Below are 72,089 nucleotides of genomic sequence, written 5' to 3' on the forward strand. Positions count from 1 at the left end.
AGAAGTGGCCTAAATGCCCATGGTCTCCACTTCTGCCACATTACCTTCTCTTTCCCAGACCAGACCGATGGCTTCTTGGGGAGTTCCTTACAGTGAATTGACTGAGGAAGAGAAAACTTGGGCCTGGTTTACAGATGGTTCAGCACAGTATGCAGGTACCACCCAAAAGTGGACAGCTGCAATAGTACAACCCCTTTCTAGTGTGTCCTTGAAGGACAGTGGTGAGGGAAAATTCTCCCAGAGGGCAGAACTTCGAACAGTGTGCCTGGTTGTTCATTTTGCTTGGAAGGAAAAATGGCCAGAGGTGCATTTGTATACTGACTCATGGGCAGTTGCTAATGGTTTAGTTGGATGGTCAGGGACTTGGAAAGACCATAATTGGAAAATTGGTGACAAAGAGGTCTGGGGAAGAAGTATGTGGATAGACTTTTCTGAGTGGGTTAAAAACATGAACTAATTGTGTCCCATGTGAATGCACACCAGAGGGTGACCTCAGCAGAGGAATGTTTTAATAATCAAGTGGAAAAGATGACCTGTTCTGTGGATACCAGTCAGCCTCTTTCCCCAGCAACTCCTGTCATTGCCCAATGGGCACATGAACAAAGTGGTCATATTGGTAGGGATGGAGATTATGCATGGGCTCAACAACATGGACTTCCACTCACGAAGGTTGACTTGGCTACAGCCACTGCTGACTGTCCAATCTGTCAGCAGCAGAGACCCACACTCACACTCAGTCACCGATATGGTACCATTCCCCAAAGTGACCAGCCAGCTACATGGTGGCAGGTCAATTACATTGGACCACTCCCTTGATGGAAGTGGCAGTAATTTGTTCTAACTGGAATAGACACATACTCTGGATATGGGTTTGCTTTCCCTGCATATAATGCTTCTGCCAAAACTACCATCTGTGGGTTTACAGAATGCCTTATCCATCATCATGGTATTTCACATGGCATTGCTTCTGATCAAGGAACACACTTCACAGCAAATGAAGTGTGGGAATGGGCACATGTTCATGGAATTCTCTGGTCTTACCATGTTCCCCATCATCCAGAAGCAGCTGGATTGATGGAACAGTGGAATGGCCTTTTCAAAACTCAATTACGAGCCCAACTAGGTGGCAATACCTTGAAACACTGGGGTAATGTTCTCTGGGAAGCTGTATATGCTCTGAATAAGCATCCGCTATATGGTGCTGTTTCTCCCATAACCAGGATCCATGGGTCTAGGAACCAAAGTGTGGAAATGGGAGTGGTACCACTCACTATTAACCCTGGTGATCCACCAGGAAAATGCTTGCTTCCTGTCCCTGAGAACCTGAGCTCTGCTGGTCTACAGGTTTTAGTTCCAAAATGGGGTGTGCTTCCTCCAGGAGAAACAGCAATGATTCCACCGAACTGGAAGTAAGACTGCCACCTGGTAACTTTTGGGCTACTTATGCTACTGGATCAACAACCCAAGAAGGGAGTTACATTATTGTCTATGGTGATTGACCCTGACTATCAGGGAGAAGTAGGACTGCAAATATATAATGGAGGTAAAGAAGAGTTTTCTTGAAATATAGGAGATCCCCTAAGGCATCTTTTAGTACTACCATGCCCTGTGATTAAAATCAATGGAAAACTGCAACAACCCAATCCAGGCAGGACTACCAATGGCTCTGAAACTTCAGGAATGAAGGTTTGGGTCACCTCACCAGGCAAAGAACCATGGCCAGCTGAAGTGCTTGCTGAGGGTAAAGGGAACATGGAATGGGTAGTGGAAGAAAGTAGTGATAAATATGAACTTCGATCACATAATCAGTTACAGAAACAAGGACTGTAATGCTGTTTTGTTCATGTTATACTATTTAAGTTGTAAGATATCAAGTTTAAGAATGAATGTTGCCCAAGGATTTGCACCCTATTCTGGAGAGATTTAATTTGTTTCCATTTATATGCTGTACGGTTGAGTATTGTCAGGTAAAAGAAAAAATGTGTGTTTTATTGTTTTTATTTGGAAATTGGGGATGGTTTAAAGTGATATATATATAGCTGTCAAGTTGACAAGGGATGGACTGTCATGGTCGGGTTCATGTGTCAACTTGGCCAAGTGGTGGTACCTGTTTGTCTGGTTGGGCAAGTGCTGGCCTGTCTGTTGCAATGAGGACATTTCATAGAATTGGATCATGATCATGTCAGCTGCATCCACAGCTGATTCCATTTGTAATCAGCCAAAGGGGAGTTCTTCTGCAATGAGTGATGCTTAATCTAATCACGGGAAGCCTTTTAAGGAGGATTCAGAAGAACCAGGCTCTATTCTTGCTTTGGCTGGTGAGCCTCTCCCGTGGAGTTCATCCAGACCCTCCATCGGAGTCGTCAGCTTCATAGCCTGCCCTGTGAATTTTGGACTCTGCGTTCCCATGGTCATGTGAGACACTTTTATATATTTTGTATTTGCAAGTGTTCCCTGTTGATTCTGTTTCTCTAGAGAACCCTAACTAATACAGACATCTTGTCATTTATTTGAAAATAAAATAAGGACAGAAAGAGAGAAAAATAGAGAGAGAGATGGCCTAGATATTTCATTTCATTTCATTATGTAATGAGCTTTTACAGTCTCCTACCTAAATCAGATGGAAAGATTAAGAAAGCTGTAATCAAATTACCTACTATCCAGTGAACTGAGAAAAAGCAGTATCCACCTCCAAGTAAGAGGACATGAGCTTTAAAAATTTTAGATAATACGGAGAGGTACATATCATCAAAATAATTTTTAAAAATCTGACATATTAGGAGCTTTAGCTTTAGGTATTTAATTGTATCTGTTTTTTGTATGCTGTATATTGGGGGTCACATTTCATTGTTTTTCCATGTGACTGTCCCATTATTGCAACACCATTTGTTGAAAAACAATTTTGGTGGGGGAAGTGCATGGTTTGGAAATCAAGCCCAGGTCTCCCGCATGGTAGGCAAGAAATCCACCCCTGAACTACCCTTGAACCCTCTAATTGCATTTTTTAAAAGAAATGCATTTTTTAAAAAAGCTAAGCAAGTAGAATCTACCAAATCCATAAAAGTACAGCTATTTCTCATATGGGATAATTTTGCATCAATTAAATAGATGGTTGTGCATTTAATTCATGATTGATCTGTATCTGACATATATATCACATTTGTAGTAAAGTCATCTCTGTGGTGTGAAGCTCACAAAGAGGAAGAGAATCCCATCAATCCTGGGGTCAGTAGAGTCAGAAAGTCAATTGGGTAGCATTAGTGATATCCTCTGTCCATTCAAAATTGACTATAAACTCCAAAGGAAATCTGGCACTACCGAGGAAAGTGGAAATAAAAATAAACCTGAAAAATGCAGTTAAAACTGCATTATAATTTTCAGGTACTAAAACATTATTTTCCTTTCCAACTTTATGATCCTCTATATAGATAGAAAGAGAAAAATAGATATAAATATTTGGCTATGTCATATCTTGTATACTCACACACATCTATAAAGGTGCAATGTTGTGTGTGTGTGTGTGTGCGTGTGCATGTGCACATGCACATTTGAAAATCTGTAAAGAAATAGTACAGGTCTTCTGGTAAAAATGGTAGGCAATGCATATATTTATGCATTTCCTCCCTTACAATCCTACAAAAGTGGCTTCAAAAGAATTTTAAAATATAAAACTAAAAAGCTTAATCTGTCAATGAAAAAGGTGAGAGCCAACACAAAATTTAAATTTGATTTCAGGAGACAGGAAGCAAGTACTTGTGGTAACTGAGTTCAGAAAACAAAGTTAAAACCAAGCTATTTGCAAGTCCAGGGTGCAGGGAAGTGGAGCCTATTGAGAAAGGAGCCTCTGACTACTGTATATATGCATAAAAGCTGCGAAGTACAGGCACTGGCTCTGGGGTGCGGAGCACAGCTGAAAATAAAGTGGCTGGGTGGAAATCTAAAGAAAATGCTGCAGAATCACAGATCCAGCCCAACCCCATCAAGGTAGAAGGATGATTTACCACTGAAGTGAGAGTTGTTCCTGAAAGATTTGGATAGAAACACTGGGATGAGCTCATAGAGAGCAGTGACGGGTGTTTGAGCGTCCTTGGAGAAAAAGGTGATTAAGCCAAAGTTTCTAGACTGACTCGTTGACACCAGCCTCCCCCATTGCTTGCATATAAGAATTCTCATAATTGGAAGCAAATGGTAGGGAGGTGGATTTCTTCTCTGGGTAAAATGACCAACCCCTGCCGAAAATATCAACAGATACTGTCATATGAGTCACCGAAAACCAGAATGTTAAATTCTGGGAGAACTCTAGTTCAGAATGACACTAAAAGTTTTAAAGGTATTTAGGTATGAACAAAGAGTCAACGATCAGGTGGCCCACAAGAACAAATTCAAATGAAAACTAGTGATCAAAATAAAGAAACATGAATTGATTATACCAGTCCAGGTTTAAACAACATTTATGTAGTAATAACAATGGCAATTTTCAATAGTGATTTAAGCAATATTTCAATACCCCATTTTGAAAGACCAGAGAAGTGGAAGTGTATGTTGGGATGGGTAGAAGAAATAATTTCTTCATTTTTCCCTCAAAAGATAGAATTTAATAAATTCTGTCTAAAATGAAAAGTCTAAATATAAAGTATAAGCATGGTATTTGGAAAAATGTCATTAACAGAAAAAATAGTCATAGGAACAGAAATTAAATATAGGGGTCAGGAGTCCTACTGGGGATGACTGTTTTAATTACACATCGCAATACTCTTTCAAATGTAAATGATAATTGAATTGCTTTTATAAATTAAGATGTAATTTAATAATAACAGAAAATTGAAGTACAAAGGGAAGATAATGGATGAGAAGTAAAATACATAAAGTTGATCTACCTTTGAAACTAATGGTTGCATAAAGTTTGAAGATTTAATAAGGTGAAGATTCTGATTAACAAGTTTCCAGTGAATGACTGTGGCTATATTTATAAATGCTCATATACCTAACGCTTGACTATTTTGGAATGTATAATTTTATACATAGTTTTAGAGAAATTATGACCATAAATATGGTAAGATTTAAGTTTAAGATGTATTTAAGTTAGGCCAACAATACTAATATTTAAAACTATAATTTATAAATAATTAAAAACATTTGAATTTCTACACTCTTTTCTTGGCTTAGTTCACATGATTTTATGGAAAGATCACAAAATGAAATAGCTTATGATTTTATTTTATAAACTACCTAAAGTCTTACCAGAAAGGATCCTTTAAAAGGTATTATCAATATTTTCATAACCTCTTGCAATAGACAAAACTGCTATACAGTAATACAGCTTATATATGCACATATATCTATGTATATCAAAATTTTTATAAATCAAATCGTTTAATTTTGTAAAACTCTACAGCCTTTATGTTACTAAGAATGTATAAATGTTAAACAGGTTTTGGAAATTCACTTGCAAATTTCAATTGTTGGTGACTGAATTCATACTAAATTATATTATACAATTAGATGTACAATCAAAAGGGGAAAAATATTTTTTGATATATAAGCTTCAATGAATAAGGAAAGGTAGATAAGAATATAGAAGTTAAGGACAGGCAGATTAGAAACTTTACAAATGTTTGTTCAAAGAATTACAGGAAAATCAAGGCTCTAGGAAGAAATACCAAAGAGCGAACAAATAATATTAATGTAGTGCCCTATGAAAAAGTGAAATTTCTAAAACAGTAACATTTCTAAATTATAGAAAAGTTGGAAGAAAGTAGATGTGGCTAAAAATAGCTTGTATAAAGTAGTGTGACTGATACAACCAGTTCACAACTTAAAAATTAAAAAAATAAGAAACAAACTATTGGCTTTGAGATCATATTTTCATTAGCACATAAAGAGCAGAATTATCCTCCCAAGATATTGTTTATGAACTAAAATTCTATAGAAAGCCAAAGGACAAAATAGGGGAGAGAGATGAATTTTAATATTCAGGTTATAAATGAAAGAATTTAATTGAGCCACAGTGGTAGTACCTTCAAAACTCTAGAAGCAAATGTTTTCTTTAACATTGGTAAATACTTTATCAAATGATTTTCCCTTATTCAAAACATAATGTCATTCTCCCACTTTGTTATGTATCTATAAAATTCACAGAATAACAGTGTATGTTGAACATGTTCTGTGGAAGGAGGGGACTAAATTCCAAATGAACTTCATTTAGAATTACAGATAAAGGACTTGCTGTTGAGAATGTAATAATATACAATCATGTTGAGCAGTTATTTATAATATATTAGAGTAAGAGAAAAATACATCAGGAAAATGACTGACAAAAGTCTTTATAATATGGTATCTTCTGTGAATATAGTTTATATAGATTACAATTCCTTATTCATAAATATGTCATATGAATATAAATTACAAATCACAAATATAAAAAAAATCATGGCAAGAAAGAAAGCAAATATAAATGTTTGATTTGTGCATACCACAGGTTTACGCAATTTCATTATCATATAAATAGCTCACATTTATAATCTTCTATGTGTTAATTCTGATGAATGTAACAGTAAAAATTAAGATTAACAGAGTCTACTTTGAAAAGTTTGCTACAGGTTATATCTATAGCACTTTTGAACATGGTTACATTGTGTTCTAAGAAAGTTTGTGCATTCTATTAGTGATTTACAGTATCTGCTTACTTGTGTTTTTATAGACTGCTGAACAGCGTGAAATTGCTTTTTTAGGCTTAACTTTTGAAGCTGAGATTTTTGCAAGATATGAATCTTTTAAAATGTGCTGATTGTAGATGAATAAATTAAGAAGTGTTTAGAAAATTATGAGATAATTAAAGAAGATTTAAATATACATAAATACTATACTGAAGTCCAGAGGCAGCCAGCCCTGTTTTCTTTTTTACTATTATCACTCATATTATGTGTATCATTATTGTATTAGTCATTTATTAATTTGGTGAAAATTTATCAAGCATCTCCCATTTACTGGTCATTGAACTAGATGAAGAAATACAGTAAGAATTTAATACAATCCCCATACTCAGGAGATTCATTACATATTTGAGAAAACATATATAGGATTAAGAAATACAATTGATTTTGGTGTTAGCAATGAGAACACATAAGAAAGGCTACTAACATAGAATGGAAGCCAGGGAAGAACTCTAAGAAAAATAATCCTTATAGTGAATGGTGAGAGATGCATTCTACTTAGATTGACTTGGCTGTGGATGAGTATTCTGAAATAAGGGACATCACATTTGCAAGGTCAGATGTTGCAAAGGATCATGGTTTGCTTCTGGAACTTAAAGTATTCACTGTTAGAGTGGGTATGATTGGAAACGTGTCTCAGATGGTTAATGAAGATTTACAAATCAAACTAAAAAATTATGCTTCATATTGAAGGCAAAGGAGAGGCATTGAAAAGTTGTAAGCAGAAAGAAAAAGCTTTAGCATATAGACAATTAGAAGATCAATCTGGGGAAATACAATTTGGAAATACTTAGACCACTAGAAGTGATTACTTCAGCCAAATTTTGTAAACCTAAACAAAGACAGCTTATGTTGGAGCTGAGAAGGATAGGGTAAATTCAACCAGTAATCAATATCAGAATCAAAAGTGAACTGATTGGATGTGAAGGATTTACATTCAATCCCAAATTGTTTGTATTAGAAGATATTCTCATTCTAGAAATTTCCAAGACGATATTGTCACAGATTATCTCTAGCAAACATATTAACATTTGAACTCATCATTTTTCCACAAAGTCTTGATTTTCCTCATTCTATTCAAGTCCGCATCATTTACCATCTTGTACTATACAATAATTTTAAGGTAGTAGGTTTTTTAAAATTCAAGTTAAAAATTCAAAACAAGATAATTTTCTTACATAAACACAAGTTGTTTTTCCTTACACAGGATATTTAACAATTTTATTGACAGAATAATGTTTTCCAATATAGAATCCATATTTAAATTTCCCAAGTTGAATAATAATTTCCATCCAGTTGAAAACCACTGGGGTGCACTGCTTTCCTCTAATTCATCTTTTCTTAATATCTAGCCTCAGCCAAACTCTTCCTTTTTCTTTTATCATGAATACTGATTCTGTCTGTAAACTACTTTCTCATAACATTTATATAGAATTGGAATTATTTCTTCCTTAAATGTTTGCTAGAATTTACTAGATAAGCCATCCAGGATGGAATCTTTCCATTTTGGAAGGTTTTTAACCTATGACCTTAATTTCCTCTATAGGTAAACTAATGTTATGCTTCTATTTCTTCTTGAGTGAACTTTACATCCTTCAAGAAATGTATACTCTTTATATATTATCAAGTTTCTTGGCATAAAGTTGTTCTTAATTTCCCTTTTTTATACTTTTATGATGTGTAGGAAAGCAGTGACGATAACTCCAGCATTCTTGTTGTTAGCAATTTGTCTCTTCTCTGGTTTTTGCTGATTGGTATGGCTAGAGGAATATCAACTTGATGGATTTTTTTCAATGAACCAGAGTTTTGTCTCGTTGATTTCTTCTATTGATTTTCCCTTTTCAATTACATTGACTTGTGGTCTTATCCTCTGACTTCCTTTCTTCTATTTTGGATTTAATTTCCTTTGTTAGTTTTCTTTTTTATTTTTCCACTAGTTTCTGAAGAAAGAACCTAAGGTAATTGATCTGAAATATTTTATTTATTTATTTTAACATGCGTTTAATGCTGTAATTTCTTTCTAGGCAGTAATTTCGAGGTATTTCGCAAAGATGCTGTTGTTTTCACTGTTTTTTTTTTTTTAATTCAAAATTTCCCAAGATTGCTTCTTTGACACAGGATTTATATTAATGTGTACTAATTTTATTTCCAAATTTTGGGAACTGTCCAGATATAAATTAGTGATTTATAATTTAACCCAAATGTGTTCAAAACCACATTTTGACTTAATGTCAAATTAAACAATATTTTGACTTAAATTATTTCTAACTTCCATCTGTCTACCAAAATCCCCCATAAGTGCTTCCTTGCTGTCCTTTATATGCTTTAATATTTTTAGCATAGTTCTTATAAAATCCTTGTATGAAAATTCCAAATTCGGGGTAATTTCTGAATATGATTCTGTTCTTTGCTTTGCCTCTTGACAATGAATTGGTTTATCTTGATTTCTGGGGGGTATATTAATTTTTTAGAAGAATTCCAGTTATTTTGCAAAGTCAAACTGTAGAGATTGAGGTGAATAATAACTCCAAGCAGTTCAGACTGACAGGCAAGGCCATGTTACTTTCAGCAGTTCTTTTCAATTTAGCTGACTCTTTCTTACCCAGATAAAGCATATCATTGTCAATTTTGTTATTACCTTGACTTTTACATGTATTTATTATTTAACTTAGTATTCCCTGGTTATGTAGTTGTTATTGTGGTTTCTATGTATCAATTTTTCTTTTAAGTTAGAGCACTAGGAACACATCATCATCTTTCTCACTGCATTAAATTCCATCTTTCCTTGACACACTAAATCATCAATAAGTAAATTAATTTACTCTTCAGTGGATATAAATAGATATTAACTCAACTTTTCAAGGTTTAAAATCTCTTAAAATTAGATAAACATGAAAAGCCATCCTTTCAAAATGGAAGTTACTGTGGTGAAAAGTGAAGAGTAAGTCTTTACAATACAGTACTCTAAGGGACATATTTCAGCCTTAGCTTCTCTTCCTTTTTAGTAGCTTAAAATGCATCTCGTGGAAACATTTCTTGAAGAAGAAAAGCAATAAATCTTTAATAAATTCCTAGCCAAATTTCCAGTATGAGTGACAAGTATTTTGCTACAAAAGTATCACTGATAAATTATATTAAAAATAAATAAACCCAAACTTATTACTAAAAGGCCTTCCTGTGTTTCTCTTGAACATAGAGTTCATGTTTGGTTTGCCAGGAATTAAATAGCCATACATTTTTAACGAAGCAAGGATGAGCGTGCTGATCTCTTGAGAATTATTGAAGCATCGATAGCCATAGGATAGTGTCTTATTAAACTATTCCTGCTCTTTTGTTAATAGGGTTTATACATTCAGTATTAATAAAAGATGACCATTTTAATTCATTTCTATTGTTAAGCCCTATTTGTACTCCTGACAAACATTATTAAAACTGGTTTTATAAAACTTACTTCTCAAGATGCATATGCATAGGAATGACTGCCCTTTAAAAAAAAAGAAAGATTCTATGTGACTGAAACTCCCAATTCATTAAAAATAAATTATTCATTTGTTAACTGACAGACATAACTGTATTTCTTACACTATTCTCCTTGAAGGTGGCCCCAGGAATGATATCCTTATCATTATCCAAGGGATACATATTGTTTACTAATCTGTAGGAAAGAGACATTACTCACCTTGCATACTGATTTTTAGTGAATTGCTCATCAATTTAGCTTCTAGGTCTGAGGTAATCTTTATTTTGCATAAATAAACTGGCAAATTTACAGTTTTCCAAGAGCATGCAAGCAACTTAAACCTTGAATGTCTGCTTATGCTTTTGGTTCCTAGCCTCAGAGACTCAAAGGAATAACCCTGGATTGGTTTGTACATGGGTTTAGGGTAAAAATACCATGAATTGCTAAGTGATACATGAGTTATGTCTAATATGAGTGCCACAATTATGAGAATGAAAAACATATTTTCTTCTCAACCAATATGAAGAAGTAACTAGAAGACGTTAATTCTTTATGAAATGTGTGATGGAACTGACCCCAAGTTCATTGTGTTTATCCTGTCAATATCAAAATGCATTTTCTGCACCAATGTTTTCCAGACTTTTAGGCTTTTGAACCAAAAATAAGAGAAACGATTGGGAGCTGTCATAATATTGGAAAAAGTTTTTTTTTTGCTAAGACAAGACATAATATAAAAACAAGTCCCAAACAGAGCAAACAAAATGGAACAAAAACTTACCATCTGCCATTAACTGAACAAATGATTATGAAGGACCTATCACATGCTGTGTAGCACTCTTCTAGGGATCACAGAAAGAATAAGTGAAATCACCTTCTCTGCCCTAGTGGGATGGGCAGACATAAATAATATGCAAGGAAATAAGTTAATGTTCTAAATCATGATATATACTATGAAGGAAAATTACAGAGGTCTGTGAAGGAACATTAGAAGGCAACACTTTTCTTTTTGGGGAGCCTGGAGAGGTCTCTTTGCAGACATTGCATTTAAGCTGAAACCTTAAAAGAAGAACAAGTCAGTCAAATAAATTACTGGAAAAGAATATTCCATGATGAGAAAATAATATGTACAAAGGGAGAGGATACATGTTACTACTTAAAGTTACTACATTAAAAATGTATTTCTTCCCGGGTTGATTTCATTCCATCATTCAACCATAATTTAGGATTGTCCTGGAAGTTCAAAAGCAATCATGGCAGATAAGGCCATTGTCCTCATGAAATGTATAAGCCCATGAAGACTAGACAATTGAAAACATACTTATCAGAGGATTAATGATGGTGGAACTACAAGCTGCTAAAGCCAACCTAATATATGGGTTGCAACATGGAAGAATTCTCAGAGGAAGTGACATACCCAAAAAATTACATGTGAGAATAAGACTTTATACAAATGAAATACAAGTTACTTAAGAGGTTCTGTAAGTGAGTGACATGAATTTATTTGTGCTTTTAAATAAGTAACATTTGGTTTTAAATAAGTAATCTGACTATATGCAGAAACTACATGAAATAGAAAACAAAACTAAATATGGAAAGAGGAATTAAAATAATATTGTATGGCATATTGTATATTTTACTATTGCAATTGTTTAAGTATGGATGGTTATTAGTGATATAAGATAGTAGAGAAAATGAAAAGAAGTTAAAATATCCAAAAGATGTTTAGCAGGTGGTATTAACAGGAATTAGTGGTTTATTCAGTAAAGTTAAGGTCAATGAAAAAACCACAGTTGACTTTTAAGTTTTGGACATATAGGCAACTGGTGGATTGTGGCATTGTTCTATAATAGAGTGAAAATGGTGAAGGTTTTACAGATGGCATGTATTATGAGTTCAGTATTCAATCTAAGAGTTTTAAAATACCTGTGGAACATCTAAGAGGAAATGCTTTGCATATAGCTGGGTTAATAAGTGTAGATTTCAAGGATAAAATGTGAAGTAGACATTGATCTAGACATATTAAAAAATATTAAATATAAAATTTATTTTTTAATTTGATGTCAATTTTTTAAAACATGCAAAAGATTAAGTAGAAGATGAAACAGAATAAAATGTTAAAAATTATGAGTGAAAACATCCTGTAAATATATAATAATTAAAAACATTTTTGGAGATGGGGAGAGAAAAAATACAATAAAACAGTATAGGTCCAAGTACCTACAACATTTCATATAGTATTTTCATGGTATCTCTAATCAAAGAAAATGGATGAAAATATTCAATAAATTTTGGAAAAAATTTAGGTGTTTTTTCAAGAAAAAAAATAAATGGTTAACATATGCCATACACCAAAATAAATACTGGCTGTATTTAAGGGACAAACTTTAAAAACTGAAACCCCAAAGTAACTAGAAAGTGACATGAATATTTAGTTAATTTTGAGATAAGGGAAGCTGTTTTATGTATAACAACAAAAGACACATAGGAAGAAAAAAGAGAGAAATTTTCAATATAAAATTTTAAAAAGTCTTCATATTAAAGGACCCATAAATTAAAGTAAAGCCAGGTGCTAGCTGGAATATGCATGAAGTAATGCATGGCAGAATAACATCCTTGATATATAAACTACACTTTGAAAGCAACAGATAAGAAAATAAATACTGCAATACAAAATGCGCAAAGTTTATGAGCAGGCAACTCATACACAAAAGGCCAAATAATAGATGCAAAGCATTCAAATTCATTGCCAAAAAAACGCTTTTACTACAAATAATACTTGGGGTATAGCGATATCAATACTCATATTTTATGTTTGAAAATATATTTAAAATAAAAATCTTCATTGCCTTAATTAAAATAAAATTATTTACTGCCTTAAAGTTGTGTTGCAATGGAAAATTTGTACAGTATTGTCCTAAGAACAAGAAATTAGAGATATACAAAAGTTTCATATGCAATGTTAAGCAATACAGCATTATATTAATAGATATGACTTAGAACCAATTCATTGAACCATAGGACATTGTTTAAATAAGCAGTTTATTTATAAAATGAAATTAGTTCTAACTATTAAACCAAATCATTAAAATATTTAATTAATATTTAATTTTGTAAAACTGTGAACTTTCTAAGTAAGAAATTTGATTAAGATATGGAAATGATATTCAAATTAGACCTTTTTGTATGCAACTTATGAAATGTGTATTTACACCAAAGTAACAACAGTATGTATCTATGAATACTAAGACTATGATAATTTCCTCTCATTCATTTATTTATTTTGCTTCTAAAAACTTTATCTTTTTATTAGAGAAGTTGTAGGTCTACAGAAAAGTCATGCAAAAAAATGCGATTTTCCCATATACCACATGTTGTTGACACTTTGCATTAGTAGGGTATCTTTGTTTCAATTGATGAAAGAACATTAAGAAAGTACCATTAACTACAGTCCAGAGTTTACGTTAGGTGCTTTTTTCCATATACCATCTTATTATTAACACCTTGCATTGCAAATGTTAATTTGTACTTTTGTATTACAAATGTTAAAATTCACAAGAGAACTCTGGTGTCTTTTACTATTAACCTCAGTCCAACATCTACCTCAGGGCTCATTGTGTTTTGTCTTCTACCTGTCATTGTATACGATTCGTTTCCTCCTCTTTAATATTTTGGAAGTGTTTGAGCAGGATTGGTATTAATTTTTCTTCAAATGACTGAGAGAAAACACTTGTGAAGCCATCTAATCCCGGGGTTTTCTTTCTTGGCATGTTTTTGATGACTGATTCAATCTCTTTGCTGGACTGCTGAAGTCTTCAGTTTCTTCTTCAGTTTAGTGTGTTCATGTGTTTCTAGGTGTTTGGCCATTTCATCTAGGTTTTCTAATTGTCTCATTAGTTGGCATGCAGTTGTTTGTAATATCCTTTTATAATCCTTTATATTTGTGGGATCAGTTCATTAGTAATGCCCCCCCTCCCCATTCCTGGTTTTATTTTCATCTTCTCTCTTTTTTTCTTTTTCAGCTTAGTAAAGTTTCATCAATTTTATTGATCTTTATGAAGAAGCAACTTTTGGTCTTGTTAATCAGCTCTATTGTTTTCTTATTCACAATTCCATTTATCTGCTCTAATCTTTGTTATTTCTTTCTGCTTGCTTTGGGGTTGGTATGCTGTTCTTTTTCGAGTTCCTCCAGGTGTGCAATTTGGTCTTTAATTTTAACTTTCTTCTTTTTTAATGTAAGCATTTAGAGCTGAACAATTCCCCTTTGAGGCATTCCATAAATTTTGATATGTTGTGTTCTCATTTTCATTCATCTCAAAATGTTTACTGGTTTATCTTGCAATTTCTTCTTTGACCCACTGTTTGTTTAAGAGTCTGTTATTTAGCTTCCTAATATTTGTGGATTTTTCCAGTTCTCTTCTGGTTATTGATTTCCAGCTTCATTGGATTATGCTCAAAGAAGGCGCTTTTCATGACATCAATATTCTAAACTTACTGTGACTTCTTTCGTCACCCAACGTGTGTCTCCCCTAGAGATTCATCCCTTGTGCACTTGAGAAGAGTATATATCCTTCTCTTTTGGGATACAATATTTTGTTTAAATCTGTTAGTTCTAGCTCATTTATCATATTATCCATGTTCTCTGTTTCCTTGTTGACCCTATGTCTGGATGTTCTGTTGATGAAAGTAATGTATTAATGTCTCGAACTATTATTTAGAGGTGTCTGTTTCTTCCTTCAGTTTTACTTGTGTTTGCCTCATGTACTTTGAGGCACCATGGTCATGTACATTATATTCATGATTGTTGTTTCTCCTTGGTAGATTGCCTGTTTTATTAATCTGCAGTGTCTTTCTTCGTCTCTTATAACAGCTTTTGACTTAAAGTATATTTTGTCCAATATCTTTTTATTACTATTTCCATGGAATATCTTTTTCCATTTTTTTCATTTCCAAGTTATTTGCATTTTCAGGTCTAATGTGAGTCTCTTGTAAACAATATATAGTTGGATTATGCTTTTTAAATCAATTCTGCCACTCTGTGCCTTTTGATAGGGGAATTTAAACCATCAACATTTAGTGTTATTACTGTAAAAGGCAGTGTTTACTTCAGACACTTGTCCTTTGGTTTTTATCTTTTTTCCTCTCTCTTTTCTTTTAGTACAATCTCTTTTGCTGTATAGTTGGCCTTATGTGATGTATCTGACTAATCCATTTTTCATTTCTGTTTCTGTAATATTTTTAAAATACTTTCTTTGTGGTTACTCTCAGGATTATATTACACAATTTATATTTATAGTCTACTAATTTAAAAGATACCAATTTAGCTTCAATAGCCTACATGCTCTCTGCTCCCACATCCCTCTATTTCCTCTCTTTGTGTTGTTTTGTCCCACTTTACCACTTTATGTCTTGCATGTCCATATCAGGAAGTATGACTTTTTATTATTCAATTGTAGTTTGAATCTTACAGGAATTAAAGAGTATATTGAGAGTGCAGTATTATTGAATTTTGCATTTACCCTTTTATTTATCCTTACTGATAATCTTTGTTTCTTCACACCACTTCAAACTATGCTCTTCTGTCTTTTCTTTGCACTTGCAGACCTTCTTTTAGCAATTATTGTAGAGGAGGTCTTTTGTTGATGAACTTTCTCTGTTCCTATTTATCTGTAAATATTTTTAAATCTCTATGATTTTTGAGGGACAGGTTTGCCAGATAAAGAAGTTTTGACTGGTAGTTTTTCTGTTTCAGTGTGTTAAATATATCATACCTCAGTTTTCTTGCATCCATGGTTTCTGTTGAGAAAACAGCCCTTAGTCTTACTGTGGATTACTTGTGACAGATTGCTTTTCTCTTGCTGTTTTCAGAATTATCTATCCTTGGCATTTGGCATTCTGATTAGTATGTGTATTCCAGTAGGTCTGTTAGGATTCATTCTTTTTAGAGTACATTGTGTTTCTTGGACATCCATATTTGTCTTTCATAAGATTTGGAAATTTCGGGCCATTATTTATTAAAATATCCTTTTTTTCCTTTTCCCTTTTATTTTCCTTCTGGGAAACTCGTGATGTGTATGGTTGTGTGCTTCATGATGTCATTCAATTCCCTCACTCCCTGCTCTATTTTTCCATTACTCTCAGTTTCTGTTCTTCTCTGTGTAAGATTTCCACTGTCCTATTTTCTAGTTCACTAATTCTTTCTTCTGCCTTTTCAAATCTGCTGTTATATGCCTCTAGTGTACTTTAATCTCTTTTGTTGTGCTTTTCATCCCCACAAGTTCTCTTATATTTCTTTCCATACTTTCAAATTCTTTTTATGCTCACCTAGTGTCTACTTAATATCTTTTATTCCTTCATGTATATTTTCCTTCATATCCTTGATTGATTTTTGAACATCTTTAGTTAGTTGTTCTAACTTCTGAGTTTCCTCTGAAGTTTTAACTTGTTTACTTGGTTGAGTCATATTTTCCTATTTCTTAGTATGACTTGTAATTCTTTGCTGATGTGTAGACATTGCTTTGTCTTGACAAATTAACTCTGAAAACCTGTTTCTTCCTCTTGTCTATAGTTTTATTATTGATTAGCCTTGTGTTAAGTCTCTTCATTGATGCTTGGTGTAATTTATTCTAGACATTTATAATAGTCCAAATTTAACTGTTCAGATTTTCTCAGCTGTTCTTCATTTGATTCTTGCCCAGGATGTGCTTTCCAATTTTTGAGATTGCATTTTTCATGTAGTTTTTTTTTTTTTTCACTTCCAGAAGAAAGTTGATTTCTTTTGTTCTTTTGCCAGGAATCTTGATCTGTTCTGTTTGTTTATATGAAACCTGTTCTCCCAAGCTCCTATGATTTGTTTAAATTCTCTACCTCACTCAGTGCCCCATTTTCCTTATACTTTCTTTTTTGGGGGGTGGTGGTGCATGGATAGTCTGGGAATCGAACTTGCATCTCTCACATGGAAGGCAAGTATTCTGCCACTAAACCACCTGAGCACCCAACATTTTCCTTATACTTTCTAGTTCTGGAACCCATCATTTCTTATTGCAGTTCAGTTTAACACCCACGATTTGTTTGTTTGTTTGCTTGTTTGTTTTTTTTTTCTGTGAGACTTTTCTTCCTCCAATTTCTTCCCTATTAGAATGCCCTGCCCCGATTAGCCAGATGGGGTCAATTAGAAAGATGAATCGCTTCAGAAAAGTCCATTTTGCCTTTAGGTGTCCTGCTGACTTTAACTGGATTGAGTGAGGGTACAACAGCTCTTTCCAGCTTTTCTATAGGAATCTCTCTTTTTCTTTGCCCTTGAGGGCCAATTTGCATGCAAATTGTATACTCAGCTGCTTGTGTTCCACCCTGGGTCTTTGTGATTCAGGTCCCTATGCCTGGATATGCATGGGTTCCCAACTTAGTATTGTAAGTTACTCTCAGTCTGTGGTGTGAGGGAGCTGTGCTGTTCTGTCTGTGTATGACTCCCAAGCTGGCAGGATCAAGTGAGGGGAAAAGGAGCAGAAACAACTGGTGTCCAGGAGGGATTTCTCCCATCTGAGATTTTTTTTGTTTCTTCTATTCAGTGTTTTCAGGCTCCTTCTCCAGTCCCTACCACTCTCCAGAGTTCTAAGCTGGTGGAATGTGTCCTTTTAGTCACTAAATCTCTGGGGAGCCTTTTTCAGTGTATAGATTATGTCACCATGTTGATATCATCACTTCTATTTCCTTTTATTGAGTTTCTGTATTTTAAAATTTGTTTTCAATGAGCAAGATTAATTACACAATGATAAAAAGCATCCCAGAGTCAACTGCTACTTGCATTGTGCCACAATTGCTGCTATTCATGTCACCATTGCAAAAGAACCCATTGGAAACTAGGAATCTGGTATCTGCCAGATGCAGAAGAATACTCTTTTTCAGGACTCCTATGTCATTTCAATCTCTTCCCAATTTCAAAGTTACATTCTTTGAATATTGATATTATCCATGATTAATCTTACATTCTATAAGTCACTTATTTTTTTGTGAAGGTGGTATGAACTTGTTTTATGAAAGAAATGTGATTAGATCTAGGCAAGATATGATAGACAGGATTTCAAATTCGTAGAACTGAATGGGAGGATATAAACTGAAAGATGGGAGAGTGCATGATTCAGTTTGATGAATTGAAAGAAAGGACTTTGTTGGAGAGAACTGCACTGAAGGAAAAACTGTGATTGGTTTAAAGTAGTGTAAGTTCACTAAATTTCCTAGTTACAGATTTTTTAAAAATTTTGTTTAAATTCATACATTATAGCATTTTTTCAGTTTCTGAATGAATAACATTTTATATTTAACATTTAGATTACTCACATCTGGAAATCAGAGTGCATTTAAGAGCATCTTTAACTGCATTGAAATACTTTTTACTCTATTGGTCAAAAAATGCATATAAAAATAATTCCTAGGTGACATCATCAGTTTCCTAAAGATACACTTTATCATTTGACAGGGTGTAGGAAAGAGGCCTTGTAAGACATTGACTCTAGGTTTATTGATACCTTTACTCTTGTGTTTCTGTACTGCCTCAATTAATTATTTGTTTATTACTTTTAAAAGTATATATTCTCATCATTTTCTCTCAGCTCTTAAACATTTTCAATTTCATGACCCTGTATCTTCCTTTTTCCCCTTTCCCAGATGAGAAACAATAGGCTCCTTAATTTTCAACCAATCCAAAGTCACAGATTTATTGAGTGGCGGGGTTCCAGGCATAGGCCTTCTGGTTCATGGTGCTGTTTGAGTGCTGCCTAATTGGCTTCTTCAGGCCTCTCCCCCATACCCACCAGCTGATGGTTTCCTATCCGCTCCTATCTGCACAGATCCCTCAGAGAATTCCACTAGCCCCAGGGCAGTATATGATGACCTCTTTGTTACACAAGTGACTTGCTTTACAGATTTTTTTGTCTTTATTCCTATATCCAACTAAAAGTGATTTTGTTTAATTAGATCCCTGAACTAATGAATACCATATTTAAGGTTCATTAATGCTCTTTTAAATATTTGATACCAATATGAAATAAATTGAAAATGTGCTGAATATTAATTTTTACTTTATGTATTTTTTCTATATTAAAAACTTTTCATATAATGCGTTGTTTCATTTACCTTCAAAACAAAGTAGTTTAGGCTAAAAATTCAGGACTATTTTCTGAGAGAACTAGGGATTTATTCAAATAAGTCTGTAGCGAATTGGTACTATAGGAAAGGTTGTTGCTAATTGAGGATGAGTCTAGAAGAAAAATGCCTTGTATGTGAAAAACAATCAAAAATACTTCACCCCCCAAAATACCCAAACTCTTTCCCTGTATATTTTTATTCTTTCCCTTTGTCTTTAGGGCAAAAATCTACCCTATAGTGACCAGAAAAAAAAGTCAATCTCCCACTGAATTTAGTGAAAAAGTAATGCAGAATTATTTGTATCTATATTTCTTATTATTGCATTGTTTCTGTATTTGTGCCAGAAACCTTATTATCTTTAACCTAGACCACAATTATTCATAAAAAAGAATGAATACGTTTAACTTTCTCAGAAATAAATTTCTACTACTGTATTACCAGGTTGTAAGGTAATAGGTTTCTCAGGTACTATAAGAATAACCCCATGTGACTCCTAGGTCACAACCATATTCATTCTCCCCATGGGAATGTGGAATGTGGAAGTACCTCATAATGTAATAAGGGGGAGAAAGGGACTGAAGGTTGGCTTTTTCACTGACTTGGGAGGTATTCGGTTTAGTCATCTGTGTCCATCACACTCCTTCACACAGTAAAGCTCTAGCCCTGCAGAAAAGGCACTGCTGATTTTGTTTTCACACATCTGTCATGTGCACAGTGAAAACTGTTCTACAGCAGCATAGCTCCAACACTGGCTCTTCCTTCCTTTGTGCATTATTCATCAAGAACATGTATAGAGGGTGGGTAATGGTGGTTCAGTTACAGAGTTCTCATCTGCCATGCTGGACATCCAGGTTCGTTTGTTTCCCAGTGCCTGCCTATGTGAAAAAAAAAAGAGAACATGTATCAAGGGTTTAATTTTGCAGCTGTTCTATACTCATGTGACTCTTCAATTCTTTGTGAAGTTAAGGTGGAGAGGGGATTGAGAATGGAACCAGAAATTTCAGTTGGGTTTATAGAAGCCTTTCCCAAGCCTGTCTGAATTGTGTGGTGTGATCTGGAATGTGCTTGCTGGCTCCTACGTTCTGAAATATGCTCCAGTCAATCAAAGTGATACCTGAAATGTCTGCCAGGATGGCAGAAATCTACCTCTTACTTCTATACACTTCAATTTCTTTCACAGTGAACTGAGGACAAAATTATCAGAAAGAGTAATATGTAAGTGAACACTCAGAGGAAGCATACACAATAACTGGGATTTTCATTATTTTTATGATAATTGCACAAAGTCCAGGAAATAATAAATAAGAAGCAAGAACATTCATAATGGCGAAATGGACATTTAACCACTCCTAACCTTTTGGTATTCTTGATTCCAGTCTTCATTTTATGTACGTTCATGCATTTGTATGATATAAAATAATCAGAATGACTATATGTGTGTGTGTGTATATATATATATATATATATACACACACATATATATGAACATTTGCAGTTTCTTTTATTTTATAATTTATTATGCAAAGGAAACATGGTTCATTGATGGGTAATCAATGAATCATTGATGGTTAATGTAAGAAAATAATTTTTATCTTTCTGATTGATCATTTTGTTGCTAGACCATAACAGAATGACTGGAATATAACTCAGTGAATATTTATTGAATAAGCTATAAGATTTCTAATTGGAGCCATCTACTGATCATCTACAACTGGATATCAAGAAATCATCTATATTTTTCTATTAGTAGCACAATTAATGCCCCTGTTATTTGGTTGCATTTTAGAGACTCAGTGAATACTCCTCCTCTCTTCTTTCCAATAACTAAGATATGCCTTGTAGATCCAACCTCTATTTTTTCCTCCTACTGTCATCGCTTCTTGCCACTCTTTTTTGTTATCTCTAAAACTGGTCTAGTGAGGATCAACTCACACTATTGCAGTAACTCTTCATCTCCTGTTTCTTCATCCTCTAATCTAATCTACCATATACACCATCATCTAAAATTTGATATAATCGACTCCTCTCATGCCCCCTAGAAAATCAGAACTCTGAGCATCAAGTCCTTAACACGGTGAATTCTGACCTGGTGGACTTATCACACCCCAAAGCTCTCCTGGTTCAACAACTCCAAGGCCAAAAAAATACAGACCCATTGAGGTTTCCTGTCACGAGGGTGTTGAACAGAGTAAAGCAATTGTAAGTTCAGCAGATGGTACTGAAGACAGTCTTCCCAAAGCAACCATTATCTTATAAGAGTGGCAGAGAAAGAAGTTTAGCTAATACCATTGCCGTTTTAAACTAGCAGAGCTGGATGCCTCATGCTGGACCAAAACTTATCACTATGCGCAGGCACACACACACACACACACATGCACACAGTCTACTGACACAAGTGCAATAGCCAATAAAATGTAAGTGTGTGTGTGTGTGTGTGTGTGTGTGTATTTTTGATCATTCGTGGGAAACAATAAGGCAGATAGCATGTCAGAAAGTAATTTTTAGGAAAATAATTGTGACTCCTAATGGACATGGATATGCATCTATTCTTCAAAGTGTATTCTTATAAAACTTCTTGGGGACTTCCAGAGAAGATGGCGGCTTAGTAAGACCCACGGGTCTTAGTTCCTCCTCCAGAAAAGCAACTAAAGAAACAGAAACAATACGAAACAGCTCCCGGAGTCACGACAGAGACCAAAAAGACAGCGTACCCCATTCTGGAACAGCTGACGGGCAGGGAGAATCTGCTGCGGTGAGATACCCGAGGGGCGCGCGTTTTCCCGACCGGGGCGGCTGGCGACTGGGGTCCCCTCCACGCACGTGGCTCCCGGGTCTGACTGGGAACGTTGGATAGCGGGGCCCTCCCATCACGCTTGGCGTTTCGGGCCAGCTGGGCAATTAGGACCGGCACTCTCCCAAGCCGCGGCGGCCAGCGACCCCCGCCTCCACGCGCGGTTTCCTGGCCGACTGCCGTGCAGACAGACGAGCACCACGAGCGCCACCTACTGGGCAGGAAAAGAAAAACAGAGCCCAGAGATTTCACAGAAAAAGCTTTCAACCAGCTGGGTCCCACACCCAGGGAAATCTGATCAAATGCCCAGACACCAGCAGAAAATAATGGATGATGCTCAGAAAATTGAAGATATGGCCCAGTCAAAGGAACAAACCAATAGTTCAAATGAGATACAGGAGCTGAGACAACTAATGCTGAATATACGAACAGAAATGGAAAAACTCTTCAAAAACCAAATCAATAAATTGAGGGAGGATATGAAGAAGACATGGGCTGAACAAAAAGAAGAAATAGAAAATCTGAAAAAACAAATCACAGAACTTATGGGAGTGAAGGACAAAGAAGAAAAAATGGAAAAAACAATGGATACCTACAATGGTAGATCTAAAGAGACAGAAGCTACAATTAGTGAACTGGAGGATGGAACATCTGAATTCCAAAAAGAAACAGAAACTATAGGGAAAAGAATGGAAAAACTTGAGCAGGGAATCAGGGAACTGAATGACAATATGAAGCGCACAAATATACGTGTTGTGGGTGTCCCAGCAGGAGAAGAGAAGGGAAAAGGAGGAGAAAAACTAATGGAAGAAATTATCACTGAAAATTTCCCAACTCTTATGAAAGACCTAAATTTGCAGATCCAAGAAGTGCAGTGCACCCCAAAGAGAATAGACCCAAATAGGCGTTCTCCAAGACACTTACTAGTTAGAATGTCAGAGGTCAAAGAGAAAGAGAGGATCTTGAAAGCAGCAAGAGAAAAACAATCTGTCACATACAAGGGAAACCCAATAAGACTATGTGTAGATTTCTCAGCAGAAACCATGGAAGCTAGAAGACAGTGGGATGATATATTTAAATTACTAAAAGAGAAAAACTGCCAACCAAGACTCCTATATCCAGCAAAATTGTCCTTCAAAAATGAAGGAGAAATTAAAACATTTATAGACAAAAAGTCACTGAGAGAATTTGTGACCAAGAGACCAGCTCTGCAAGAAATACTAAAGGGAGCACTAGAGTCAGATACGAAAAGACAGAAGAGAGAGGTATGGAGTAAAGTGTAGAAAGAAGGAAAATCAGATATGATATATATAATACAAAAGCCAAAATGGTAGAGGAAAATATTATCCAAACAGTAATAATACTAAAAGTTAATGGACTGAATTTCCCAATCAAAAGACATAGAATGGCAGAATGGATTACGACCCAGCAATACCACTGCTAGGTATCTACTCAAAGGACTTAAGGGCAAAGACACAGATGGACATTTGCACACCAGTGTTTATAGCAGCATTATCTACAATTGCAAAGAGATGGAAACAGCCAAAATGTTCATCAACAGACGAGTGGCTAAACAAACTGTGGCGTATACCTATGATGGAATATTATGCAGCTTTAAGACAGGATAAACTTATGAAGCATGTAATAACATGGATGGACCTAGAGAACATTATGCTGAGCGAGTCTAGCCCAAAACTAAAGGACAAATACTGTAAGGTCCCACTGATGTGAACCGACATTCGAGAATCAGCTTGGAATATATCATTGGTAACAGAGACCAGCAGGAGTTAGAAACAGGGTAAGATAATGGGTAATTGGAGCTGAAGGGATACAGACTGTGCAACAGGACTAGATACAAAAACTCAAAAATGGACAGCACAATAATACCTAAGTGTAATGTAACTAGGTTGGAACACTGAATGAAGCTGCACCTGAAATATGAAAAAAAAAAAAAAAAAAACTTCTTGGTATATAGACTATATGTTTGTTTAATTAATGTTTATATTTGCTTTAGAAACTTTCCCTCTTACCCAGAAAGATCAAATTCTGTGGTGTCACACATTGGTTAGAAATAGCTTTAACTATATGACTACAGGTCTCAACAGGACCTGTACTGCTCTTTAAGAGGGTTTTAAAACTGAGGGAGAGAGATACTTTTGCTTTTATAAAATGTTTTGTGAAGGCATTCTAGGCATTTTATTTGCTAGGGTCAGAGGTTCCCCATGTTCTGTAAAGAGGCGAATCAGCTGCAAAACCCAAATAATTATTTGGCATTTTGCATGACCTTCATATGTCTCTTGGCAATCCAGGTAAGTGAAAAATTTGTTTGTAATTATCTGAGCACAGAAGTGCATTTCATTTCATACATAAACACAAAGTACTTTTTGTACATTTTATCATGAATTGAATTCCCAAATCCAAGTATCTTGTACATGTGGAGGAAGATTGTACTTCATTTTATTCAGAACTTGCACAAAAGTGATTCACTATTTATAAAAATCCAATCACTGATGGTGATGTTGCTTCTGATTTTGGAGCACCAGTTTTAACTTACTTTTTCTCACATGGTGATTCTATGTGTAAGTACTTGCATTTGACCACTTCATTGTGTTTCTTAGCATAATAGTGCATATATATTTTATTGTGAATTATTTATTTTTAGCCTTTCCTATTGTTAAGGCATTATAATTATTTTGTAAATTTTGTTTATTTGTTGGTTATATTATCTTTAAATCCATTTAATCAGAGTAAAAGAGTATTATCAAATATGTTAAAAGTGAAGAGAATGTGATTTGATTGGTAGAGATAAAAACCACTGAAAAAGTTTTATTAATTTTCATTATATTATGAAATATATTTCATTATATCCATTCAAGATATTCTTGGGACCTGTCCTTTCAACTTTCATGACTGCCCTTTTGCAACTTACCATTACTAAAACACATACAAAAACTGTATTGGTAGTCAAAATTCCCTCATCTTTACCTGATGAAATACTATTCATCATACACAGCCCTTCTCAAAGACCAGGCTCTCCATTTTGCTTCCACCAATCAGATGCATTTGTTTTTATCTTTTTTAGAGCAAGCACATTGTGTTTTGTATGATAGCTAACAACATACCAATCTTTTCTTCCATAATTTATTGAGAATATGAACTGTGTATTATTTCCCTTTGCATGCACAGCTGAATTCACCACAGTGCTTTGAAGATAATTTGGAAACAATTAAATGAATAAATAAATACATAAATAGCATTTTGTGGTACAGAAAAAGAGTTCTTGTAACAAATAGCTCTGGGACTTCAACTACTTTTCTAGGATACTAGAAAAGAATAAAATTTAGGAATTGAAAGAATAAAAATATATTGAGAATGATCAATAAAAAAGAAGGTTGAGGAAGAATTGTTTAAAAGAATATGAGAAACAGTAAAAGAAAAATGCATATAACTACAGCAAAAGCATATTCTGTCTAAGGCAGTCAGGGTAAAAAGTAAAATTTATATTTCCTTTCAGCACCTATGATGCTTATGCATAGATGGCCAAGCCCTGTTGGTGACCTTCATTATTTCATTACATGATGGATCTGGGAAGCTTCATATTTTTTTAGCAAGTTATATAATCCACACCCAAGAAAATACATTTGTTTATCTCCTTCCTCTTTTATTCACTTAGGACATGAAACGGAGTGTCGTTGCTACAGAATGAGGCTATTTCTATAAGCAAGGCAATTTTGTTAACAGATATCAGCAGTAACATATATTTAGTAAATCTCAATAACATCCCCTCCCACCTACACAATAAATTTCTAGTAAAACTGCTTTAGCAATGAGATTTTCACTATTTGCCTTATCATTAACTCTTATATAGGCATATTTTTCAGTTTTGAAAAGGAATGCTTTCACAAACATTATGATGTTTGAATCTGATTGAATTGAATAACTTACACATCATGCCATATTAAAATATTTTCTGAAGTCAAATTTCCCTTCAAAAATAGTATGACAGAGAGCTATAATTATCACTACTGGGGTTGCTCTGCAGGCATTTATTGGGTGGGGTTCATGAATGCTACAAAACATGCTACAATGCACAGGGAAGTCCCCTGAAGTAAAGATATATCTGGCCCAAAACATCAAGAATGCTTAGACAGAGAAACTATAATGTTTTAAAAAAATGTATGAGATGGGTAGTTATTGTAATTAACTTTGGGATGAAAAAGATATATATATATATATACACTACAATGCTAGTAACTTGCCAAGCACACAGGAAATAAGAGGTTGAGCTGGTACTTGACCCTAGGCAAACTCACACAGCTGGGCACAATCCTGGCAACGGAGCTCTATTGCCTCACTGACACAAGGGTGGACGGCTTGTGAAATGGCTCCCAATGATCCTCACTTCCGGGTATTCACACCCTTGCACCATCCCCTCTTTTTGTGCAGGGGCTGCATCAAAAGACTTGTTTCTTAAGACTAGAGTTTGACAAAAGTAGTAGGAATCTATTTCTAATATGAGGCTTCAAAAGACTGATAAGGTGACAGCATCAACATGGCAAAAGTCGCTACTGAAAACTTCTCCTGTCATGGTCAGGTTCATGTGTCAACTTGGCCAAGTTGTGGTACCTGTTTGGTTGGGCAAGTACTGGCTTGTCTGTTGCAATGAGGACATTTCATAGAATTAGATCATGATCACGTCAGCTGCATCCACAGCTGATTTCATTTGTAATCAGCCAAGGGGAGTGTCTTCTGCAATGAGTGAGGCTTAATTTAATCACTGGAAGCCTTTTAAGGAGGATTCAGAAGAGACACTCTTCCTACTTCATCTAGACCCTCCATTGGAGTTGTCGGCTTCACAGCCTGCCCCGCGGATTTTGGATTCTGCGTTCCCAAGGTCACATGAGACACTTTTATAAATTTTATATTTGTGAGTGCTTCCTGTTGATTCTGTTTCTCTAGAGAACCCTAACTAATACATCTGATTGATAGGGTGACATCATCAACATGGCAGCATAAATCGCTACTGAAAACCTCTCCTGAGAGAGTCAAAAAAAGACAATTATGCATTGCTCAGAACTCTGTAGGAAAGTATAGACTGGAGAAAGAACCTACAAATGTTGAATTGAATACAGAAAAAACTATCAGGTAGGAAAATTCCATCCTGGCTTAGCTGGTCTTCTCTCCTCCCCTTCACTCAGTCTCACACAGCATGGGAAGTGCACAGAAACTGTAGCCAGGATTCCTTTCACCTGCCATAGAACACAGAATATTTATCTCTCACAGCACAGACACAAATCCCCACTGCTGAGAGACCTGGGTGACAGGGGAGAGGATGTTTTAAGGCCCAGGTCAGTAAAGCACAAAGAGTCTGAAAAAATGTGGACAGAGACTGTGTTTCCAGGCTGAGCCCAAAAGCCCTTTCCCCACCCTTGAAGGGAATGGCAGAGGGCAGCCTGATCCTTGCTCAGGCATAGCCAAAAAGTGGGGAAGCTAAAGAGAGTCTTCTGCCACATGTAAAGTGGGAGACACAGCTCCATGTTGAGTCAGATTTTGGTTGGCAAAGTGAGGGCACATGAATCCTACAGTTCCTGCCCTGCCTAGGTAAGAAGCAACTTGGACAGAATGTAAACACCTTCAGAGGACAATTACACTACTGAACAGTGCAATCTGCTAGGAAAACCAGACAGTGCAAGGGAATATTGTAGAGCTTTTCAGATCCTGTCCAGATGCTATCCCAGGCCCATAGTAGTTGCTCTATACCACTGCATAGGAAGCTGGCCCTGTTTTGACTGACAAATACAAATGGCCCTACTGTTAAATCAGTGTCCATAAACAAACCTACATCCTACTTACTGGCTGGCAAAAAAATAAGACCACAGTTGAGAGCCAGCAGAAACCACAGTTGAGAACCACAGTTGCTTTACCTCCACACAGAGACCTTGCTATGCCCCATGCCTAGCCCCCATCCTTGAGGCAGGCCCTGTGGGTGCCTGGTTTTGGGACTGGAGGCAGAACCAATCTGAGAACTGGCCAGTGAGAGAGAAAAGGAGCAGATAGAGAACGAAGCCAATAAGAAAACTCTAAGCAAATTAGAAAAAATGACCTTCAAAATAAACTAATCAAGAAAATTATATGCCTAGAAAACAGCAAAAGATCATAAATCAAATTAGGAAGCATGAAGCATGGCCCACTCAAAGGAACAAACTAACACTTCAACTGAGATACAGGAGTTGAAATAGCTAATTAAAGGTGTTCCAACAAATCTTCTAAATCAAATCAATGAATTGAAGGAAAATGTAGCAAAAGAGATAAAAGATATAAAGAAGGCACTGGGTGTCCGTACAGAATACTTGAAAAGTTCGAAAAAACAAATTGCAGAAATTATGAAAATGAAAGGCACACTGGAAGAGATGAAAAACATAGTAGAGACATACTACAGCTGATTTGAAGAGGCAGAGGAAAGTATTAGTGAACTAGAAGACATAACTTCTGAAATTCTGCCACAAAAAGAACAGATAGGGAAAAGAATGGAAAAATATGAGCAGAGTCTCAGGGAACTATATGAAAACATAAAGCACATGAGTATACAAGAAGAAGAAGAGAAAGGAAAAGGGGCAGAAAGAATAATGGAGAACTAGTCACTGATATTTCTCAACTTTTATGAAAGACATACAATTACAGATCCAAGAAGCACAGCATAACCCAAACAGAAAAGATTCAAATAGACATATTCTAAGGCACTTACTAATCACATCATCAAATAAAGCAACAAAGAGAATTTGAAAGCAGCAATAAAAAGTGCTCCATCTCATACGAGGGAAGCTTGAGATTAAATGCAGATTTCTCAGACGAAACCACAGAGGCAAGAAGGCAGTGGGAAGATATATTTAAGATACTGAACAAGAAAAACTATCAGCCAAGAATTCTTTATCCAGTAAAATGATCCTTCAAAAATGAGGGAGAGTTGGGTTTTAAGAACCTGTACATGCAAAAAATAATAATAATAATAATAATAATAATAATAATAAATATATATAAAAAAGAAAGCCAAAAAATAAGGGAGAGTTTAAAATATTTACAGATAGACACTGAGCAAGTTTGTAAACAAGAGACCTGCTCTATAGACATGCGAAAGGGAGAGCTAGAGGCAGATAAGTAAAAATGGGGAAGAGAGGTTTGGAGAAGAGGGTAGAAATGAATGTTATCAGTATGGGTAACTAACAGGGTAAAGAGAGGAAAAAAAATGAGATATCACCCATAAAATCCAAAATACAAAATAGTTGAAGAGAGTACTTCCTTTATAGTAATCATATTAAATGTTAATGGATTAAACTCCCCAATCAAAAGACAGATTGAAAGAATGGATTTAAAAAAAAAGCAGAATCCATGCTTACAGGAGACTCACTTTAGACCCAAAGATAAAAATAGTTTGAAAGTTAAAGGTTGGAAAAAGATATTCCATGCAAATAACAACCAGAAAAGTGTGGCGGTACCTATATAAATGTCAGACAAATTAGACTTCACATGTAAAAAAAATTTAGAAAGACAAAGAAGAGTGTTATATATTAACAAAAGGGGTAATCCACCAAGAAGACATAACAATTATAAATATTTATGCACTGAGTTAAAGTGCCCTAAAATACACAAGGAAAACACTGACAGCACCGAAGGGAGACATATAAACCTCTACAATAATAGTTGGAATCTTCAGTACACCACTCTCATCAATGGATTGAACATCTAGACAAATAGTCAATAAGGAAACAGAGATTTATGATAACATGATAAAAGAACCAGACTTAACAGACATTTACAGAACATTGCACCCCACAACAGCAGGATGTAAATTTTTCTCAAGTGCCCATGGATCATTCTCCAGAATAGATAAAATGTTGGGTTACATAGAAGGTGTAAAATAAATTTAAACAGATTGAAATTATATAAAACACTTTTTCAGGCATAATTGAGTGAAGTTTGAAATAAATAAAAGGCAGAAGGCTGGAAATTTCACAAATATATGGAGACTAAACAACAAACTTTTTTATAGTGTAAAAACAACCGGTGGGTCAAGGACAAAACTACAAGAGAATTTAGGAACTATCTTAAGGCTAATCAAAATTTATGGAATGCAACAAAGGCACTGCTTATTGCAGTTTATTGCCCTAACCAACAATATTACAATAGAAGAAAGAGCAAAACTTGAGGAATTAACTGTTCACCTGGAAGAACTAGAGGAACAACAACCCCAAGCAAAGAGAAGGAAAGAAGTAACAAAGATTAGAGCAGAAATAAATGAAATTGAGAACATGAAAAACCATAGAGAGAATCAAAAACCAGAAGTTGGTTCTTTGAGAAAATCAATAAAATATGTGGACCCTTATCTAGCCTGACAAAGAAAAAGAGAGAGAGGGTGCCAATAAATAAAATCAGAAATGGGAGGGGGGGGGACATTACTGCTGCTACCACAGAAATAAAGAAGTTAATGAGAGGATACTATGATCAACTATTTGCTAACAAAATAGACAACTTAGAAGAAATGCACACTTCTGAGAAAAGTATGAACAACCTGCACTGGCTTCAGAAAATATACAGCACTGCAACAAAACAATCACAAGTAAAGAAATTCAACAAGTCATTCAAAAAACTCCCCCCAAAAGAAAAGCACAGTACCAGGTGGTTTCACACATGACTTCTACCAAACATTCAAGGAAGAGGTAGTGCCAATGCTACTTAAACTCTTCAAAAAAATTGAAGAGGAGGGAAAGCTACCTAACTCATTCTATGAAGCCAACATCACCCTAAAACGAAAGCTAGAAAAAGATAGTATGAGAAAATAAAATTTCAGACCAATCTCTTTAATGAATATAGAGGCCAAAATCCTCAACAAAATAATCACAACTCGAATATAGCAGCACTCTAAAATAATTCTATACCATAACTAGGTGAGTTTTATTCCATATATGCAAGGCTGGTTTAATACAAGAAAATCAATTAATATAATAAACCACACTAACAAATCAAAGATGAAAAACACATGATCATCTTGAAGGATGCAGAAAAAAATATTTGACAAAATTCAGCATACTTTCTTGATGAAAACACTTCAGTGGATAGTAATAGAAGGAAACTTCCTCAACAGGATAAAGGAAACACAGGAAAAAACACAGTCAACATCATACTCAATGGAGAAGGACAGAGAGCTTTCCCTTTAAAATCAGAAACAAACCAAGATGCCACTGACACCATTGTTATTCATCATTGTGCTAGAAGTACTAGCTAGAGCAAGAAACATAAATAAAAGCTGTCCAAATTGGAAAGGAAGAAGTAAAACATTCACTGTTTGCACATGACATTGTAGAAAATCCTGAAATATCTGCAGCAAAGCTACTAGAGCTAATATATGAGTGTAGCAACGTGGCAGGATACAGGATCAACATGCCAAACTCAGTAGTGATTCTATACACTAGCAATGAACAATCTGAAGAGGAAGTCAATAAAAAATTACATTTCCAATAGCACTAAAAATGATCAAATATTTAGAAATAAATTTAACCAAGGCAACAAAAAATTATATGCAGAAAACTACAAGAAATTGCTAAAGGAAATCAATGAAGACCTAGCTAAATGGAAGGACATACTGTGCTCATGAATTGGGAGACTGAATATGATTAAGATGCCAGTTCTACCAAAATTGATTTGTAGATTTGATGTAATACCAATTAAAATTCCAACAACTTACTTTTCAGAAATAGAAAAAAAGTAGTCAGTTTTATTTGGAAGGGCAGGGTGCCCTAAATAGAAATATCTTGAGAAAGCAAGACAAAGTGGCAGTTTTCACATTATCTTACTTTAAAGCATACTATGAAGTTATAGTAGTCAGAAAAGCATGGTACTGGCCTAAAGATAGATATACTTACCATCGGAATTGAATGGAGTGATCAGAAATATACTCATTCATCTATGGGCAATTGATTTTCAATAAGGCAGCCGAGTTTACTCAACTGGGACAGAAAATTCTCTTCAAAAAATGGTCCTTAGAAAACTTGATATCCATATACAAAAAAAGAAAGAGGACCCCTATCTCACACCTTCATTAATTCTAACAAAGGCAATATACCAGAGCTAAATGTCAATACAAGGGGGATATAAGGAGACGTAGGGGATTCTTGCTGTTGCTTTTCATCCTGTTCTTTACTTTTTAACTATTTTCTTTTTCTCTTCTTCTTTCTTCGTGGAAGAAATGTAAATGTCTCACAAAGTTTGTGGTGATTGGTGTATAACTAAGTGATTATACCAGAAGCCATTGATTGTACACATAGGATAGGTTGTATGGCATATGAATAAAACTGTTTAGAAATAAACAGAAAGACACAATTGCTGGAGAAGATGTGGAGAGAGATTACCTATTAATACAATTTTATATTAATTAATATAATTACCTATTGAATGTTATTAGGATAAGTAGAATGGTGCAGACCCTCTGGAAGGCTCTGTTGGTTCCACAGGAGGCTAATATAGGGTGTCCATACGCTTCTGCAACCCCATGATTTGGTATATCCCTGTAAGAACTGAAAGCAGGGACACAAATAGAAATGTCTATCTCTGGTGTTTATGGCGGCATTATTCACAATTTACAATGGATGGAGGATGCCTAAGGGTGCAACGGCTGATGAACAGAAAGGCAAACTGTGATGTATAGATACATACATATGTATATATGATGGGCTATTGAGCAGCTTCAGAAAGGAATGAAATTTGTGGTCTGCAACTAAGAGAACTCTCCTTGACGACATTATGTTGAAGGAAGAAAGCCAGAAACAAAAGGACAACTATTGTATGATCTCACTGATATAAACTGACTATAATGAGCAAACTATGGGAATTGAATTTGAAAGCACAGGTTATCAAGGGACAGAAAATAGGCAGAGATTGGGAAACTGAAGACTAATAGAGTTTAGCAGCTCTGAAACTCTGCATTACTCTTTCCAACAACTGTTAAAGAACACGAAAAAGAAATCAGACTTCAATTAGAGATAGGAATAAAATGCATCTAGTTAGTACCAAGGTAAATCAGAACGCAGGGTAAAGAATGATATTGTCTATATTTCAAAGCCTCAATTTCTGTGGGAAACCAAAACACAAAATGTTAATTTTGTCCAAAATCTATAGCATGCTATCTAATTTAAGTTCTTATATCAGTTTATCTAAATATCCTAATTACATGGGACCTGGAATAAGGAATGAGATCATTTATTTGTACAGGTTATGGTAATATCCCAGATATATTCCAGAATATTTGGAGTACACAATAAAAAAAGTATTTGCAAAGTCCCCTTGAGGAACTGGGGAAAATGTGGAACTATTAATCATGCCCACCTGAGGAATTACTGATATTCTTTCAAGCATTAAAGACTCCCAATTTAATAAGCTAAGCCCTCAATCTTGAGGCTTGTCCTTGTAAAACTAATCTCTGCCATGGCAAAGCTAATCCAACTTATAACCATGCCTAAAAGTCACCATCGAAGAACCACTTCTGCTGCTCAGATTTGACTTCTTTCTCTAAGCCAATCCTGCACATGAAATCACTACCCCATCCCCCTACATGGAACATGGCTCCCAGTTATCTAAATCTCCCTGGAATCATGGGACACGACTCCCAGGCATGAGCCTGGTCCTGGCATTGTGGGATTTAGAATACCTTCTTGATCAAAAAGGGGAAAATAAGTTGGACCAAAATAGAATGTCAATGGCTGAGATTTCAAATTCAGTCAAGAGGCTATTCTGGAGGTTACTCATGCAAGTTGCAGCCAGATATTGCAGATTGCCACAGTATGCCATGCCCCAACCAACAGTATTCCTGTAACCCCTAAAGGATATCTTGGGTTCTATCTAAATCTCTAAACATGTTTTACCTAGTAAGTTTATTTTTTTTTTTCGGAAACTTAATGCTTCCAGATTGCTCCTATCCCAGGTAAACACTGAAACCCAGAGATAACGATCTCTCTAAGAATATCAACTAGTTTCAAGCCTTTACTCCATCAGGTCAGCATCACTTTCCAGCATGAAGTAAAAATGCTCACTTCCCAGATATCCCTGAAGACTTAGAAAATGATTAAATGGGAGGGAGCAGGTGTAACTGAGAAATTCAGATTTAACAAATGATTATGACTACTGACTCATGGTACAGATATTTCTTTTTAGTTTTCAGTGTATTAGAACAGCTAGAAGGAAATACCAGAAATTGTTGAGCTGTAATCCTGTAGCCCTGATCTTTGAGGATGATTGTATAGCTATACAGCCAAAAGATAAAAAAAAATTCAGTTGTCCATGTTTGTATAGATCTACTTCTGGATGTTTTATTTAGTTTCCCTGGTCTATATATCTATGTAGATATATATGTATGTATGTATACAATATCACACTGTCCTGTTTGACTTACATTTCTTATGTCCTCAAGCTGGATAGAATGCAATACTAGGAGTCACTAAAAGGGAGGATAGAGGTGTGGGATGTTTGGGGTTTTCATTTTTCTTTTTATTTCTTTTTCTAAAGTAATGCAAATTGTTCTAAGATTGATTGTGATGAATACACAACCACATGATGTTACTGTGAACCGTTGATTATATACTTTAGACGGATTGTATGGTGTATGAATATATGTCAGTAAAATTGTGTTTGAAAAAAAAAAGACTGACATTCCTTTGGCTAGTGCACCCTCCCTCTGGCTTCTCTGGTTTACTATCATATTGTACATTGCCCTGTGGAACAGTCCATCTGACAATGAATGAGGGTAACCTCTGGCTAACAACCCTTGAGGAACCGAATCTTGTTCTTAGTAATCTGCGTGAGCTTGGAAGCTGATCCTTTTCCATCTATAACTTAAGATAAAACTGTGATCTTTGCTGACACTTTGATTGCACTTGGTGAGAGATCCAAACACAGATTACCCAACTAAACCATTCCCTAAATGAACATTTGAGATATTAAGAGCTGCCTTTTTTAAGCCACTAATGTTTTTGGGTAATTTGTTATATAGCAATAAATGTCCTAGTTTATTAGGGCTGCCATAACAAAATACCGCCAACGAGATGAATTTAAACAGCAGAGATGTATTGTATCAATTCTGGAAACTAAAAGTCTGAAAATCACAGTGTCAGCAGTGCCATATTCCCTTCAGAATATGCATAAAAGATTCTCTTCCATGCCTCTCTTCTGGCTTCCAGTAGTGACCACTAATCCTTGGCATTCTTGGCTTGTGGCAACATAACTCATCTTCTGACTCCATCATCACATGATTGTCTTTTCTCTCTCTGTATCTGTCTGTGTCTTTCCTTTCTTACAAGGAAACTAGCCTTATTGGATTAAGGATCTACTCTACTCTAGTATGACCTCATTTTAACTTATGTAATTCCTTCCACCTATAATGACTGCATTTCAAAATAAGGTCAGATTGTGAGGTACTATGGAGTAGGACTACAAGATAGTTTTGCAGGGGACAAATTCAACCCATTACAATAACTAATACAGATACAAGCATACTTCGTTTTCTTGTGCTCTGCTTTATTGCACTTCACAGATAATGCACTTTTTACCAATTGAAGGTTTGTGGCAACCCTCCATCCAGCAAGTGTATTGACACAGTTTTTCCTACAACATGTGCTTACTTCTTGTCTCTGTGTCACATTTTGGAAATTCTTGCAATATTTCAAATGTTTCCATTATTATTATACACTTAATATACACTTAATAGACTATGGAATACTGTAAACATAGCTGTTATATGCATTGGGAAACCAAAAATTTTGTACAATTCACTTTATTATGGTGATCTGGAACTGAACCTGCAATATCTCTGAGATATGCCTGCTTACAATTCAGAGTTCATTTTAAATATGACTTTGAAAAATGTTCACAAGCTTTCATATCTTTCTTGGAAAAAGAAAAGTGACCTGTTCCATTACCATGAACTATTTCTATAGACAATATTTAATTGTTTTCAGATGCAATATGATAGGTGTAAATAAATTAATGAAGCAAAACAAATAAGTGTGTTTTTAAATATTTGTATTTATTATTAAAATAAATATAACATTGTTGATGTAAATATTGTGTCTACTACAAAATTAATACACATACAAATCATTATTTAAATGTGATATGTCAATCACAATGATTGATTGTAGGTCAAAGAAAAATTTTATTGGTATTTTGTTAGTCACAGTGCTGATGCAAGTTAAATATGTCTAATACATATTATAAATACTTCACCCAAAAAATATGTGGTCTAATTTTAAATCCTAAGAAAAGAAATTAATTAACAAAATTGGATGGGGATGGTGAATAATTTAGCCAATCTTTTTTGTAAAATTACAAATTTTATAACAATATTCTTGATCATGGTGGTAAATTTAAATAACCCACCACCTTGATTTACTTCAAGTACTTACATAACAATAATCTGTAGAACTCAAAACTATAAAATAGGATCTTCCCATATAATTTATAAATACGATACAGGATTTATTATAATGACTATTCTGAAATACATCTCAATTAAAAATCAGTAAAATTAGATCAGATTCACTGCTGTGTCAAACACAGCCTGGCACAGAGTACGTTCCAATTTATATATGTTGTAATATTAAAGCTATCCTTTTTAATCACATTAAAAATGCATGATTATTTTATAAATATCAAAAACCCAAAGTATTTTAAAAAGGAAAAAAAACATGATTTGACAATACAGCAGTACTGTAATTTCTTCTGGTCAATTTTCTAGGCATGTTCATTCACTCAACAAGTATGTAATGAATGCCTACTGTGTTTCAAGAACAGGATTAGATTCTGAGAATCTGCTGATGAAAAGACAAAAAACCCAGACAGTATTATTGCACTAATGGAGCCATATAGAAGAGTATATACAGTTAACATATTTAAACAAATGCTTTAAATAAGTAAAGCAAGTTGCCATGAGAGAGAATAACCATTACCTCATAGGTAAAGCAATTTTTAAAATGGTTCTTGATGGTGAAAACTGATAACAAAAAAGCCAATAAGTAAGTGTTATTTATTTCCAGGAGGCAAACCCCAAAAGGAAAAGGCACTCAAATGTTAGAAGGAAGCCACTGTCTTACCAGAATGTTGGATTAATGTTTACTCGCTATCATAGGGTTGGTGGAACCACATTGAAAGAGAAGCTCTTCAAGATCATTGGAGCAATTAACCACAAAGCTGAAAGAAGATAAGAAGAGGCCTGTCCTAGCAGCACTTTATGTTCCCTAGGTTTGGAAATTAGCCTGGATCTGTTAAGCCTAATAATAATGACATGTCATTCTAATATTCTGATTTTTTTTGTTAATTATGAAAATGTATTCTTTTTAGCTTTCTTATATGCTATCACTTTATATGTTTTACCCTTATGCTACTCAGGATTTTGTAATATATTTATTTAATACAACATGGCTTCTAGCCATAGAAACCACATAGAGTATGCCAATTTAAAGCCTCTCCTATCACTTGTTTTAGAAAAAAATGTATAAAATAAATATATTTTAGCATGATATCCAATAGTTTGGAACACAAATTGCATTCGTAAAGAATATCTATCATTGTGTAGATATCATAATAATGTTAAACGAAACAGAAATATTTTTTAAATAGGGTTTTAGTGGGTGGGTGGTCTTTCGAAAAATCTTAGATTGCTTACTGTAACAAAAGTCCTATCAGTAAGGCAATGTCATTTTAAACTACCAATTGAAGATTGGAAATAAATTTGCTATCAGAAAATGAATTCAGGAATATTTGTTTAAATGTACTTTCTATATCTGAGAAAAATTAAGCTAAGAATGAAATTAATTCTCTTATAATTTACTATTCTTACTGTAAGTATGATTATCCAACAGGTTAGTTTCTCTTCAGTAATTTTATATTGTGCTAAAATAACTAGAAAGAAAATAAAAGAACTACAAATAGTTTTGCCTAAACTGAGTAATAAAAAGTAACTCTAGAACCTAATATACCATTAATAGATCAATGTGGGGGAAAAACTCTGAAAATGAATGAGGGGAAAGGCAGCAGCTTTAAATTGTCACCAACATTTCATTAGTTTAACAAATATTTACTGAGTGCCTACGATATACCAGGAACTGGGGATAGAATGGTAATAAGTCAGGCAAAACATGAAGCATAGAATAGGGTGAGAAAATTGTAAAAGCTGTATGCTTATTTTATCAGCCAAAGAAAGATCATTTTATTTCTAGCATCTCATGGTGGCTTGCAGCACTGTATCCCAGGAAAACGTGATCTAAAACCTAATGCATTCCTCTGGGTATGAACCCATTGTAAATAATACCTTTTGATGTGGTTACTTCAGTTAAGGTGTGGCCCAACTAAAGCAGGGTGGGTCTTAATACTATTACTGGAGTCCTTTACAAAGAGAATGAAATTCAGACACATGGAGGGAGCAGCAAGAAGAAAAAGTTAAGGAAACCCAGAAGGTAAGAAGCCAGTAAAGGCCACCATGTTCGTTGCCATGTGACAGAAAAGTCAAGAACCAAGGATTGTCGGCAGCCGTTCTCAGAATGCTGTGGTCTTCTGGAAGAAAACAATGCCCTGATGATATCTTGACTTTGGACTTCTCCTAGCCTTAAAACCATGAGCCAACAAATTGCTGTCCTTTAAGCCAACCCATTGCATGGTATTTGTTTTAGCAGCCAGGAAACTAAAAACCATCTCTAATATGTGTAAAACTTTATCTTAAGTATTATTCATAGATCAATTTTAATTATGAAGCGTATACGGAATCTTCAGCACAATTAATAAGAAAAAGACTTTCAAACCCAAATGCATCTATATTTTTCACAGCCCTTCTGAAAAGTGGCAAAAGAGTAGTGCAATTTAAAAAGAGCAAATTATATTCTTAAGCTCTAGTAAATAAGGAAAATGGCCATCCTGGCTTTACCAGAACAGAAAAATATATGACTTAAGACATTAATATAAATCTATTTCCTAGATTTAGGGGAGCAAAAAAAACTAGGGAAAATATCAGTATTTAGGGAAGTGCACTTCCACATAATAACGCTGTCTTATGTAACTTCTTCTCAACCCTTGGAACTCCTTCATGTCCTGTCATGACTTTAGATCTGCTTTATGGGTGTCTGTTTTGGTTAACTCATAGCCTCTCCTTCCACGATTCTGATACAAGGGCATTCACAACCACTTGTTGGAATTTAAAATTTGGACAGATTATTTCTAATCCCTATTTTTTGGTTTTTATGTGGAGAGCTAACAACAAAGAATGAAGAGTTTACCCAGGAATATTCAAATATATGTTTATTACAGAAATGTCTTGTATGAGAGGTTTTTCTTAGAAAGGGAAGATAACCATAGAATATTTCTTATTCCAGACAAGAAAGCATATTAGTACGGATTGATGGCCTACCATTCTCAACTTAGCCAGGAGGTTTGATATACTTCCAATTTATCACAAAAAAGAAAGAAAAAAAAAAGTTGCGTTGGGAAGTAGAAAATGATTATGTGCTTATATGCCTGTGTACACATGTGTATACACATATGTGTGGGTATGTTTGCGTATCTTCCTCTGTGTCCGTGTTTGTATTCTATTTGTGAGCATGTGTGTATGTGTGCATGGGTTTGTTGTTGGTTGGGAAGGTACAATGAGATGGAGGGAGATGCAATGAGAGTTGCCACGCACTTAGTTTTGTAATAGTCCCCTCTCCCCTCCCCGGATTTGCCCTCTCTGTTGGCAATCCAGAGTTGGAACATCAAAATACCCAAGTCAGGAAGGAAAATCAAGCAGCATTAACCCACGAAGAGTGTGCAACAGCTGACGAAAGGGGAAAACTGGCCAGACCCAAAGCTAATTAACTTTCCCACACCAAAGGGCCACAAAATTAAAACTAAAGTCATCTTTTCAAAAAACAAATGATCAAAATGTAGATTTTGAAAGTTCTCAGTGGCTCAAAGTCACCTCTATGTAACTATAATGACTATGTAACTGTAAGTGACACTCTCTAAATGCGTAGGGAGGAGTAAGTGTGGAAAATGGGGTGTGGTTGAACCTGGGCTGAAAAACAACAGGCTCATCCTATAGGCGTTTAATAACATGCCCCACTCACCCGAAGTCACCTGTAGGGGACAGTGCAAGGTGGGTGCCTAGGCTTTCACCCCTCCTCCAGAAACTCATTATCTATTTGGCTACAAAACTAGCTCAGCCTAAGAGGAACTAGCTAGCAGTTATAATAGATTGCTGAGGGGCACATCTACTCTAAAAGAAATATTAAAATCTGATTGGCGTATAGCATAGGTTAGTCAGTAATTGGGACAGGCAGATCCAGAATTTTTGAAAGTCCTTAAAAAAGGCCTAATAAGACCTCTGTGTGTTTCATCTTAGAGATGTAGAAAGCTGAAAAGAGCATTGCTGCCATCACAAGGAGACAGCTGTTATAAATTAATGTATTTTCCTGAACCCACCAGAGAGATGAAGTTGCCTCAAAGTGAACCTGTCTCCCATTATTCCTCTAGAACAAAAACCTTAACTGGCAGGAGCAAGAGAAACAGGAATTGTGGTCTTAGGGCACTGGTGCATATGGGAAAAGAGACAGGAAAATAAAAAATATATAATAAAAGAGAAGTGTTAACCCCGAAGGAGGGGCAATAATACATGGGAGGCCCAGAACTACAGTTTGGAGTAAGGGCAAGAAACTTTGCATACATCATACCTCCAAGACCCACTGAAAATAGTGCCTGACTAAGAAATAAGGCTGAATCAGAATGTCAGAGAATGTCCCGTTGCTCTGATGGAGTAAAAATGACAGTGTAAAGGAGAGGAGGGAGCTACAAAGACAGCCTATCTCTAGGGCTCAGTGTAAAGGAAAAGACTCCCAGCCAAAGGGTGAGCAAATATTGAAAAGAACAAATCTGTGCTACAGAAAGCATGCTCATCGAATGAGCGATATTACCGGTGTATTGTTAGAGAATCCATAACTAAAATGATCTCGACAAGGCTGAAAAGGATCATAAAGATAAAAGTGAGCTTAATCCATGCTTAAGATGAGTCTAACAATTTGATATAGATATCCAAAAACCTAGAGCAAGTTTAGGCTGCTTGAGCAGCAAAAGTGCTCCTTGGATGCAAAATAGTTACATTTCACATCTACTCTGCACTGATTGTACCACATTTTGATTAATGTTGCACCTTCGAATGTCAATCTTTTATAGGGCTTGAGCAAACAGATAAATATTCTAAAGCGCATAACTTAATCAGAACCATTCAAGATGTGTTTGTTTGAAAGATGAAACTGTGCTTAACCTTGAGAAGGAAAAGCCTATGATATATATATGAGGCATTCAAAACATTTAAAATATTTTCAAATGGAAAATTTACACACTTTATATATGATATTGATGGAGAGAAATAATTAGGATCAATGTGAAAAAGCCATTGAGACATATGCTGTCCATCATGGACGAAATAACTCCTAAGTCATCAAATTTAGCCCACAGATAAATATACTGTTTTGAAGGGGTATCATAACAGATTCTAAAGTATATGTGGTAACCCATTATAAGAACTTATGTTTTTAGACAAATGACTATTCTCAGTCAAAATGATATTTAACAGTCACTGATTCTGTTGCAATATCAGAGGTGAGGCTTGTACCAAGTTGCTCAATTCAGTTTCCACATTGGTGCCTCCTGAGAAAGAAAACTCAATCACTTTAGCGTAGCAATTCTACACAATATTAGATGTCAGGAGTGTTCTAAAATCAGTCATTTGATAGGCAGTTGATTGTATACTTATTATTTCAATGGAAAATCAAGGCTAAGAAGAGAGTCATTGCAAATAATTCAGATAAAAACTTGAAGAATGGGTAAGAACTTCAGAATAATATATATATTTATATATATGTAATAAAATATACTGTAGTTGCTTTGTATTATGCATTGCTTCTGCTTCAAGAATGCACATTTTCTAAAGGAAAGCAGTTTCAGTACATTCCATGAATCATCTGTCAGACAGGAAACTCCAAAATTTGCTATATCAGTGAAGGTGATTCACTTAAGATTTTTCTCTTCCTATTGTCCTTAAGTTCCACCAGGTTCATAGAAAAATTAAAAAATATAATTTTCTCTTACAGGACAATATCTTAATTTATATTCAATATATGAAGAATGCTGTAATTTAAGAGAAAGTTGCGGCAATGCTTTGTAGCTTGTATTTACGGGGGTGATTTCTTGAAACCAAAGCACTAAAAATGGCTTTGTGGTTTACATCTACTAAAAAGGAACTTGCTGCCAAGAATAACAGAATGTGAAACAAGACTTGCAATTCATCAAACATTTTTTTTTTTTTTAACCTGGAGCGTAGTTGGCTGAACAGATGTGGAGGGATTTGCATCTGAGAAGAGAAAACCATCCTGGAGCCACACAAAAGGGCTATTTGTTCAGTGAGTCCTGTGGGATGGCTATGGATGAGGAGGTAACACGTGTAACCCTGGCTTATTCTTGAGTCAGAAAAAGCTCAAGGACATTATACATCTATGTTTTCCTGAAAGAGCTTGTCTGGCATTAAACTTAAGAATAGATACTAAGGAAAAACAAAGTAGTGAGCACTATTTGTTTTAATAAACTAAGATTCATCAGTAGTTAAACAACTCAGTTTCGAACTATATTCAAATGCAATCCAAAGAAAAGGTAATGTATTCAGTCAACACAAATAAATTAAGCACCTGATTTTATTATTTTATATGTTTTAAGTTTAATTATCTTGACTAGTCTGAACCTAACATTTTTAAGTCATTTGGGGGAAAGTGAATAGCCAAAGTAGATCATTGAATTTGCTTCCACAATGTTTCCATTCACTGTCAGTTTTTTTTTTTATGAACAGGCACTGGGAATCGAACCCTGGTCTCTAGCACGACAGGTGAGAACTCTCCCTGCTGAGCCACCGTGGCCCACCCTATTCATTATCATTTTTTACATTCATTTATATTTGAGACATATTTATCTAGGTGGTAACATGGAATATCAGAGATAATACAGAGGTAAAGGTATTTATTAGGTTTCATTGTTTAATTATCCAAAGACTATATAAGTAATTGTATAGTCTGAACAAATAAATTAAATTGTTGGCTACCCATTTGGATTTACCTCTATGCCCACAATTATTAACCGATGCCATTCTTCTTCTTTATCATTTTCTCTATAAATAAACAGCCACATAAAATAGAAAAAAATAAACAAAACTGAAAATTACAAATAATTATCAGGTACTGTAAGGGTTATTTTTTAAAGTAATTTATAGCATCTTCATTACTGATAGTATAAATCTTTATTTATACTATAAATAAAAAAGATTTATAAACAGTATAAATCTTTATGCTATTCCCTAACAAACAAATAATTAACACTATAACAATGTTATAAAACCACAGTTCTGGGCGGGCCGCGGTGGCTCAGCGGGCAAAGTGCTTGCCTGCCATGCCGGAGGACCTCGGTTCGATTCCCGGCCCCAGCCCATGTAAAAAACAAACAAACAAACAAAATACAATAAAACAAGAAAATGTTTAAAGATGTTTCCCTTTCTTCCTTCCTTCCTTCCTTCTCTCTGTCTTTCCTTCCCTTCCTCCCTCTAAAAAAAAAAAAAAAAAAAAAAAAAAAAAAACCACAGTTCTTAATCTAGATGATTTTCAAATGTACAAGAAACAAACAAATTTAGCCAGATATGAATAAAGTACAAATATATAGTTTGGTAATAAATGTTGCCAAAATTTCAGTGGCACCAACACAATTATTTACTAGTCTTTCAGTTCTTTGGGGGCTATCTCACTCAGCTTTGCTTCTGTTTAAGTTTCTTTAATCAGGGTCTTGCAAGTAGTAGCTCCTTTCTGCAACAAATAGGTCTTGTGTAAAAACAATACAAAACAAAATTGATCCGTGACATAACACACCTGGAAATGAGACACACTCCTTTTCCAATGACCAAAGCAATAAGTGGGATAGAAAGTACAAGTTCTCCTTCAGGGAGAGACCCAGTAGGAAAGGGAAAAAAATAATTATGATCAATAGTATAACCTGGCACATTCACAAATAAAGGTAAAGTTATATCTTAACATCCATGTAGATAACTTGATTAATTTAATACTATTTGCAGATGAACTTTTAAGATGGGGTTTTAATAGACTCTGGATAAACAGAGTAGCTCAAAAATTATTAACAGTCAATACATATGAATAACTACTGCTCACTGAAAATGAAATGTGTAGGAGATAATGTCCTAAAATTCCTAACTAATATTGCATTGAATTATATGTGTCTATTAATCTTAGATGCTGATATGAACAAATAGAATCACGAACACTGGTGGTAAAGAAAGAAATTTGAGTGTAAATCTAAATAAACTTCTAAAATGAATCAATGTCTTTAAAATTTGCTGCCTAGCTTGTAAGTTTTAAGGAGTAGGAGAGTGCAGGGCCTTTGCAAGAGTTTGGCAAAGAAAGATTTTTTAACTATCTGTTTTTATATACATATGTTTAAGTTCTTTGTACCTAAAATCGGGAGATATGTTTTAATTGAGCAATAAAATAAGCATTTTTAAAATTGTAGTCATGCTATATCTTCTTGAGCAAAAAGTCAAGAAGTTCCAAATTGTAAAAAGCAAAAAAAAAAAAAAAACAAAAACTATGAAATATGAAAGTGGGAAGTCTTTGAACAGCATGAAGTAAAAAAAAGGAAAGCATGATCTGAACAAATGGATTAGTGAATAATATAGAAATACTTAGTTCCTGTGATCTGATTTTTGGTTTGTTTGTTTTAAAGCAGAAGAATTTAAATTCTGACTACCCATACTCAGCTACCAAGGGTCTATGTTCCCAACTCAGATATTTTTCTGGGCCCTCACTTACAAAATAAGAGGCACTTTCTACATGTCAATGCAAAAAAGGAATTAGTGGGCAACCAACAATGTGTAGAAATCCCTTCCATTTTTCAAGAAAATAGCTTTGCGATGGAAGGTATTTTGCACAGATAATAACTCAATCTATTTAGGTTTTTATATATTGATTCTTTGTTTTCTTTTCCTTTACCTATTTTATTTCTTACCTGGTAGAATGGATATTGTTTTTAAAATTATGAGTTACAAGCTTAGATGGAGAGCTGTGGGGGTGGTTATATTACAAAACTTCTTGTAATATAGACATACCTATGCAAGAGAATACTTAAAACTCTTCTCCAACCTTGTAAATGAAAGGAAAAAGCTGAAGTGTGTGATGATTTTCTGAACAACCGGAGTAATGTAATTGAAGACAGAATCTAACATGAGATATATAGTGGTATAAGAAGCTTTATACAGAGTTGAAGGTATGCCCTCCCAAAATGTAAATGTATCACTCCCCCTCACCAAAAAAAAAAAAAAAAAACATGAATACAACTTTGAATTATGAGAAAATAAAGAGGCTTTAAGATCATAAAGGGGGGTATTAACATTAATCATACCATAGTCTTACATTTCTTAAAAATCTTTGTTTTTTAAATGCTAGTCTTTATTAATTGAAAATTGTAGAGATTTTTAAAAATGAAAAGTTCCTAGATGGCATCGTTTCAAACTTCTCATTTTCAAGTGAATTCATAGACTCATAATGTGTGAGTGATGTGTCTAATGTCACATAAGTAAATTAGTGGCAGATCTGAGATTCGTTAGTCTTCACTTTTTCCTCAAAATTATAGTGGATTGGATCATGCTTACTAATCAAGTATATACTTGTATATTCCTGGAAGTGATTAACAATTTTCTGTAGGTTACACTAAATGATTCATCGCACACTGTTAGTCAAATCATATATACCAAGTTCTACACTTCCATGAGGTGCCAAGAAGCCAATGAATAAACTGCAGTAATGGTTTGCTCCTTAGGTGTGCTGCAATCTTTTCTTGCTACATACTACCAAAATTATGAGCAGGTGGTAGAATGGACACTCCCTTGTGGGGAAGCACACAGAGGGCCCTTTAGTATAAGTACGTTGACCTTACATGCCTGTTATAATTCATGAATTTACATCATAATTCACTCTTGGCTTTGGGTCTTGGGTTTTTATGATGTATCTGTCATTACGAATGCACAAGTTTTGCCTTCACCTTAATTATTGCCATCAGAAACAGGAATTATTAAGTTATCTTCTGTTTATGAGTACCATAATGTAGTAGGAAGCTCCCAAGAGCCTTTATATATAATAAGCTGCTGAAGTTGGGAACCTGCATTTGGAACCATAACAATTAGCCTGTTTACCCTGCATCATCAAGACTTTCAGCATTAATTCATCTTTTCTCAGAATCATGCTGAGCTCAGACACTGACAGAAGGGCCCACCTTTCAACTCAACCTAAAATATCATCTGTGAACATTCTCTAACTTGACCCAAGCCCCCGTTCCTTCCTGTCCTCTCTTTCCAAATCTTTGCACCACTTTTTGATCAACAAACTCTCCTTTTCTGTAACAATTTTTTTTTATTTGTCCTTTAATCTTAGCTTTTATGGAAAGCCAGCTGTCACTGGGGACACTGCTACCCCTATAACCCTACCAATTTGAAACTATTTTTGTTGTTTTATAGACCAGTGCTAGGTAGCTAAACTTATATTTTTTATTGTAATTGCCACTTCTAGGTAATAACGTTCCTAAAAAAATACTACCACCACCAGTAACAACAGCAGTCAAATTTATTCCTTTGCTCTGCATGACACAGAATTAGGCTATTCTCACTCATTCTTAACTACCTTCACCTAGCAGCCTTCCAGCTGCTCTCCTTTCAGCCAGTGGAGAATTAGCTACTTGTTCAAATTTTTCTTCTTTCTTCCAATTTTTGCCTTTTGCATTAGTATAAAAAAGTCACATGGATGATATTTAGCAATTAGAACTTTCATTCCTCTATGATCTTCTCTTAGTTTCTTAAACTAACCAAGGTCTTTATTACATCAGCACTTTTGCACCTATTTTCTGAAATCATTCCATGCATAAATTTTTCAATGTCAGCTCCAGCTCAGGACACATAGACTCCATATCATTGCCTTTATCCAGTGACCAGAAAATGTCTTTCAGAATAAAAAAGAGAGAGGGGAAGAAGAACAAAGAGTCTAAAGGAGAAAGAACAGGGGAATTAAGGGAAAGTCAGGTTAATATGAAAAATAAGACACTAATTCTTTTTGCAGTAATTGACAGGAAACCTAAAACATATCATTTGAGCTATATTTTCCCATCTTCCCCTAAATAAACACACCTAAAAATGTTACATTTTTAATTCCCATGTCCTTGCTCTCCACATTTCAAGAAGTGAACCACTTTGGCCAAACACTAGATAACGTACATTTTTAACTTTACCCAATAATGGCCTCAGGATAAAAATATTAGCTACTGAAATATGTAATTTTGAGAACCTGCAAAATGTGCATAATGGAACACAAAATGAAATTGATGTCACCAAAAATTGGTCTCTGCCACTTTTTAGTCAGAAGACAAAGTTTAAGGGGAAGAATATATCTAAAATTCATTGAAGTAACAGGACAAGGATAACATCATGAACCATTTCCAAAAAAATTAAAAGACCAATTTTCAGTTTTTATTATGAAAATATTGGCATGTTATGCTTCATAATTAACTCACATGTAAGGCCATACCAAGAGTCAAAGATAATTCAGGAAGTTGATTAGAAAATGTACCTTTCAGCCATCTTTCTTTCAGCTTATCTAAACCTGACACTTGCAGCCGTTTGCCATGCATTTTGAGGCAGTGAAATGATTTCTATTAAAACGAGGTTAGTGTTGTCAATTTGTTTCCAAAACTTGGTCTTGGCTAAAAGGAACATTTCTTTCTGAATATCCACTACCCAATTCCACGGGATTTATATATGCTTTGTTTGAATATTTCAGTTTCCGGTTTTCAATTGGAAAATTCTTATGGGAGAGAATTTTTTACTACAGAAAGTAATGAAAACACCACACAAACGAAAGAAGAGTGCAATCTGCAGAAATGCAATTTCATCTGTGGCAATATTTTTCGTCATATTAAAATATCTGTTTAAAAAAATCTGAGATCTTTTAGTCAGAAATGTTCCTGGTTAAGATACCAATTCCAAATCATGATTGCAGCCCCACAACTGCTTACTTTTTCTCTGATTTTCTCTTGTTCTTTTCACTTTTTGCCCACTTGTACATGCATAAGATCTTTCTTGCTTTGCAACAATTTTGAATTACTTTTGCCCAGTTGTGTAAAAATTATATATAGCTAATAGGAAGAGGAATCTGTTTTGGGGTAAAATGAAGTGTGTATAGTCTACATTTATCCTTATTTTTCAATTAACCTAATCCTATGATATTCAAAGATAATCTTGATTTGAGTGACTAATTCATAAAAATAAGATTTTTGATCCAGTCTCGCTGCTTAAGCTATCAAATAATGGTTTACAAAACACTTAATGTTACTATGCTTTAAAGCAAGTTAGAAATTATTAAATATTAAAAATATATAGCAAATATATATATGTATATAGTAATATCCTGTGTATGTATGGTAACTTCTTACCAATGATTGAAGTGACTTGATAATCATTTATGATGCTTATAAATTCGCTAAACCACTTAAAAGGCCATGATGCTGAAGCAAAGTGTGAAACTAACTTCCTTTGAATTTTGAATATAAGTAAAAATTGTTTCTCACTTTGGCAACAATGAAACATCTCACAGCATGTCTTTGAAGAACATATGAGTAGTGAGGGTTCTTCTTTGGTGTCCACAACTATACTTCTCGCCATTTCTAAGTGTGTTTGACTCTCACCTTACATGGACTGACTAGCTTAGACACTGTGATTTGTCTGTCTAATAATTTTCCAGTTTTCTTCCAACTACGTTATCACCGCCATAACTATGCATGTAGCTCTAACTTCTCAACTCCATCTATTTAAAAGAAGACCTTGTGATTTTATGATAATGTCTAGGGATTGGGAGACGAATAGGATCAGGGAAAAAGCATTATCCTCCTGAGTGAACACCTCACATGATTGTTAGGGAGGAATTTTTATTAATGGCAATATTTCACACCAGGAAATACAGTAGTCTTCAAGAAAAACAGATAACACGAAATGTATAAAGATATCAAAGCTCATAATCATTATTTGGTACAGAATAAGTTATAGGATGCCACATACATACACATACACATTCGCCCACATTGTTTTGGTTAAAGCTTAAAAAGCAGAGGGAAATAAATGAGCACATAAAATAAAAACTACAGGCTGCAAATGTAGCAGAAGGGAATGAGAGAGGAAGTATAATAGCTTGTATAATTTGAGAGGGAAATAAAATTAATGATGAGTTTTTAGTAGCCAAGATATGGAGCTACTATTTTAAACTTGTCTTGGAGGAAAAAAAAAAATGAGAGAAAGAAATCCAGACATTTGGAGAGTAATAGATAGCAGAGTAATTGCAGTTTATACATTCCTGAAAAGAAAATAGAGACTACCTAGAATTAAATATGTAAAATTAGAGTCCAGGTGTAATTTTGTAATGAAGTAATGAAATAATTTTAAGCCCTTAGGAATGTCTTTAAAAATCATATAGTGCACAAAGAAATACATCCTGAGCTTCACAGAAGCTAGGAAAATATATTGAGAAAATTATTGCTAGTCTAAATTTAGTCCCAACAGATATTTGAAATATACAAAACATTTATGTAAGAGAAAAGAAACACTTCTTGACTAATTTTTTCTATGTGAATATATACTATTCTGCCTTGAAGTAAATCTCCTTACTACATGCTAATAACAAAACAAATAAAGCCATTTCAACATAAAGTCACAAATACTGAAAATTTAAGTAGGTAAAAAGTTATTATATGTGAAGATTAAACATAAAGAAGCTCAAGTGTTTCTATTAATATAAGAAAAAGGAGACTTTGAAGGAAAAGAATATTACCAGATATAAAATCTCTATAAATTTCAAAGGATGAAAACCATACACAGAATGCTCTTTCATCACAAACTTATTCAGTTAGAAATCAATAATATTATATTTAGACAATCTCAGATATTTGAAAATTAGATAAAATACATCTGTATAACCAAAGGAAAAGTTGAAGGGGGATTTAAAAACATATATTTTAATTGAATAATTATAAGGACCAACATCTAAAATTTGTAGCAGTTGGCTATGGGAATCCAAAGAAGGAAATATATGGTTTTAATGCCAAAAATAGAAAAGAAGAAAGATTTGTAAAATTAAAAGAAATCTAACGATATCAAATGTTGGTTAGGACGTGGAGTCATGGGACTCACTGATCGGAATAAAATGGTTTCAAACATTTTTGGGAACTGTTGGAATTTTCTTATAAAGTTAAACATTCACTTACGCTCTAAATCATCAATTCCACTTCTAGATATTTATCTGCAAAAATGAAAGCAAGTCCACAAGAATCCTTGTATAAATAGCCAAAACTACAAACAGCCTATGTCTCATCAATAGATGAACGGACATAAAAATCTGGGATCTATTTCTACAATAGGATACTTCTCAGCAAGAAAAAACAAGGGGATATTGAGAAATCAGCAAGTTGGATAACATCAAGATCAAGGGCGTTAAGTCAAGTAAAAAAGTGAGACATATGATAGTTCACATTGTGTAATTTCCTTTATTTGAAGTTTCAGAACAGGCAAACGGTCTATGGTGACAGAAATCAGAACAATGCTTTCTTCAGAGAGAAGGGGATGTATTAGTAATGGGCGAGAGGTAGTTTTCTGTGTTGAACACAATATAGCTTCTTGATGAGAGTACGTACTACACAGGTCTATTACGCATTTGTCAAAACTGATTGAAGTGTACACTTAGATATAAGTTCCATTGCACTGCATGGCATTTACACTTTAATAAAAGAGGGAGTCTTGCACAGATTAAAATGCCATTTACAATAAAAACAAAAGAATCTAGGAACTTACTTAAACAAGAATACACACCATCTTTATATAGAAAATCATAAAATTCTTTTAAGAGGCATAAAATAAGATCTGAATAAAAGGAAACAAGCCCAGGTTATGAAACAAAGATGTTAATAAACTCAGGACAACATGAATCAAATTTCCATCTGCTTTCTGAGGAGTTTGATAAACTTATCTTAAAATTAATATGCAATAATAAAATAAAATGGGTAGCTGTGTTGACTTAAAAAAAATGAGAGGAACTTTCCTACTAGGTAGTAAGATACTGTAAATCCTTAGTAATCTGCAATGGATGCTGGAGCAGAATAATATTGCATTGGGACAGAATATAGAAGTTACAATTTATGGCAATATCCATATATGTATCTATCAGTTTACATATGTACTCCTTCAACAGTGGGAAATTATGGGCAATTTGGCAGATGTTTAGAAAACTGTGTTATTATAGTGAAACAATAATTACTAGATTTATTTTTATGATGAAGCCTCCATGTAGATTAAAGACATAAGAAAGGAAAACCTAAAAAGTTAACAAAAGGAGATGTAAAAATATTTTGCTGTACCTTAGATGTTAAGAAGGTCAACTTACATAAACCTCAAAAGTATAAACAATGGGAAAAGAAGCCGTTACTTTTTATTGCATAAAAACCTGGAGAAAAACAGGTACAGAATAACAAATGACATTTTAAAAATAGTTGCGATATCTGAAATAAACAACTTAATGACATGACTATAAAAAAATGTCTGGCCATGAAAAAGAAATATGCAAGAAACCTTATAGAAAAATTGGCAGACAAACAGTTCAAAGAAACCCAGAGTGGCTCAAACAGACAAAGAGGGAGATACAAATGCATCCATTACAGGACTGCAATTTAAAACCCCAACATTTTAACCTGCTACCACTAGTCAACTATGACAAACTGGATAATACTGAGTTTTGGTCTAAGTTGTGCAAATGGAAGAACTTTAAAGCACTGCCCTCAGGAATGCAGCCAATCCAGGTAGAAATAGTTGTACTTAGGCAAACTACATAGTAAATAGACATATTTCCAATGATTTAGACATCTGTCTCTTGAAAGTCCCATCACCACCCTACTCCCAAGAAAAGATTCTCATGCAAAACATGTCTGAGGATATTCATTATGGGATTTAGTTATGTTAATGGGGAGTTCAAGTCCCCTCAGAAATTCATCACTGGAGAAATAAGTAAGTAAAATTGGGTGGGTATACATGACTGCGAACAATGCAGTAATTGGAAGTAACTAATTACACACACATTCACAGAGCAACGTGGGTACGATTTTAAAATGTTATTGAGTGGATAAAAGTAAGTTCTATTGAGAAACACAAGTCGTATAAACTAAAAAATAAATGAATCAGCACAGATCCAAATAGGATTGAAGGTATGGTGGCAGGAATGTAAAGAGGTTCCTTCTAATAAACTATTTTTTTCTGTGAAGTAGGAGGCAAGGTCATCTGCTGCGAAGCACTTGGGTAGACCAGTGTGGAGAATGGAAAAGTTTGACGACAGAAACCAGACAAAAGAAATGTAATAATAAAATTTTCAACCAGAAAATTAGATCCAGCTGAGTTTGGTGACTATGAATTTATATTGCAAAAATCTTCGCAGTGTGAGATTTTTCTCCAACTGCTTATACCTTCCTAATAGGAGGCCTGGAGAAGGCTGATAGTGATTCAGTTATAAGTGGAAAGTAATAAATTCATTAACTTATTCATTTATTCAGGTAAATAGCCATACTCTTCCTCCACCTTCTCCTTTGCCTCTTCTTTTTTATTTTTATTTTAAATCTAGGTGACATTTCATATATATTTGATTCTCCTAGGGGAGAGCATGAAGTCAGCTTAGCCATAATTAGCAACGGCAAATTTGGAAAAGAGTAATTTAAGGAAGGCTAAGATATGTTTAGAAATCTGATCACAAATATGATTTCAGGTAGCTACCCATGAAAGGTCTCGCTTTAAAATGAAAACAAGGGGCGGGCAACAGTTGCTCAGTGGTAGAGTTCTCACATGCCATGCCAGAGAGCTGGGTTCAATTCCCAGAGCCTGCCCATGCCTAAATAAATAAATAAATAAAACTAAAACAAAGGGGATGGATTAAAATTTCTGTCACCACAGACTGTTTGCCTGTTCTAAAACTTCAACTTTGTGAACTGGGGTCCCTTTCTAAACATTTGAATACCAGTTCCATCAGCTATAAAATGAAAGGTTTAGATTACTGGTCTTTGCATCTCTTGCAGTTGCAGAACTAGTAAAGCACGATTCTAGATGGAATTTCCCAGATGACCTCCACATACTTGAGGCAAAATAAATTTCAAAAATATAACTTAGATTATTATTTTTATTTGAGGACACTATAATGGAATATATAAAAAGTTATATTTTCAAATACCAATCCAGAGAATTTAGAAGCTACAGAATTTAGGATGTTATTTCCTTGATTTTCATTTCTTGCACAAAGCAGGTTTTGAATTAAATTCTATTGGTAACCAAAGGAAACAGCTACATCCATTACTATAAATAAAATCAACTATGCATAAAAAGATGGCTAACATTTATTTTCTGATTGCTTTGTCTGAAATAGAACAATTATGACTTTATATAGTTCAGAACATTATCTTTATATATTACCTGACACTTCACAGTTGCCTATATCCTTTCTTGTGTTTCCATCTTGTCCAAAATACCTCCATGGAATAATCTGGGAAAAAAAGTCTTCATTATTTTAAGGGATCATTTTCTTACAAAGAAAACAAAAATGAAACAAAATATGATTTTTCCTTGTGTAAAAATTCATAAAGACCCACAGTTAAATAAATTAATTGCTCATTCTTTGCACTGTGCCTGACTAATAAGAAACACATTTAGTATGTTAACAATCTCATAACCCAACAAAAAAGTTTAATGTAATTCTCATTTATTTCTTTCAGACCACACTTAAACCATCATGAGATATAAGTGGAAAGATATATAAACTAAAATACTGTATATAAATGGCTTATGATTTAAACTATATAATTCCCGTGAAGATGAAAATAATATATTGCATGAGCAAAAATCTGTTCTAGCAAAAGTAAAATCAAGCCTTGATCTTATTTTAATTTTTCAAATTGCAACTGTTAAGAAGGTGGTGACAGATACTTCGGGTATTTATGTGACACCTGAGACTCAGAGTTAGAGGTCTGAAGCTATGAAAGTCAGCAGTACCCCATACAGGAACTGTTTAAAAAGTTGAAAAAGTGATCAGATATCAAGTAGAGACATCAATGAAGCTGATATGGATGGGACTAAGGTATATGAAAAGACCGGGTAAAGGATGATATTGTCCATATTTTAAAACTTCAGCTTTTGTGTGAGACTAAAGGGAGAGATGTTTATTTGGAGCAAAATTTTTATTTTGGGTAGTGCATTTAATTTAACTTTATGGCTAGTTTAAATAAATACCTTGAGTACATGGAATCTTGAATAGGGCATGAGATGTTGTTGGTTTATCCAGGTTACTGGGATGCCCTGTTAAATTCCAGAGTGATTTGGACAGTGAATAAAGAAGTATTTGCAGGGTCCCCTAGAGGAATGGGGAGAAGGGGGAAAAGATTCAATTTCCCATTTGAAGAATTCCTGATACTCTAGCAAACTGTGGGAATAACAAAATCAATAGGCCATATCCTCGATCTTGGGGTTTGTCCCTATGAAACTTATCCCTGCAAAAGACAGGCTAAGCCAACTTAAAATTAGGCCTAAGAGTCTCCCCCAGAGAACCTCTTTTGTTGCACAAATGTGGCCTCTCTCTCTCTTTAAACTGACTTGGCAAGTGAAGTCATTGCCTTCCCCACCCCTACATGGGACATGACTCCCATAGATGTAAACCTTTTTGGCAACATAGGACAGAAATCCCAGGATAAGCCAGGACCCCGCATCAAGGATTTGAGAAAACCTTCTTGACCAAAAGAGGGAAAAGAGAAATAAGAGAAAATAAAGTGTCTGTGGTTGAAAGATTTCAAACAGAGTTGAGAGGTTATTCTGGAGGTTATTCTTATTCTTATGCATTATATAGATATCTTCTTTTTAGTTTATGGTGTATTGGAGTGGCTAGTGGGAAGTACCTGAAACTGTAGAGCTGTGTTCCAATAGCCATAGCCATATTTCTTTCTTTTTTTTTTTTAACATGGGCAGGCACCGGGAAGTGAACCCGGGTCTCCGGCATGGTAGGCAAGAACTCTGTCTGCTGAGCCACTGTGGCCTGCCTCCATGTTTCTTGAAGAAGACCATATAATGATACAGCTTTTACAATGTGACCATGTGAGCCTGAAAACCTTGTGTCTAATGCTCTTTTTATCTAAGGGAGGGAAAGATGAGTAAAAAATACGAATAAAAAATAAACAATAAGGGGAGCAAAGGTTAAAATAAATCGAGTAGACAGAAATACTAGTGGTAAATGAGAGGGAGGGGTAAGGGGTATGCACACGTTTTTCTTTTTTCTTTTTTATTCTTTTGCTGGAGTGTGCAAATATTAAAAAAAATGATCGTGGTGATGAATACACAATTATGTGATGGTACTGTGAACCACTAATTGTAAACCATGGATAGAATGTTGGTATATTAAAAAAGTTTATCTGTTAAGTTTTTGCAATAAATTTTTTTTTTTTTAAATATCAAAATTAGTGCCAAAAATCCATGATGAACAAATTTGGAAATAAAGACAGCATCAACAGTCTAAAAAAAAAAAAAGAAAAAAAAAAAAGGTGGTAACAAAAATATCTGATGATAAAACTGAAAACAGTTCTCAAGTTCATCAAGCAGCTAGAACATTGGTTAATGTCTAACCTTCTAAATAAAGAATATAATATTTACTTATGTATGTATGATATGCATATAGGCATACATATATGCGTGCATGCACAATCTAACAACACATATACACATGCATATTTACAATAATAATAGAATTTATGGTTCATGCTTTTTCCTTCTAGGCACAGGCTTGTATTTCCTACATCTATGCTTTTGCTAGACAGTATCATGTGACTAATTCTGACCAGTGGATTGGGGTCAAAAATAGCAACTGTCTCTTCCTGGCCAAAGCATTGACTACTGAGGCAGGACCATTTTCTCTCTCTGTGGACTTATGTTGAGGTAGAGTCACTATGTGGAAGTCAAGTGTCTTGGCTAACTCAGGCCTCCAGCAGAATTTGCATGAGAAAAAAAAAAAAAAAAGGAGAAAAACAAATATAAACAGATGGTGGAATAGGATAGATCAAGTTCAGCCCTGCTCCAAGGAACGGCTAAAGAAGGGATGGGAGAATGACTGAGACGGTGATTCCAGGGTGTAACTTACCTGGGAGAGTCTTCTGCACCACACAGGGTGGCCCTGGTTGCAAAAGTTGAGGAACTGAGACACAGAGAACCAGAGACCATCTGGCTGGTGCAAACAGCCTAAAGCGGAAGCCCAGAGCCCTCAGGAGTGCAGGGACAGGGAGACGGGGACTAAGAAGTGAGCCAAGCCATGTTCCTTGAAAGTGCTACCCTAACCAGTACAGCCTGTGACCTGTGACTCATCCCACACCCCATGCATCTGAACCCTGTCACCTGCCCCCACTTCCCTGCTCCAAGCGTCCCTGCCCCACTACCACCTGCCCCCCACCATGCTGTGGGTACCTGCCCCACAACCCCACCCCAAGCATAGCCCAACCCACCTCTCCAGCACTGCAGTCTTGCCCCACTCCTCCCAATCCCTCCCTCCTAGTCCCTGCCCCCTGTGTAGTCGCCAGCACATAAAACCTGTGGGCGCTTACCTCCATACCCAGGCTATACCTGCCCCCAGCCCATATAGTCACACAGGCCTACCCTGCCCACCCTGAGCTCTGCACACGGGTATATCAGTTTACGGCACTCCCAGATCCGCGCCTGTGCAGGTCACCAAGTCATGCTCCACAGCTGTGGGAAAACGCTGACCTGAGCAGCTGGGCCACATCCACGCCCAGCCCTTATAGGCATAATGCCAACCCGCTGCCCTAGCTCTGTGCATGCGCACAAAGGCCCCCACACCGCCGACCAGTGCACACCAGAGCCCTGCCCCCCAGACTCGTACTCCTGCACAGCCACATCCTACGCCACCTCTGGTGTCCAGGCTCAGAGGCATCAGTGCAGCATCCCCAACTTGTGCCTTCACCTGCGCTGCAATGCATCACTGCATTGTCGTGCCCTGCCCTGTGCCCTGCATCCTGCTCCACATCCATCCTGAAAATACAAGGCTTTAGACTACTGAAGGAAATCACTTCCTAAGTAAACCAGTCAAAATATTTACATGCCGTGAAGACAGCAGAAGATCACTAAATATATCATGGTACAGACAGATATAGTCCAGACTAATGACCAAATTAAAACACCAGAGGAGACACAGATGTTGGAACAACTTAATCAAAGATGTTCATAGAACTCAACTAAATAAAATAAATGGGATGGCTAATGACATAAAGGAGATAAAGAAGACAGTAGAGGAACATAAAGAGGAATTTGAAAAAATAAATAGAAAAATAGCAGATGTCATAGAGATTAAAGAATCTGTAGACCACATAAAAACATACTAGAGACACACAATAGCAGATTTGAAGAGGCAGAAGAAAAAAATAAGTGAACTAAAGGACAGGACAATTGATTTTGAACACTCAAAGCAGTAAATGGCAAAAAAGATGGAAAAGTTTGAATCAGATCTCAGGGAAATGATGGACAAAACAGAGCGCATTAACATAAGAATCATTGGTGGCCCAGAAGGAGAAGAGAAGAATAAAGGGCTAGGAAGAATAGTTGAGGATATAAAGGGGGAAAACTTTCCAACCCATATAAAGGCCATAAATATATAAAGTCAAAGAAGCTCAACAAACTCCGAATAGAATAAATCCAAAAGGCCTTCCCCAAAACACATACTAATCAGTCTCTCAAATGTTGAAGAGAAGCAGAAAATCCTGAAAGCGGCAAGAGAAAAACAATCTACTACATGCTAGGGAAACCACATAAGACTGAGTTCAGACTACTCAACTGGCACCCTGGAAGCGAGAAGGCAGTGCCATGATATATTTAAAGATCCCGAAAGAGCAAGACTTCCAGCCAAGAATCCTGTACCCAGCCAAATTGTTCTTCAAAACTGAGGAAGAGATTAAAATTTTCACAGACAAACAAATCCTGAAAGAATTTGTCAACAACAGAAGAGCCCTATAAGAAATACTCAAGGGAGTTTTTGCCAGCTGAAAAAAAAGACAGGAGAAGGAGGTCTGGAGGAGGGCACAGAATTGATGGGTACCAGTAAGGCTAACTTAAAGGCTAAACAGAGAAAGAGAGAAAAACAAATACAAAGAAGCAAAACCTTAAAATCCACTCATCTAAGAAGACTTATTGAGAATTTGTATTGCTTACACAAAACAAAATATTCTATACTGTGACATATAATAATTATTATAATTGTTGGCTTCTTTAAGTATATTGAGAACCTCACCAATAATATCTTTGAAACATAGCTCAATAGTAGGCTGGTGCCATTTCAGATAGCCCAAGAATACCACAATTCCTGGTAAAATATTTGTTCTTGTTTTTATAAGCTATTTATTACATCTGGTAGGTTATTTATGTACTGCAAATTATGATTGCTTGTTGACAAAAAGGTAGCCCTTATTTTATTTCTATTTCTAGATTGTAGCCAATGAAGCTTATTTAAAGATTTATTTTTATTGTTATTGCATTTTCCCCATTCCCCCCCCCCCTTTTTTTTTTTCCATGGTCAGGCATCAGGAATTGAACCGGGTCTCTGGCACGGCAGGCAAGAATTCTGCCACTGTGCCACCATTGCCCACCCTCCATTCCCTTTTATAAAAATAAATCACACAGTGACTTTTTATAATAAGAAATATGCCTGTGGTTGTTTTTAATAGCCTATAGTTTTCCCAGAGGTATTTATTCAAATCTGGACATCAGATTTATCTTGTCCATTTATTTTGGCTTTCACTTACAGTGACTGTATACTTCCATCAAGGGATTTAGACTGTTTCAGCCATTTCACCAATGATTGATACATAGAGTTCCTTTTTCTTGTATATCCACACCACCGAGAGGGAGTACATCAGGTACTCGTCAGAAAAAAATCTGTGCCCCCTCCGTGTTCCTCATCAAAGATTCTGATCAATTTTGAGGAGATGACTCTCCCCTGACAGATGGTTATATGTGATCTCATCCAAGATATCCAGACAGATGTCTGTCCTGAGGTTATTTTACCACAGATAAGAAGATGTGCAAATGCTAAACCAGATCTGAGTTAGATGACTTATTTTCCAATAAAATTGAATCAATTAAATAACCCAATTTTTAAAAGCCAGTTTTCCAGAAGTCACAGCTGTTTGAAAATCACAGATGAGACCCTTCATTACCCATAACATGCATAGCTTCTAATGTTAACATTTTACAAACTGGAAAAAAAAAAGTTGCAGGCTTTTTTTGCACCACATTTGTTAATCATTTTGTAGAAAATATGTTTATAAATGTCCCTTTATTCCAAATCTAAAAACACAATTATTTTGTTAGAAAAAAATCCATTTTACAGGTGTTAGTGCCTAACTGGGAGGTAGAAGTTCTGCTACATTTGTAACAATATTTCTAATATAATTTTTCAACAGAATAATCAAGTATCTAATTTCAGTGTTCCGGTGATTAAGTCTATAAAATACATTTGGTGAGTCACATTAGGCAGAAAAAATTGTTTCATGGTATGAATACATTTATTTATTTTATTTCACAAAAATGTATGAATACCCCATATGTAACTGTTACCATTCATTGTCATCATCAAACCTTAGAGTTTCAATGAAGAAAAAGAATGAGGATTATTTATATTTAAAGTCATCAAATAGTGATTCCTATCATAATAATAGCAAACACCAACGCACCGAGATAATTTTTTTTTTTAATGTTAGATTTGGTTTGGTTTGGTTTTAGTTTTCTCATGGAAAGTGTAATGACAATGATAATAATAAATTAAACAGCACCAGCACTCACTACTCAAAATAACTTACAGGATATGAAAATACCCGGTGTCTTAAACAGTTTCACAAAATAAAGATCTAATAAATCAAACTAGAAAAATGATAAAACCACAGAAGAATACAGTAATATCTGCACTAAACTGAGTTTCCGTAGATGAGGTATCACTTCTTAGCCATCTCTAAATTCCCAATAGCTAATTTTGGTTAATGGAAGTTTCTTTAAAGATGTCAGAATGACATCCACAATTTAGCTCAAATCCTTGAATAGTGCTTCTCTAAGTGAAATAAGAGAGGGGAAAAATGGAGACCATTAAGACCTTAGAATAAAGAAGATTAACAAATAATCAAAAGTGAGATATAATTTTAGGGATTTTTTAAAATTTAGCACTAAAAAAATCAAATAGCAAGTACTGCAGCCCCATGACTCCAAAATATTCAAGATGTACTAGCAATGGTAATAACCAATATGACTAATTTAAGAGAAATAGGATGACTTTTGATAAAATAAAGCAGAAATGAGAAGAAACTGGAGCAAGGATGCTGAATGAATTTTCACTAGCTCTAGGCAAGCAATTGTCCACATATTTAATTTTCCTTTCTCAGTACTGCAAAGAATAAGCAAAATTCAGGGTTGGGGAATGTTGGAAAGGAGTGTTAGAGTGAAATACAGATACATTTACTTCTAGTATGATACCAAAGGAAAAATGCTTTTGAAAGAGGCTTTGACTTACTCTGTCATATATATGTTTCTCAGAATTTTATAAAGCAAATACACATTTCATAGGTAATCTTTAAATACCTCACTTTCCCAATGTGGCACATGAAAAGATACCAGCGTCTCTCTTTCTCCATTGTACTTCTATTTTTGATCTTTCCTAAGAAGCTTCATGTGTTTAAATTCTAAGAATTAGCTTATTCTTACCTAATATTATTATCTAAAAATCAATATATAAGGATGTTCAAGTAAGGCCGGTGGCTATTTTTTTTTTTTTGGCATGGGCAGACTCTGGGAATCAAACCCGAGTCTCTGGCATGACAGGCGAGAATTCCGTCACTGAGCCACCGTTGCCAGCCCCTGATGGCTATTCTTTTATCATGATTGGCCCATCACTCCTGATAACATAATTAACATACGTGCTCTCCTCTAATTCCATTTTTATCTTATTTTATTTGTTTTTTTTAGGATTTCATATTTACTTACTAGTCAAATGAAATTGAAAGAATGCTACCTTTGACTTAGCATTTCAAATCTGTAGAGAAATCCTAGAAGTGAGCCTTGTTTTTCTTATCCTTTGAAATTGTACTATTTCATAACAGAAGATCTGGAATTGATGATGATACTTTTTCTAGTAGCTCAAACCCAGAAGATAGATAATTTCAAAACAGACAAGATGTAAAAACTTGATTGATTCTTTCTTTCATCTCCGAGAATTGGTCTATATTATGAACATAAATAAACCCAGTTCTTATGCATATTACTAGCATAACCTTGAACATGCTAAAATGAGGAGAGGGTATAAGAGAAAATATATCTTCATTTTTTTTTTTTTTTTTTTTTTTTTTTTTTTTTTTTTGAGAGGGAGGAAGGGAAGGAAAGACAGAGAAGGAAGGAAGGATGGAAGGAAGAAAGGGAAACATCTTTAAACATTTTCTTGTTTTATTATATTTTGTTTGTTTGTTTGTTTTTTACATGGGCTGGGGCCGGGAATCGAACCGAGGTCCTCCGGCACGGCAGGCAAGCACTCTTGCCCGCTGAGCCACCGCGGCCCGCCCTATATCTTCATTTTTTTTTTTTTTTTTTTTTTTTTAACAGATATTTTAAAATTTTGAAAATATTGTCATATTTATTACTGCATTGTTTCTCGGAAGTAAAATGCTATATATAGCTTTTCTCTTCTACAGAAGATAAAGCCATCTCAACAGGGAGCGTTGAATCACCTGGATGGTAAGTGTTAAGGATCATGTAGAAAAAGTGCTGTTCTCAGTACAATTACAGAAAATGCCCCAATTACAACAAGTCTATAGAAATGTCCAATCTACAGCATCCAGGGAAAGATACCTTGGTTCAAGAAGGCCGATGAAGTTCAGGGTTTCTCTCTCAAGTGAGAAGGCACATGGTGAACACAATCAGGGCTTCTCTTGCTGGAAGGGCACATGGCGAACATGGCGCCGTCATCTGCTAGTTTTCTCTCCTGACTTCCTGTTTCATGAAGCTCCCTGGGAGGCGTCTTCCTTCTTCATCTCCAAAGGTCGCTGGCTGGTGGAGTCTCTGCTTCATAGTGCCGCTCTCTCTGAAGCTCTCATTCTCCAAAATATGTCCTCTTTTATAGGACTCCAATAAACCAATCAAGACCCACCCAAATGGGTGGAGACATGTCATCCCTTAATCCAGTTTAACAACCATTCTTGACTTAATCACATCATTCAGGGAGACGATCTCATTACAGTTTCAAATATACAGTATTGAATAGAGATTATTCTACCTTTATGAAATGGGATTTAGAGTAAAACATGGCTTTTCTTAGGGGGCATACTTCCTTTCAAACCAGCACAGCAAACAAGAAGGGCTTTATAAAGCAGTCATTTCCAATGAGCTTATAGTATGGAGTTTACATAAGAATATAACTAAAATTTTTACAGAAAATTTAAAAGGTGTTTTAGTGTAAATAGACATTAAATGAGTATTTGTGTCAATAAAAGCTATAGGAATTTTGAAAGGGGAAGGCCATTTTACCTGGTCACTTAACTTCCCAAAATATGGTCAGAAAGGCAGGGATTAAAGCTAGCAGGAGAGTATCAAAAGTATGAAGATATAATTAGAACAAAAATAAATAAAAGCATGTGGTTCTGTCAGCCCTGAACATATAAATGTGACTTTCTTTTTTAGGGAAATCAATGAAGAAACGTTGAGAAAGAGACATCTGGACAAGTTGTGGGAGGGCACTCTGAATGTCAATCAGAACAGCCAGTTTTCATATTTCCTGTTCTAAAAGGTGGCAGACTGCCAAAAGGGTTCGAAGAAATACATGAAAACAATATTTTAGTAAAAATAGTGTAGTATTATAGTATTGAGTATTTGTCAAGTGAATTTTTTGATTTTTAAACAATCATCTACTAAAATCATTCCTGTTATTCATATATATTGTACTACTTTTTGTATTTTAAAAACCCTTACAAGATGAATATGTTAATTTTTCATAAATGATCTTCAGCAGTCATACATCATTAATATGAAATTGATACTCATATTAATATATATGAATATATAATGGTATAATTATACAATTATGCAAATTGTGTAGGCAGAGGATGATAAAATGTAGCTTTTAAGAGGAAGTTTCACGACGTTTGAATGGAGATCTTTACTCAAGGAATCTGTAATAGGAAATAACAAGTGATGAGAACACAGAAGTAGTAACAAAGATTCTCATATTTGATGGCTAAAGTGCAAGAAAAGCACATTTCCAATCATAAGAAAACATTTGAACTATTTAAATGTATATTACAGAAGTAAAATTCCTATGTATTTCTACTCATGTATGAATAATAAAGAAATAAGGATTAATTTCTGAAATTGAATATGCAGATCTATTATGTTGCTTCTTATAATAGATTATTTTGGCAACATTTAATTCACGTTTCTGAAAAAAATAAACTTGGAAATTACTTATCATATAATACTAAATAAAAAAGATAAATAAATGCATGACAAAGGCAATGAGTAAACATGCCAAAGTTTTAACAGGGTATGATTTTTTTGAACCTTTTCTGTTTTATAACCTCCTCTTAAGTGAGCATATGATATTTTTGTTCTTAAGTGAGTATACAATATGCGTAATAACAAAATACAAAAACATGTAAAATTTTTTAAAAAGTGATAGTAGGTATGGAAGAGTCCCATATTCACTAAGGATAAATGACAATTTCATTGATTTCTTAGCATCACTTTGACTTGAATTATTCTATTTTATTGCAAACAAGTATTGATCTAGATGATATCTAAGACCTCTTTGAAGTTTATTATTCTGAGACTAATTTTTATATTCTGTTTTGAGAAATTATGTTTAGAATATTCTTGTCTACTCTACACCCTGACATGTAAAGAATGGTCAAAAAACATAATTGAATAAAGAAAAGTTTGACTATTGAAGTGTCAAAATTGAAACATGCTTTGAGCTTAGATATAAAGTCTGAATGTAAGCACATAAACATTAAATCAACCAATGTAGAAATCAAGTCTTTAGAAATTATACTCAAACTCTTTCATATCGTATGCACCAAAATAACTATAGTCATGATACATATACATGCATTTATATTAAAATGAAAATTTATAATAGAAAAATTAACGTATTTCATAATTTGCAAAGTCCCTCTTAGCAACAACTCATTGAATGGCAGTTTAGAGATCAGAACCTAGTAGCACTTCTCTTTCAGTTTCTAACTTACTCTCAAGGAGTGATTTAGGCACTGGGGAGAAACTGGCTTATTATTTCTAAGTCAGTAGGAGGCAGAGAAACAACAAACCTTCCCTGGCAAATACACCTTGTTCCAAGAAGAAAATGAACTGATTTTGTTCTCTCACCAGGGCCATTTGTGCTAGATATAGATAATGGTCACAGGTGGCCTGATCCGATCTTTTCCTATTTTAGTTGAGAAATAGGTTTTCACACTTAGGAGAGTTCACTCCTATTTAGCTCTGAAAATGAAATGTCCTTGCATTTGTGACTACACTGAAGTCACCTTCTTTTTATCTTGATCAAATCTCTTCATAAATAGATATTAGAAAAGTATCCACTACTCAGAGAGGAAACAGCCTTTTCAATTAACACAACAGGAAGTGAAGTGTGGATATGGTAATTTGATTAAGATTTACTATTAATTTAACCTCCAATTTAAATTTTTTCAGCTTGAAAGAAATACTCAAAAATCGTATGCTAAATTTTCATTGAAATGAGGTTAGTTTGGTATGCTCCATAAGTAAAATGTGGTTTAACTTTATAATCTGGTAATAGACTATTAATCTTAATTTATTCCTAGTATATAAATTGGAATGCTCCATGAAAAACAATTAATGGGTATTCGTAGCAAAGGTAATATACAAGGACAGAGTTGTGGGTCAGAAAGCAGAGTAATGAAAAGCCTGGTGAGACATTTTCTTTGATTTAGACAATATGATCAGTGGATTTAAAAAATCAGTAAAGACTAAAGTAAAAATAATATTGAACTGACATTCACAACCAAATCAGGCTGAGCTGTTTCTCTGTCACTGACTCTGTTTCCCTGTGCTTGTAACTGTTAATAAACTAAATGTAAGGAAGAGACCTTAGAGGCTAGTCTGAGAGATCAGCTAGCATCTGTGAATCAGGAAATTTACCGAAATGAGTTACACAGGGATGAGAGAGAGGGGGAGAGGAGGAGAAGGGGAAGAGGGAGGAGTGGAAAGGAGGGAGAGGGGGAGGGAGAGAGAAAGAGAGAGAGAGAGAGAGAGAGAGTGAGAGAGAGAGAGAGAGAGAGAGAGAGAGAGAGAGAGAGAGAGAGAGAGGTCCTTTCCAATTCAAAGGCAATAAAATGACAGAAAAAAAGGAGGAATCATTTAAGAAAGTATTTTAGTTTCTTTAGCTGCTCAAATACTGTGTAATGGGATATTTATTAGCTCCCAGTTTTGAGGCCAAGAGAGAGTCCAAATCAGGGTGTCACCAAGGCGATGCTTTCTTCTTGAAGTCTGGTATTCTGGGATGGCTTCTGAGGATAAACCTTCGTCATGGGCTCCTCTGTCACGTGGCGATTGCACTTGTCACCGCTTGGGGCCTCTCCCTTCTCTTCTGGTTTCCCTTGACCTTCAGCATCATGCTTCCCAAGGCTTTCTCTGTCTGAATTTCATTATGCTCATGAAGGACTGTAGTAACAGGATTAAGACCCATTCTATGCCACATCTTAACTGAAGTAACCTTATGAAAAGGTCCTGCTTATAATGGGTTCACATCCATAGGAATGAATAAAGTTCAAGAACTTATTTTTCTGGGATACGCACACCTCCAAACAACCACAAAAAGTTAAGTCTTTCTGGATGCCCCTCTGATGTTTCATTTATATTTGTTCAAACTGCATTAGCTTGCAGGATTATTTTAGTCCATTTTGTATAATTGTTTTCAAATAAATCCACGAAAGTAAATGTTTTAGAAACAAAAACAAGTTTAGTTTTATAGTAAGTTAGAAATGAGAAAAGAATCTCCACTTATTTTTTATATTTTGGCAAAAATATTTGTCAAGTATTGAATGTATATCATTTTAATAAATCCATTAATACTACTGTGAATATTTTTCTTAGACAAAATTACTATTCTTTTAGATTTCTTCATGCATCATTTTCCTCCAAAGATCTCTGCTATATATTTCTCTTAAAGCTATTTAATGCTGTTTACATTTCATGATCATAATAGTCTCAGATTTTTTTAAATATGTAATTGAGCTCTCACCAGGAGCACTTGACAAGAAATAGAAATGCCTTATATAATGACAGACAAACTCTGAATACTGAGTCACAGATACGTTGATATTTTTGGTGTCACAGCACAGTGCTCACTCATTTAATTCACAGTTCAACACAGCTCCTCGTGGACATTCATAAATAATATTTTTCCTATCAGCCCAGCCCATTGATAGAAACTTTCTGATTACTTTTCTTCAGAAGCTTTAATTTGCGATTCCACGCATTCCACCTCAAAATATTTCTTCTCTCTCACAGTAAAATTTATTTCTTTGATTCCTTACTTTTTTGTAATATATAATGCAAGCTTCTATTATATAGTATATCTATTTATAAATCTTATCAACTTTGTATTAAAATTTGTTCTCTCATTCAGATCCTTAATAAAAAATTTACCTTATTTTGTACATTTGTTGACATTTACCATTAATTTTGATACACAGTTGTTAGTTGACAATCTATTACCATACTGTTGTTATTGGGACATATGAATTATATTGTACAAAAGTTATACAATATCTTGCAACTCATTTACTAAAATCAAAATGAGCTTTCTTTTTATAATATGGGTAATTAGTTTGATTCATGAATAAATTTTGCTCTTAAGTATGTTCATTTTTATGCATGACTCATGTATAATCTTAAGGGAATAAATTATATACATATTTATGATCTCCAGCACGTGTTGTTCCCTTCTCCAACAAGACACTGCATTCAATTATCTCCAAATGTACCCATCCTGTAAAGCATATTTTATGTCAAGGATATTTTGGTTTAAAATTTTGATAGTGTTCCAATAATTATTTTAATAGAAGATAGTATATAATTTTTATCGGATTCATATATTGCCTCTTCCAAAAAGATTGTTAAAGCAGTTGATTAAATTATATGACTTAGGAGGAAGCTTATCACTAACTCTTGAATAATGTGTATTTTTCATGTATTTATTTTAAGGCTACCAGCTCTTGCAATTGTGTGTTTGTCTTCAGATGATTTTCCTGAACATTTTTTGTATCCAGGAACTTAAAGAGAATAGTACATTGGAGGGGCTTACTTTAAACAGTCAAAAAAAAAAAAAAAGGTGGCACCTTTTTTGTAATATATTGTACACGTGGAATATGGAGTAGACAGAGCTCTATTCCTGTGCTAGATTATCATGCCCAGACTATGTCAATTTATCATCTAAGTATGATTTGTTTAGTACAAAATGTAATTCAAAGTAACATTTCAGAAACTGACAACTATTTTGATTTTACAAAATTATGACAAAAACAATAACCCAGGGTAATTAGTGACTTCTCATGGTTTTCTTATCTTGGCCTTGTGGTTTTATTTACTTGTTTTATTTTGTTTATCCCCTTATACTTTCTACTTGTCACTGTTATAAGTCAGAGGAAAGACAAAGTAATGGAATTGATAAATTAAAGGACACACTGTAAATAAATGGAAAGATTCTAAAATGTTTTGCATTAAAAGACAAATCTGTGCATTACATGTGTACCACAATTCATCGTTGCAATTTCAATTACTGATTGGAAGAGAAATAGAGAGTCTCACAGCATTTATAGATAAGGTAGTCAGAGTTTTATACAAAAGTTCAAACTTGCATCACAAAGATTCCCTGCTGTTAATGATTTGTAAATAGGAAATTATTTGATATTTAGTGATTTTCTCATTCAGAAAAATTATCCACATGGATCCCACATTGTGCTTTAAAGTCACTGTAATGCAGAAAATGATTTTTTAAAAGCCCACATAAACAAAATTTCCTCTTTCAGTGATAAAATGAAAAGAACAAAATCTACTCACAATACTTCTATCGAAGAGAATGTATGTATCTGGTATAAAGATTAACAAAATATATAGATCTAATGTTTCCAAACAGACACATAATTACATTGCCATTTTAAAAATATTTTAATAATTATTAGTATATAATAATCAGGAATAATAATTTCAATTTCCTTCTTATTTTCTACCATTGTATATTTAATGAACCATATAATGCAAGATTTAATTTAAGCATTTCTATGAAAAAATACTAACTTAATTGTTTTTTTGAAGTTCAATAATTAAATTTAGCATTAAATGACTTGAAATAGAAAGAAATTATGTTCTTATTTCAAATGATTCAGTGTGGTTAAAGAAGAAAATTCTAAAATTACAACTGGAGAAATGATTGCTACTCAACTCAGGTATTTTACAGGGATCCTTAAATATATTCTGTATCTTTACTAATCCCCAAATTGTGATCATCAAAAAGATGAGCTAATGCTTTTCCCTATTAATATGAGATATTATAGGCAAGCGTGGAATGGAAATGTATTTTGCAGTATTGGAATATACTATTATTAATTAATTTGCTTTTGTAGTGTTGAAATGTTAAGCATAGATCTGGGATGTGTTTATTTGTCCTTTGGTCATTCATTTTACATAGGGATATTCAGTTATAAAGTGTTAGTACTAAGTAAGACCCAAGCAATAATATCTTCAAATCCAATAATTTATCAAATGAGAAAAGTGATGTACAGACTGGTTAGGTAATATTGACATGCCAGAAATAAAGAGACAGAGCAGGGGCAGTCATTGCTCTCAAACTCCTTTCATATGCCAACTCAAAAACATCAGGGTGAATGGGAAGGGTGTTGCTTCTAAATATTTAAAGGGGAAAGTAAGAGGAATGAAGTTTTTTCTGTAAGAAGAGAGAGAAATTTGAATTTGTAGAAATAACTCGGTGTGTGTGTTTTAATAATCTAAGAGTCAACTAAAATTTCTAAGTTAGCTCAAAAGGGAAGTTTGTTTGTCGCATAAGTGGAGGCAGTAAAAATATTGAGAATTGCACTTTGATATAAATAACCTAGAAATAAAAAGCAATATGCATGAAAACCCAAAGATTGAGTGTGACAATAGTCATAGAACCTAACACTGAAAAAGATAAATTGAGGAGTAGTATTAATGACAATGAGATGTTAAGGAAACATAGTAATGAGGAATTTCTATAGAAATGAGGTTTCATATGTGAAAGTTTCCTCATGTAGGAAATGTGATTTTCTAAAATGACAAGTTCATCAATTTCATATCAATGATGTATGACCGTGCTGAAGATCATTTATGAAAAATTAACATATTCATCTTGTAAGGGTTTATAAAATACAAAAAGTAGTAAAATATATATGTATAACAGGAATGATTCTAGTAGATGATTGTTTAAAAATCAGAAAATTCACTTGACAAATGCTCACATCTGTAATATGCTATAAAATTCTCTCCTGAATTCAGTTCTCTATAGTTTCTTTTGAACAATTTAACACAATACTTACATTTTGAATAAGGCACACTATTTCGTACAGCTATTACAGAAATAAATGTCCCAAACATTTCATATTAGAAAGAAATTATGAATCTGTCTCACTCATTTAATCTTTCTCTTTATCTTTCTCTTTGGGTTGAAAGTACAGAAGATACCCCAATATGAATGCCATGGTATTTAGAGATTTATTAATGATCTTTCAGAAATTATATCATGTAACATGTATACTAATTAGAAGTATTATAAAATGTAATAGTATATACATTTAGATTATAACTATAGTATAGTATAGGTATAGTATAAGTTATAACGTATACAGTATTATAAAATGAAAACAATGAGATACATAACTAAATTTTTCTATTCTATAGCAAAGCAATGTTATCAGAAACTCAGTTCCAGTATTCCATTATGTCTTATAACCGTTTATGTCTTTTGGGGTCATTTTTAAATAGTTTTTTTCTTAATTGTTTAGTTTTGAAAGTTTTTATATATTCTGGATTCCAGTTATTTCACGGATATGTGATTTGCAAATATTTACTCCCAGTCAGAAATGTCTTTTCTTTCTCATGTAATAACTTTTGCAGAGCAAATTTGTTGTTGTTGTTTTGATGCAGATCAAATTATCATTTTTTTTCTTTTATGGATTGTGCTATGATTGCCAAATCTAAAAATTCTTTGACTAGACCATGACCAAAAATACTTTCTCTTCTTTCCTTCTAAAAGTTTTATGTTTTACATTTAGATCTCTAATCCACTTTGAATCAATTTTTCTAATCAAAACATATTTTTTCTTTTGCTTATGAACGACTGATTATTTCAACAGCTGTGGTAGTTAGAGTCAGTTGTCAACTTGGCCAGGTGAAGATGCCTAGTTCTATTGCTGTGGACATGAGCCAATGGCACGCAAACCTCATCTGCTGCTGACTATTTAGGAGGTGTGCCTGCTGCAATGAATGATGTTTGATTAAATTGGCTGGTGCTTAAATGAGAGAGCTCAACTTGGCACAGCCTAAGCAGCTCAGCATACCTCATCTCAAGCACTCGCAGCTCAGCCCAGGCCTTTGGAAATGTAGAAAGGAATCACCCCAGGGAAAGTTGTTGGAACCCAGAGGCCTGGAGAGAAGGCCAGCAGAGATTGCCCTGTGCCTTCCCATGTAAGAAAGAACCTCAGTTGAAAGTTAGCTGCCTTTCCTCTGAAGAACAATGCGTCAACTAAATAAATCCCCTTTTATTGAAAGCCAATCTGTCTCTGGTGTGTTGTATTCGGGCAACTGGAAAACTACAGCAGCATTTGTTGAAAAGATGATCGTTTTGCCACTGGATGGCTCTTGTGCCTTTAATAAAACTTAGTTGACTTATTTCCATTAATCTAGGTCTGTACTCTCTATTCTCTTCCAGTAATCTGTATTTATTCTTTCTCAAATAGGATACTGTCTTAATTACTTTAGATTTTTTGTAAGTCTTGAAACCAAGTGGTGTGAATCTTCAATTTTGTTCTTATTTTACAAAATTCTTTTGGTTATTTTAGTTCTTTGGCCTTTCTATATAATTTTAGAAAACATTATTGAATCACAAATATGTGGGAGTATTCTACATATATTTCTTTTTCTTATTTATAATTTAGTTACATGATAATGAGAAAATATACTGATGTGAATCCTGTTAAATTTATTGGTACTTATTTCATGCTTAGAATATGGTCTATAAGTGACTGACTGTCCCATGAGAAGTTAAAAAGTCATGTTTTTGTTGTTAGGTACAGTATGTTATAAATGTCAGTTTGGTACAGTCCATTCATAGTGCTGTTCTTGGTCTTTTATAGCCCTACTGTTTTTGTTTACTTGTTCTAAATTTTATTAAAAAAGAATTGATGTACAGAGTTAATACTGTGGATTTCTTTATTTATTTCACTTTTATCAGATTTTGTTTATATATATATTAAAATTATATTCCTATGTGTACACATACTTAGAATTATTACATATTCTTGGACAATTGATCCCTTTACCATAATATAATATTCTTTTTTTTCCCTGATAAAGTTCTGAAGTCGACTTTATCTAGTAGTTAGTGTTCACAAGTATTTCTTTTTCAATCCTTTTATGATTTATCTGTATCTTTATATTCAAAGTGGGTTCTTG

This window comes from Tamandua tetradactyla, chromosome 4 (assembly GCF_023851605.1).
Source record: "Tamandua tetradactyla isolate mTamTet1 chromosome 4, mTamTet1.pri, whole genome shotgun sequence".
In the NCBI taxonomy this organism is placed as follows: domain Eukaryota; kingdom Metazoa; phylum Chordata; class Mammalia; order Pilosa; family Myrmecophagidae; genus Tamandua; species Tamandua tetradactyla.